Raw genomic sequence first — 72089 nt, 5'->3', positions numbered from 1 at the left:
ATGAACGGATTTAAGTGGTGCAAGTTAAACAGGGGACAAGAGATAAGTGTTATTGAAAGTGTAACCCATAAAACAAAAGATAAGTTTGGAAAGAATAAAGAGAATGAGCCTAAGAATATAGAAATATATGAATTTGCATAGAATTGGAAAAGTGGCGAATAACTTGGCATATTAATTGACCTTGGTAAAGTACAAGGCATTTTTCATGAGTCATTGTGAAAGAACATTGACTAAAGGTATAAATTGCAAAGGAAACTATTAAGTGTAACCAATTTAATCAAGAGAAAGCTTGACAAAATCAAGGTTTTAAATAGCAAAGTGCTTCATACTTTTACTAGAGGATTGGTAAAAGATGGTATTGATGGTATTGATTATTTTTGGTATAATGAGTAAGTAATCGATGAGACTTTTGGTACTTGCAACAAGGAATGAATATAGAGAAGTATTATGATTTTACCATGGATGGAACGAACAACATAACTCTAAAGTTGAATTAAGTGGAGTTACAGAGCGTAACTCGTTTTCTTTAGGGGGGAGTGCGATAGAATTGCGCGCTTTTCCCTTAATTTTGGCATTTTAAGTGCTTTTTCGGTCAGTTAACACTGATTTTGTTACTTAGTTTGTTTGCCTTATACACAAGGATGTGTAAGTTTATTACCAAAGTTGAATCTTACACTAATAGTAGTGTGAGTTTGTTAGATAGTCTAATAGTTTACACATTATTCTGTGTAAGTTTGTTAGTAAAGTTGTTATCTTATACTACTAGTTTGTGTAAGTTGGTTAGTAAGTTAGTAACTCAGGGAAAACCATGGGAATTATTTTATTTATCATGGGAATTAATGTGTGACCTGTTAAAATAAAATAAACAAAAACAACTTTGAGTGTTTTTTTTTTTTTTTTTAAATTTGAATAGCAACTTTGAGTAATTTAACAATACATATAGTTATATGTGTTATATTATATACGTAATTTTATTTTAATATTGTTTAGTTTGATATTTTATACCTTTAATTAATTTTATTTTAGTTATAATACCGATGCATTACATAAGCTATATTTTAGTATTAATTTTTACTCGTTGATTTTTTCAATAATTTGGTAGATGTTATAAATGACATCAAAACGATGATTAAATTTATTTCGAGGTTCACAATAATGAAAGAAGACAGAGAAATAAATGATTGTAAAGTAATTTTTATAATTTTGGTTTGATTATAATTTTAGGCTAATATAATATGAAAAATTGACGAATTTGATTTGATCTTACTGATTCATAGATCAAGTGATTGAATGAACTAGAAAAAATCTATATTATTAATCAAACCCTTTTTAAGGTATAATACTATTGGGATTTCTTTTCATAGGATTATAGTGTAAAATAATGAAGAATTTATTATGTTTCTAATAAAGAAAATAAAAGAAGTACAAACTTTAACTAATTTATCAATACATATAATTATATGTGTTATATTATATAAGTAATCTTATGTAATTTTTAAATTTATGAATTATTTTAATATTATTTATTTTACATAATTGTTCAAATTTTATAAACTATTTTTATTTTTAACAATAATATTTGATTGTATAATCTTATAAAAAATAATTTATTATATAAGCTTAATTTTAGTATTAAATTTTACATATTTATTCTCTCACTATCTGATGTAATTCATCGCACATATGGAACTCCTGTTATAATTATAAGAGTTAGAGAGTATCAAAACCTTTCAAACAAATGTAAATAATGCAAGAAACGTATATTATAACATACTTCTGCTTTTTTACCTGGCGCAGAAATCGTGCACTCCAACCATTTGGAAGAAGACCTGAAATTGTAGTAGCAGACTGAACAGCATACCCTTGAGTAGGATTAAAATTGAATCCATCTCATCAATTGTGAATGTGTAGTTCAAAGAGGATAGCAAATTGAGATTTCTCAGCCTCCGATTCCTACTCAACAAATCAGTCTCTAAATGTGCCAAGTCATATTCAAGTTGATGTTTCTTGGTAGAGACTAAACCGACAGAAAAGTCAGTTGCACCAAATTCTTCTTCATAGGGAAGCCTTAATGATAATAGCTCACAAAAGAACCTTACCAAGTATTGAGCGACAAAAGAGATTCGAAGAGACACAGTGCTCTTAGGCCAACGACGGAATCTGAGAAGTGGACACGTAAGACTAATCCAACCCTTTTTATTGCAGCCATCATAACAGAAATAATCATCCAAATTGTTTATAGTCTACACATATACATAAAACCAACGATCAATCAATCAAAGCCTTAATACTATTAGAGGGGTCGGCTAACTCCTAAAACCAACGATCAATATCAGAAAATCAGTCAATTCAGGTAGCTCATTCTAAATCACTGTAAATTTCAACTCAGCTCCCCCAAAATCAAAATTGTCAAGTAGATAGCTCCTTTTAAATCACTGCATACATTCAATTCAGCTCTCCTAAAATTAAAACTAGTACCATTTATTAGGTTGCATTCATACTTTAACTAGTTTTGCAACAATCAAATATAATTTGTTATTATTAACATGAACTCAATAATGGAAAAATTACTTTAAATAATCCAATCGTTGCCCCTTCTCCCAAAATAAACCAACATGGGGATTATTCTATAATAATCCAACCTTTTACCCCTATCTTCTCATATCACACCTTGCAGGTCACTAATCCGGTGCAAGCGGTAATATGGCTACGTGGCACTTCATGATTGGCTTTTTTTTTAATTTACTTTTTTTTAATTGAATTATTTTTTAAATAAAAGAAATAACCCACTCATCACCTTCTTTCTCTTTCTTCCCCCATTACCACCGCAGTCCACGGGAAACAACCCCCATAGACCCCTAACGCTCCTAGCCCACCTGAAAACACCCCCCCTTCCACCAAAACTACCCAAAACCCCACCCTCCTTAACCAACAATTCAAACCCCAACTAGCTCTACCGTAATTCTAGTTCCCATCCACAATGGAAATCGCACCCAACCCTCCCTTCCTTTCCCGTAAAACGAACTTCCTCCATTAATTGCAATCAAGTAATCAATCAAGCCGGCAATTTGGTAATTGTTTGTAGGTGTGGAATGTTTGCTTGCTGCAACTTATTTGATCAATCTTCATCCAAGTTCTGTGTTAAAATGGAAGTCCTTATAACTGTTATAAGTTATTATTTGGGAAATCTCCTGACTATGGGCATCTAAGGGTGCTTGGTTGTCTTTGTTATGCTGTTCAGAAAGTAGGTGATAAGTTTGAGCCTAGAGCTAGGAAATGTGTGTTCATTGGGTATCCTTATGTAGGGGCCGGGTGAGCACAACCAGGTACCCGGTCAGTTTCATTGGACCCGGATCCAAAACCGGATATAACCGGGTCCGAGAAATTGGAACTAGAACTGTAGCTGGTTGTAACAAGGTCCCGTTATGGTGGAATTGGTCTCGGAATTGGTGGGAACCGATTAAAAAACCGAGCACCCAGTTCTTTCTTCGATTATTTCCCAAAGTTAAAAACTAAAATTGCAATAAAACTTTAACAAGCAAAATTAAATTCTGAATAGCTCAACTAGATTATATTGCTATGTCAAGCTTCAGTAAACAATTAAAACTTCACTATGTAATAATTAAAACAATTAAAACTAGATTATATTGCTATGTCAAGCAAACTAGTCTTTTCTCCTTTATTTGCTCAATTTTCGTGGTTGTAGGTATTGTACGAGGTTCGAGTCTTGATATTGGTAATTTACTAAGGCGGAGGAAGCTTTTGGAGCAAGCTCGTGGCAATAGGAAAGCTCAAGATGCAAGGAAGTGGAATTTCCAAGTCCTACCTCTTGCGCTCTCAAGCCGTGCTATCATGAAGGAGTGGTGTTGAACCCACTGTCAAGTGCATTAGATGCTGCCACTATTAGTGTTCATCATCATCATATTGTGTGTCCACTCAAAGACCTTAGCGAACGCACGAAGCCGGGAGAAGATCGAAGAAACCCATAAAGACGCGGGCGCGCATAGCACAGGCGCGGGTGCGGGCGCGCCACCCCTGTAGCGCGTGCGCGCCTTCTAGGGTATTTGCTTGCTCGGTTTTTGTTTTTGCGCCCTCTATAAATATCATTGTAACCAGATTTTTGGGGCAAGTTTTTAGAATAAGTTTCATTTCATAATTCTAGCTTAGTTGAAAGCTTCTCTCTCTAGTTTTAGGGTTAGTTTAGGAGTAGATTTTAGATAAAGAAAGTGAGGAATTTCAATGGTGATTTGAGAGATTGAAGATACAAGGGTGACAATTGGGTTGGAGATCTTCTCTATTATCAATGAGCATTTCTAGCTCTATCTCATTTATTGTTTTTATTAGTTAATTCATGTTTGTTTGATTTGGTTTTATTTTGATCTTTAATGCTTGATTAGATTAATTGTTCTTCTTAGATTGTTGATTCTTGCTTTCTTTGGTTGTTTGGTGATTTGATGATGTTGTTAGAGTAGTTTTTTTGGCTAGGAATAGGGTGAAATTAAACTTGTATGATTGATTGATTGTGCTTAATTTGGGAAATGTGTTGATTTATTGTTGAGATTAAAGTGATTAATGGAAGTTTTCATGTGTGTATTTGATTTAGGAGTGATCAACCTAGTTATTCACACTAGATTGCATCTTAAGTTCACATTGATACGGACCATTGATTTGTGGCTTGCATTTGTCGATTGAGTTGGTTTGCGAGGTTCCTAGCTAGAGTCTCTCGTAGTTGACGCTAGTTTAACCTCTAGGAGATTAGCTTGACATACTCTTTTGATTGAGCTTGCCATTAGTCTTCATAACCATTGATTTACATGTATTTCCAAGTTGGTATAATAAATTGTCATGATTACTTGTTGATCCCATTCCCTAGTACTTTATTTGTTCGGTTTCTTCCTTTTAGTAGTTGTTAGTGTCTCCTTCTATCCTTAGACTTCGACCTTGCTTAGGCACTAATCAAGAGCACTTTAGCATAACCGTTCCTAGTGGTTCGACCCTTGACTTGCCTCTATACTTGTATTTATGTTAGTTGAGTGATTATAAATTTTGTTTGGCTTAGAGAGGATTAGTCTAACGACCTAGTTTTCCCCTCGTCAAAATGGCGCCGTTGCCGGGGAACGGTGTCTATGTTTGAGTGTTTTTGATTGCTTGAGTTTAGGTATTTGTTTATACTTTTCTTTTATTTGATTTTTGTTTGCTTTTTGTAAAAATGGCATGTCTCTCATTTCCTCAATATGACAATGAGCCTTTTGTGAATATTTCAATAGACTTGAGGGATTTCTTGATTATCATCGTAGTAATCTTTGGGAGGCTGGTGAGATTTGTTATTTTTGTTTGAATGAACAAACTAGTATATAGTTGAAGGAATGCATAATGGTAGATTTAGAGCATTTTCTATTGAAGATGCTTGGGCATTCTATGTTTGGTTTGCTTGGGAAGTTTATAATAGTGGCAATCGTGCTTCTAATTTTGATGTGCAATGTGTTAATTCTTCTAATGCTATCAAGATTTCCCACGATTTATCACATGATCCCATTAGTGAACCTAGTACAAATGCTTCCAATTCTATTTCCTCTTATGTTCATGATAATGATGTGCATGTTCAAGTTAACAAATCTCATATGTTTGGTTGTGCCCCCACTCCCCAATGTGATGTATATGCTCGTGATCTTAATGTTGATTCTTCTAAACATGGTTGTACTTCTTCTTCTCTTGTTGAGCCTAAATCTTCTACTGATCGATGCGGAACAGTAGGTCGTTATCTACACTCCCCAACGGTCAAACAAAATTTATAAACACTTAACCAACCTTATACAAGTATATGGTAAGTCAAGGGTCGAACCCAAAGGAATGGCGAGCAATAGTCTATCGTCTATGGTCAAGCTATTCCGAAGTCTATAGGTAGGGTAGTGAATTCTAAAACTAGAACGAGTACGGCAAATAAACTTGAAGAAATCAAATGTAATAAGCACTAAGGCTAGGATCCACATGCATTCATAATGGAATTGGCTAATTGAGAGGTCAAATTGGCTAAGTCAAACAATGTAAGGGAAAATCAATCATGCAACCAATATAGCGTATCAAGCTATTGTCCTAAAGGTCTAACTAGCGTCAACTACGATAAACTCTAGCTAGGAAACATCACAAGACACCTCAATCGTGTAAATGCAAGCAACAAATCAATGGTCCGTATCAATGTGATGAGCGCGGAAACGGTAGGTCGTTGGGCTACCTCCCCACCCAATCAAACAATATTTATAACTCAACAAACCCCCCTGGAAGTATAGTAGTAAGTCAAGGTCGAACCCAAAGGAATGGAAATTGAATGTATATTGTCTAACGTTAAGCTACTCCGAAGTCAAATGCGGGGTTTATGGTAAGAACTAGAGCTAATAAAGCTAATCAATGCAATGAACTTGTATAAAATCAATATAAAAGGCACTAGGGGAATGGATCCACATGTAATTGCATTAGAGAAGGGTAATTTGGGAGGTTAAACTAACTAAGTCAAGTGATATATGAAGGAAGATCAAACATGTATCCAAAAGAGCATACCAAGTTATTTCTCCTAGAGGTCTAACTAGCGCCAACTACGCTAAACACTAACTAGGAAACGTCACAAGATACCTCAATCGAAAAATTGCAAGTCACTAATCAATGGTCCGTATCATAGCAAGCTTACAATGCAATCTAGTGCAACAATTAAAGATGGCCAAGCTTCAATCAATTACACACATGCACATGAATCATCAACCAAGTTTAATCACATCATCACCTCCATTAGTTATCCCCAAATTACTCTAATCCATCACTCATACATGCTTCACCATTACCCTAGCTAGTTAACTACTCACTAGCCATAGAAATTAAGATCAAAACTACACTAATCATCAATTTCATCATCAACATATTAGAAATCAAAGATCAAATCAAACTTCAATCAAACATCAATCAAACAATAATATGAAAAACAAATGAATTCAACTAAAAACAAACTTATACTGAAATCAAAGATGAAAGATCCTTACAAACTTGATCAAAAGATCAATTACAATGGAGAATTCTTGAACAATCAACCAAAAACCATGAGTTTCTCTCTCTAAAATTCTAATAAAAAAAACTAAGATCTAATTTGCTTCATGAATTCTTTTCCAAAAATAGAAGGACATAACTATATATACAAAGAGGAGGTCGGTTATGACGCCCAAAAATAGACCCACGCCGGTGCGGTCGCACGTAGGAGAGAGAGAGGTGCACACGGGAAACATACCCAGCTGTGTGCGCCCGCACGCGCCTGGTGTGCGCCCGCACGCGCCTGGTGTGCGGCCGCACGCGCCACCTGTGCGACCGCATACCCCTCGTGTGCACCCGCACCTAGCTGGGTGAACTTCCTCCCTTTTCTTCGTCCTAGCTCATGAGGTGCACACACCCTTGATGATGGTGATGGAGGACAAGGTAGGCAGCAACTTTCCTTGGAATTTTAGATAAACACAAGGCATGAAAAGTGCCCAACCAAGGTCTTGAAGCTTGCTCTTCGGGTCCCTCTTGACTTGGAGCTCTTTGCACAAGTTTAAGGCATGCAAAGCAATGAAAAACCAAGGAAAGGAAGCTCGGGAATTCATGGACAATCAATCACAACCTACAAATAAAAGAGAAAAAGCAAATAAAAGGGAAAAACAACAAGTAAACTAGAAAATGCACAAAATAGAGAAACTAACTAAGAAAAGCATAAAATGAAGAAATTATAAATAAAACTAAGGAAAACTAAGAAAAGAGTTATAAAATGAAATGAAATTCATCCAAAAAGAGATCAAATGAGTGTCATAAATGTCGCTCATCACAATGTGAACTTACAATGCAATCTAGTGCAACAATCAAAGTTGGCCAATCTTCAATCAATCACACACATGCACATGATTCATCAACCAAATTTAATCACACTATCAACTCCATCAATTATCCCCAATTAGCACTAATCCATTACTCATACATGATTCACCATTGCCCTAGTAAGTAATTTACTCCCTAATCATGGTAATTAATTAAGATCAAAACAAAACTAACAACACATTCATCATGATCAAATTAAGAAATCTAAAATCAATACAAAAATCAATCAAACATCAATCAGACATCAATCAAACCCAAACAATTAACCAAGTATATGAAAAACAAATTAAATCAACTAAAATCAAACTATATATTGAATCAAAGAAGAGTAATCCTTACAATACTTGATCAAAGATCAATTGGAATGAAGAAATCTTGAATCATCAACAATCAACTATGAATTTCTCTCTCTACAAAACTAGAGTTTATCTCTCTAAAAATATGATCAAAAGTTCTCCCACTAATTCTAACTTAATTATTCTCTCTCTAAAAATAGAAGGAAAGACTATATATAGAAAAGATACAAAGGAAAAAACGGTTAGATCGTGCAAAAATAGAACTCGGGAGGTTCGGGCATACGGAGAAGGGTACGGAACAGAGCACCTAGGCAGGTGCGGCCGCACCTAGCTGGTGCGCAGCCGCACCCTAGTCGTGCGCGCCCGCACCTGGCAGCAGCCCTTTATTTCTCTCCTTCGTCCTAGCTCAACCTCGTGCGCATGTCTAGGTGATGGTGATGAACACCAAGGTATGCAGTCTTGAAATGAGTATTTTGGTGGGTTTGTGACAAAGATGACGCCCCCACCGCATACGTGCACCGGTCTTTAGACTTGCCCCTTGAGTTCCTTCAAACTTGAAGCTCCAAAAGCTAACATAAGGCATCCAACTTGATGAGAAATGTAGGCGGAAAGCTCGGGAATCTTTGGAAACTCGATCACAACCTAAAAACAAACGAAAACAAACAAATAAAAGGGAAAATTAACGAATAAACAAAGAAATGCACAAAATAAGGAAACTAATTACGAAAAGCACAAACTAACAAAATAAAGAGCAAAACTAAGAAAAACTAAGGAAAACTAAAGAAAAGAGTTATAAAATGAAATGAAATTCATCCAAAAAGAGATCAAATGAGTGTTATAAATGTCACTCATCAAATTCCTATAGGAGTTTATAGTGACTACGTAGCGGAAATAAACATGAATCATATTCATACAGTACCTAATCCAAGGATCTTTGCATAACACATAAAAAACACATAATCATACGTCTGAAGCGTGATTCCACGTGCGATCGAGCAAGAACAAAGGGAGATAAAGAACCCCAAGCGTGATTCCTCTACTTGTCCACTGGCACAAGTTAAACCTCCACTAATGCTAGTTAGTCGTGATTGAACGCTTCAATCAACCTTCAACGGAGAAGAGAGACACGAGCTAACCACGAACCACCACGACGAACACCACGAGCCACCATGAGGGGCGCCACACGTACGGAGGTGAAGGGGAGAGAAGAGGGCCGTGAGTGAGGAGAGTGTTTAGGGTTTTGGGGCTTGGTTGCTTCTTTCACAATCTTCTGTATGTTGATTGTTACTGCTTACTTGCAACCCTAGGCATGGATCTTATTTATAGATCACATCTCTAAATAAGAGCCCATGTCAAAAGCACAAAACCCTTATCCTAAACACACTACTCTAGCCCAACACTCTACATGGTATGTCATAATCTCATGAGGCCCATTAACGGGCCTCTTACTTGTTTAACCCAATACCCTTGTTGTGTGACCTCATAAGATCCATTCTATAAGGCTTTGGGCTATTTAAATAACCCAAAGATCAATTATCATATCTAGCACCAGATATTGACGACCCTATAGAATGAACTTATTATCTCCATAATAGTGATTCTTGATATATCTAGTAATTGCACTTATCGAAGACATAATTCCTTCAATCTCCCACTTGTCTAAACTTTTGCTCGTCCTCGAGCAAAACAAAGCAAGAAAGATCAAGGATGAAAAGTTTATTGAAAATGAAAAAGAAAGACTCAAGATAAGAATATACACTAAGACTCACTGTCGTAGGAATCACGGTTGCTTTTAGCTACAACAAGCCTTTTAAACCCCAAAGTCGCCTATGAGGACGAGTGAGATCTCGTAAGGGTATCTTAAGAGTTTAACCCATAACTCTCCACCAAACATCAATGAGGCAAAACCATGAAAAGAAAAGAAAAGAAAATGAAAACAAAACCTTTGCGAAATGGACTCACATAAAGACTATAATGCACATGAATGAAAATCTTTCTCAAGTAGTTAAGGTATGCACTTTTCAAGATATCTAAGGTTGATTGAAACATAGGGTATTCTAGGCATAGGAACTAGACATCACAATCCACGTTCATCCCAAACAATCTTACCGCGTTCTCCCCACTAGTCTCAAATCTCCCCTTAGTGAGTATCTCAATGATTCCTCGGAGGAACCGGAAAAGAATTTTATTTAGGCTACTCGACAATCTCGACTATGCATCCCCTTTCCTTAGGCAATGACCCATGATGCCCTCCCCCAAATAGTGACTCAACTATCTACGTCGAAAGGTCTTTCCCCAAGGTTGTAACGTAACGCATAAAGGGTGAAGGTAGGCTAAAATTTAAAATTTGGTGATTTTCCTAAAAAGTGAAGAAAAAGGGTGATCAATCCTTAACACCACAATCAAGAAATTACCAAACAAAAACAACACCCCCAAGCTTACTTGAAGCTATACTCACAAAGAAATATATACAAAAAGCGTACACGCTTCTCCCCCAAGCTAAAATGAAGCATTGTCCTCAATGCTTAGAAGGAGAAAAGAACACATCAAAATATTTTTTGAATTTTTTTACTTTTTTCAATTTTTTTGTTGTTTTTGTTTTTAGAATTTGCAAAGTCCTTGCCTTTTGCTAAATTCGGATGGCTTTTTCTATTATGCAACATATTAGTCCATGTCTTTTATGAAGTAGGATGGTTTTTTATCAAACATTTGCCATTATTCACAAAGAAAATGATATCACAAACTTGCATTCATAAAAACCAAAACTCCAACTCATCCACCACAAACTCCATCATAAATGATCATTTTGCTTCACAAAAACAAAAAAAATAGAAAGAAAATGAAACAAAAGGTCAAAGAACTAAAGATGTGGCTTGAAAAGAAGGTATAAGGCTCAAATGGTTGCAAGGAGGCAAATGTAAACCCAAAAATAAAGAAAATAACAAAATATATCAAAAATGCAAAATACCACCCCGAAAAATGTGCCTTTGTCCTTCCTAGATAGTTCGGTCTCGGGTTTAAGAATCATACATCAAGCTTTATTAGATTAGGTTTGCATAAGTCAAGGATCCACGCCGCTCATACAAAGAATGTTGAAGGCTTGAAAAACAATGAACCTCACATGGATGTAGCAAAAACTCACTACTAGTGTCAAATTGACTATAGGGAGCAACTACCAAGCATGCCACAAACAAGTAGAATCTGGCTTCATGATCCTCCTAGTTCAAACCAACTACCCTAGCATACACCTATCCTAGAGTCAACCGAACATAATCTCAAACCGTGCATACCTTTACTACCTATGAAGAAAATCATGCAAAAGATAAGTCCAATGTACAAAGTCCAATTCAAAAGAAATAAAATTGAAAAATAAAACCTCAAAATCATACCACACATAAGAAAAGAAAAATAAAAGAAAATAAAAGAAAAGGAAAATAAAAGAAAATAAAAGAAAAGAAATGGAGACATAGAAAAGGAAAATAGGAGAAATAATATGAAATGGACTAGAAAACAAGTTAAACACATTAGAATCCCAATCGACAAACAAGTGATCGATCGACATCATCGTCATCGATCCCAAACACATTACGTGTTAACAAGCATCCATCCTCGAACCATTCAACTTCCCCTAAACTAATCCTATTCTATGCAACCAAGAAAAATAAAGAGAAAAATAAGAAATATCTCACCGGGCTCCAAGCTTAGCAAAAATATACAAAGCAAGTAGAAACCACCTCGTTGCATTCCATGACCAAAAGCTTCTTCAAGAAACCAAGTGAGAAAAAGAAATATAAAAGAAACTATAAACAAAAAAAATGGTTAGTAACTTCATAACAAAGAAAAGGAAATAACGAATAAAAGGAAACTAAACTAAGCAAAAAGTATATACAACTAAGGGAAATAAAAGCTAAACTATCAAAGAATAAAAAGAATAAAAGAAATAAAACTAAGAAAGCAAGAAAGTGACTAAACTAACTAAAGAACTAAACTAAACTACAAGATTTGGATTTTGGGAATTTGGATCAAAGGGTTTTGGATTTAAGGGATTTGGATATTAGGGAGTAACCACAACAACAACATCAAAAACAAAGCATCATCACAAACAACAAGTAACCAAGCAAAACAGGCAAGCATACTAGCTACAAGGAAAGTAGCCTAGAAATCAAGAAAAAGAGGAAATCAAACAAGAGGAATAAAAATAAACATGCAAGCAACTAAGATATGTGCACAATAACAAATATTGGCCACCGAGCAAAGCATTAGTTCCCCCAAGCTAGATAAAAATACATCTCAACATCCTAAGCAATACAAAACAAGCATAAAAAATATAAGGGATGGAGGCAAAAAGCACCAAAAGCACAAGGGAACTAATGACTACTACCATCACCACCACCACTACCACTACTGCTAGGCCCGGCCCCATTGGGGTCAATGTTGCCCGCGGGGTCATTGAAGGGATGAGGGTAAGGCTCCCATCCTCCGGTGAAACCCTCGGGCCACCCATAATGCCCCTTGAAAAGATCTTGTTCCAAGGAGCAAGAGGGGTGAAGTGATCGGGCAAGCGGAGTTCGTAAGGGTGGTTGTCATGGACATGGGGGTAGTTAGGATCACCCCTATAGTCACATCCACCGGGAGCCTAGTAATCATAGTTACTGTGCTCATCCGGGTAGAAGCGACGCTCGGTATCGGGGTCGGAAGGACCCGACCAATATGGATGCTCGTAGGAAGGGATAGGACCTTGTTGGGGTGGGAAGTACGGATAGTTAACCGGGGCAACAATGTTCCCGCAGTTAACTTCCGCATCATAGATTTGTTGTTGTTGTGCAAACATACCTTGTTGCATTTCTTGGATACCTCTCAATTAATCGTAGACGGCCCCAAAATCTTGATCATACATGCCGTCCTAATGGATTTGCAATCCACTCATTTGCTCACTAAGAGCCCTCATGTCGGCATTTTCATAAGTATGTTGCTCTTCTTGTTGTTGTTCTTGAGGAACTTGTTGTTGTTGTTGACGTTGTTGTTGTTGTTGTTGTTGTTGTTGGACTCTTTGGAGCTCCTCATCATCATCCTCATTGGAGTCAAAGTTGGGACGCCGAAAAGACCTAGGGACATGCCAAATGTTGTCGGTGTTGATCTGGCCTAATAAAGTCAATCCGGGGTTAGGAATGCTCATTGTTCCTTAACCACTCATATCTCCCATCCACATAGTTCTTGGAGATGAATTGAATTTGACCCAATTTCCTTAAGTCAAGATATTGGGTGGTGTTGTCTCCAACCTCCTTGCAAATGGGAAGATAGTGGTTAAGGCGGAGGCGAGTCAAAAGCCTAGTCACCATGCCCCCGCATGGAATCTCTCCCGTGCTCCGGCCTCTAAGATCAACACAATATTGGGCGAAAATGTACCCTAAGTTTAATCGGCCCACATACTCTGGGCGAGTAGACAACCATAGCACCTTGAGCTCAAGCTTGCTCGTCTTCCCCAACTCTTGCTTGGGGAACACTACATACCCCAAAAGGCAGTGTACAACCCTAAGGCAAGGTTGGTACACCGAAGAGATCTTGGCTTGGTTGGTGATGAATTCATTCCCACCCAAAATATCTTCCCACCAAGAGTTATGATCGTACTCCGGGAAGATGTACAGCTCAACATTCAAGATATCCCCATGGAGGTCAAAATCCAAGGCCGCGTTAAACTCTTCCAAAGAATGATCGAAATAGTGGTTGAATATTTGGAAACGCACCCTATATTGCCCTCCCAAGGGCACAAGCTCCAAGGTAGCCAAAAACTCCAACGTTGGCTCCTTGTAGGTGTGGTAGGAATAGTTGATGAAAGACCCCATTCGCAGATTCAAGAGCAAGGACCTCACATCATCATCTATCCCCAAACTAACCATATCACGTTGGAGATAGTGGCGGGTCGGTTTAAGGGTTCTTTCTTCTTTCAATTGTTGGTAAAAGGTTTTTTGTTCGTTTGTGAAGTTTTTCTTTTTGGGAAGTGAGGTAGGTGGTCGTGTTTGAGAGGAGGGGTTTGATGTGCTTGGCCTAGAAGAAATGCTAGGCCTAGAAGAAGTACTTGGGCGAGGTTCCTCAATGGAAACATCGGTCTTTCTCTTTTTGGTGAATTTCTTGAGGATTTTAGACATGTTTGAGGTTTAGGGAAAAAAATCACCAACAACAATCAAAGAGCAATACCAATAACCAATGAACACCACACCAAAGTCACACCTTACTACCAAGATTTCCAATTCACAATTACACACTTTTTTCCACCAAAATCAACTCCAACCAAACCAAATACACCAATTATCCAAGAACAACTTCTGTCAATCAATCCAAGAACAACCAATAACCAATTCCAACAATCAACACTTACTACCCAATTTCCAAAATTCAAACTCACAAATTATCAATCAAGGATGATGAAAATTGCTACAAAACCAACAAACAACACAATGTTATGCAAAATCAATCAACAGACATCACAAAATCACATCCAATATCAAAATCAATCATCAAAAATCACAAAACCCATACTACACTATTCATGCTCATACAAAAATTCAATCTTAGCAAAATTATGATATATTTGACAAAATTAAAGCAAGGATAAGTGATTATACCATACAAGATGCAAGATTGACCAAGTTTGAGCCACCAATTTCAATCAAACACAAAAGCCCCAAATTTTCGTTCAACAATGGAGGAGAGAAAATGAGGGAAATTTGGGTCAAAATGTGAGGAATTTGATGTGTAGGAAGGTTTGTGAGTGAATTTAGATGAGAATTGAGTAATTTTTGTGAGGATTTGAAGGATTTTTGATGGTGAATGAGGGTTATGGAGTGCGCACGAGTGAGGGTTTGAGATGGGGAGTGCGTGAGGTAGGAGAAGAGGAAATGAGGAAATGAAAGGAAGAAGAAGGAGGAGGAAATAAGAAGGCACGGCTCAACAGGTGTGCGGCCGCACCTAGCTGGTGTGTGCCCGCACACGCAGCATGTGCGGCCGCACATCAGCATGCTTTCTCATTTGGGTGCGCATAAGAATCATGATGGTGATGAGCAACAACATAGGCAGTAGCTAAAAACATTTTTTGAGAGCTCATAGCTAAAGATTCATGTGCTCACCACAAGAATTCACTAAGTATCAACTTTCTCCAACCTTTAAAACATGAATTTCCTAGCTTACCTCTCTAAAATTCTTACCACTTTTACCTCAAATTTCGATCGGAATCGAACAAAACATGATATGTGCCACAAACACCTTCCATTCACCATGCATTCTTGAAGAAGTCCAATCCCGCAAAGTTCATCCTAAAAATCCAAACAAGTAGAAAAGTGAAAGAAAAGAAAAAGTAATAAAAGAAACAAAAACAAGAAAACTAAAAAATCAAAAAGAAAAGTTAGAATCTCTGGGTTGCCTCCCGAGAAGCGCTTGCTAAAGGTCCTAAGCTCGACCCTTCCTCCAAATCATGGAGGGTCAAAGATCACCACCTTCTTCAAGGCAGTAGAAAGAGCTAAATCCTCTTCATTCTTGAGCAACCTCTCATTGTTGCTTGATGAAATCTCCATAGAATTCTTTACAAATTCGCATTTTTCTTTTCTCAACTTCTTTCTTTTTCTCAACCTCTTTGAATCACGAGCCTCTTTCTTCGGCTTTTTGTTCAATGTAGATGGAACTTCAACATCCACAACCATAGAAACTTTCTCTTCTTCTTGAGAAATAAGCTCAAACCAACTTGGAATCTCAACTTCCTCCTTATCCTTTAGCTTGGGAAACACAATTTCTTCTTCACTAACCTTCATTCTATCAAAACTTGCAAAAACATCATCAAAATTCTCAAGAGCATTGTTAGTAGAAGAATCAACCATGCATACATTGTCAATAGAACGAGAAAGACTAGCACATGCTACATCTTGCACAAAAGATAGGGACTCATGCATTAGTTTCAACTTAAAACTCTCCTCTTTCTTACCACATCTCAAAGTAATGTGGCCTCCTTTCACATCTATCAAAGCTCCCGAGGTAGCTAAGAAAGGTTTCCCTAAGTTGATAGGAATATGTTCATCTTCCTCAATCTCCAAAACCACAAAATCTACGGGAAAAACAAACTCTCCAATCTTAAGAGGGACATCATCAACTCTCCCCTTAGGAATCTTGATAGATCGATCGGCCAATTGAAGGGTTATATTGGATGGTAGAAGCTCACCTAGATCAAGTCTTTTGAAAACCGAATAAGGCATGATACGCACACTAGCCCCTAGATCACATAGAGCATTCTCAAACATCATTTTCTTGATCTTACAAGGAATTGAAAAGTTTCCCAGATCCTCCATTTTCTCCGGAAGCTCACCATGGACAAGAGCACTAAAACATTTCCCTCCTTCCACCGAATTGCCCTCACTACAATCTTCTTTCTCCTCTAGAATCTCCCTAAGAAACTTAGAGTACTTAGGCATTTCGGGAATTGGCTCGGTAGAGGGTGTGGAAACATGAACTTCCTTAAGAACTTCAAGGAACTTCCCAAATTGCTCATCCATTTTAAACCTTAAGAATTTTTGGGGGTAAGGTAGATCGGGAAATCTCTCTTCGTCACAAATCTTTTCAACAACATTCTCTTCTTTTTCCTCATCCTCACAATAGACTCCGTTGGACTCAACCCTCTCAACTTCATTCTCCAAAGAACTCCTCTCATCTTCTCCCCCCATTGAACAAGAAACTCCCTCACTAAGGTCACTCCCACAACTAGTGGTAATAGAATACACGGGTTTCTTCGGTTCAACACCTTGGGAAGGTAAAGAAGAAGGACTAGCATAATCCTTGTGAGTGTTTGCTAGTTGGGTTATTTGAGTCTCAAGCATCTTATTGTGAGTCATCATCTCATTGAACTTCTTATCACTAACCGCCATGTAGGTGTTAATGGTCTTAGTTTGATTTTCAATCAATTCTTCCAAATTAGTTCTAGGTGAAGAAGGTTGTGAATAGGAGTTTTAACCTTGAGTCTTTGGAACAAATCCGGGTGGGGGACCTCTTTGAGAATTATTTTGAAAATTGCCCCTTCCTTGATTGTTCCAAGTGCCCCTATTTTGATTTTGACCATAACCTTGATTATGGTTACCACCACCTTGATTATGGTTACCACTACCTTGGTTATGATTTCCATAACCTTGGTTTTGATTTCCATAGCCTTGGTTTTGATTACCATAATTTTGGCTTTGATTTTGGCCATTATAACCTTGGTTATTATGGTTACCACGAGAACCTTGTTTCCCTTGGTTCCTATAACCACCACCATGATTATAGTTGTCAAAATTGCCTTGGTTTTGGTAATTCCTATTCCATTGACCTCTTTGATTATCAAACCTTTGAACATTGTTGTTTGACACAAAATTCACATGCTCACACTCATTGTTATCAAACACATCAACACATTCATTATTGCAATTGCTAGAGTCATGATCATATGATCCACATGCATCACAAAACAAACAATCCATAGGCATATTATGTGAAGTGGGAGGAGTTTGAGAGTTAGAAGAAGTACCTCTCCCCTTAAATTGGGAGGGAAGATTCGAAGCTTGAGAAGAAGAAAAAACACTCTCCAACTTGGCTTTGATTGCGGTCACCTCCTTTCCCAAGTTTGTCATTTGAGAGGAAAGATTGTTGATCGCATTTAGATGGTCCACCGAATACAATGAAGATTGCTTGCTTGAAGAATCTCTCTCCCCATCTTGCCAATCTCTATAAAAGGTCACCACATCCTCAATAATGTCCACAACATCTTCTTCGGTCTAGTTCATGATAGGACCATCGGCCCCTCCATCAAGGCATGACTTGCCTTGGGGACTCAAACCACCATAGAAGATTTGGATCACTTGGTGTAGATACCTAAAAATGTCTCCCCAAAACCAAGCCCGATGATGAACAACTTTTCACCGCCATTATTGGTCGGGTTGAGTATGTAATCTTTAGAGTGCTTAAATCCATGTTCATTCCCAATAAATTCCTAAACTAACCCAATTCCTAACCCATTTCACCAAACCATAACTTATTTTCCTCATTTCGTGCCTTTAAACTCAAAATAATTCATTTCGTGTCCATTAAAATAATTCATTTCGTGTCCTTTTTATAAAAACGTTTTGAGCAGTTTATTTTGGTCCATAATCTAGGTCCAATGATTAATTATTTGGATAGAGCTTGAAAGGAGCTTTCCAACGGTATATTATAAGCCCAAATCCGAGTTATAACGAATAAGTTATGGCCAAAATACTAAACTGAGCTCAAACCGAACCTAAGTCCATCTTACCTACGGCCCAATGATCATGTGGAGGGTCCAAAGGTTTTAATCCCACTCCTAATCCAATTAGGATTAATTAGAAGCTTCTATAAGTTTCTAAAATATCTTAATTATCCTTTTTGAAAAGATAATATTAAAGAGTTTGAAATTGAATAAAACTTTTCTTTTTGAAAGTCCTAATTCTATTCGAATTGAAAGACGTTCAAAGATTGATAGATATTATTTCCGTTCCTCACTATTTTTATCTGATTCTTAAATAGTTGGATAGCTCTTAAAATTATCTTTCCAATGATATATTATAATATTAATTCCGAGCTATAACAAAAAAGATATAAAACAATACGAAACTCTATCCAAAACTAACACCGTCTCACTATTTCGGTTATAACGTTTTTTTCACAAAATATTTCAATCTGATTCTAATTGGATTAGAAAGTAGACTTCAAGAGCTTTCCAACAATATCTTATTCATCTTATTCCGATTTCAGGATCAAAAGATATGATAAAAACAAAAACCGCAAAAACTTCTATCTATCGCAAGAGTTTTATCCGATTCGAATTCTTATCTTTTCTTGATTCGACCCCTCTTTTTTTCCCTATAAATAGAGGTCATATCTCCCCTTTTTCAATCATCAACAAGCTTGATCATCAAATCATTCTCTCTTCCTCTCTTCTACACCAAAAATCATTCTCTCTCCCTACACCTAAAATATTCTCTCCTCTCTCTCTTGCTCTAGCCTAAACTCTAGCCACCCTATTCTCTCATTTTATATCCCTTAAGCACTCTAAGGAGTCCATACAATACCCGAAGTTCTATACTTAAACCAAGGCGTGAAAGGTAGAATTAACTGAGGGTTTGGACCAAATCAACTCTACTTTTATTTAATTTAATTTCAATTAGATTTATTTTTATTGAAGTTACTAACAGTTTATTCATGATGTAGCAATTTCAAGAAATCGCGGAAAGTGAGTAATTAATCACTTAATTACTCTCATTCTTATTTCTTATTGCTAATATCATGATGAGGATTATTATTTGATTTGATTAACGCTATTATTGTTAGATTGCTTCTAATATTAATGTTTGTTCTATTATTATTATGATCACCATATTGCATGTTTAAAGGGAATATGTAATTGAATATCACGCTTAATAAGTTAATTTGGACGACCGGTTTAGGTTCCTTTTTAATCTTGTTATTTAATCAAGTGATCACAATATATTAGAATTATATGTTGCATTAATATTCAACCAATTTAGCTTAATAATAGTTTGGAGCAAATTGAATCTTTGTTTGCATGCCTTTGAGATCGCAGGAATACTTTTCACAATAAGAATCGAGTAGAGGCCAATACGGGCTAATGTGACTCCATGACTCACTTCGTACCATCATCCCCGATCCTCCTTTCGTAGTTCCGAACCATATGGAGTTAGTAATCTCATGGATTATGAATGGAGTGTAACCTTCACGGGTCAATCGTTGTTGCCTATCGTTGTCCCTTAATCGTGGTTGCCTTTAATGATCCGTGAACGGTTTACAAGTTCCTTAAAAACTTGTTGGCGGCTCCCTACTTTCCTTGTCCCTAATCATGTCCCTAATCATATATGTCAATTCCCACTTCCTATGAGTGCCTAGCATATTCACAAAATGCTTTTACGTAGGCGCACTTCAAACGACGCCTACAATTTGGCGACTCCACTGGTGAGGATTCTTGGTTATTTATCGATTTGAGTGATCGATATTTAATTAAGATGAGTGGATGAGACTTGAAATATTCTTGAATTGTATTCCTGCGATTTAATTGACATTGTCACATATGCATATGCATATTAGGTTACCTATTTTTCCACAATAGTACGTGTTCTACGTACGTGGCTAGCCCGGGGGATTTAAGCTCTATCAACCCAAAAACGCTCATGGCAATAAGGGTTCATCCGAGTTTTTAAATCCACCCAAACCATGGAGTCGAGTTCGATTTCATCACGAACTCGCGGAGCCGCCCGTTGCCATACACCCTCAAGGGAGGCTGCCTTGCTAACGCGTCCAAACTCTTAACCATGGTACCCTTTGACACCCAAATAAGCTTGACCATAGTGGAACATAGATCTTGACTTTAGGTTGCGAACTTCATTGTATCATTCGTGACAATGTGCTTATGTGTGCATATTTTTATTTTCTTTTTTCTTTTTTTTTTCCTCTCATCAAACCTTTTTTTTTTTTTATTAGAGTCGAGTCATAGACTTTTTTTATTTATTTTGAGTCAACCCGGATATTTATTCCCGTATCTTACATAAGAGTCAACTTGTTTTGGTCATAGACGGAGTTCTAGAAAGAGTTATGTGTCGTGCCACCTATGGATCTGTAGCCCCGAGTTTTATCTTTTATTTGGCGTTGGTTTCGCCACAATCAGAGTCACAGATATAAAGTTATAACCGATATACTACAGTCTATCCAGTTTAGGTGTCTTTTTAGTGTGCAACCTCTTATTTTTATTTTTTCTTTTCGTGTCAAGCTAGTTTTAGCCAAGTCCTTTAATCCGTGTCAACTTATATAACATAGGATTATAGATCTTTATTTATTTATACCCATGAGTCCTAACTCTTCTAGAATTCCACTCGTCTTCCTAGTTTCTTGTGTTTTATTGTGCTAATGTTAACATGTGTTCTTTGTCTATGATTGTGGTTGATCTTATTTATGACTAACGATTGTCAATGGACCGTTTTCACCTAGTAAGTAGCATAAACATTAAAATTGGACAAAATTAATCAAGTTAGTTTGTCTTTTAGTCATTCGTGCTATTTGGTCCTTTGTTTTTCACAACGTCCTCATGTCTAGCCATGCGATCATACCACGAGTCATAATAAACTTACCTAATCATACATGTTGAGTCGTTGCACACACTTTGTCTTCGAGTAATGCACTATATTGTTTATGATCGTATACTAAGACCATGCATGCGTCGTTTTACGTCATAATAGGAATGAGTGGAGTATTTCACATTGGTTTTGAAAATACTTTCATACACTCTTCCTTTCCAATTCGAGTATTGAGTCAATGCATTAAGTGAGCTCATTTTGTTCCATATATAGTACTCGAGTTCAAGAACCACTAGGCAAGAGTTGGAAGAATAAGGAGAACGTCATTCCTTCCTTCTTTTCTTCTAATCAAAGCATCAGCAATAACAAATTTCTTGCCCCTCTTGGCGGTAACAAGTAATTCATAAGCATCCATGAAGACGAAGCACAAGATAAGTTTCCCATAAAAGATTTCATACTTTTTTTTCTTCTTTTGTTTCAACCCTTTCCCCTAATGAGTCTGGCATAGGTTCCTCTTATCCATGTGTACTCTCTATATGTCATGTTTCTTTCATTTTCCATCAATGAGCATTTCTTTCCTTTGCTTGATCATGTCATTCAACAAAAAAAAAGAAAAAAAATAAAATAAAATAAAAAATTGCCGAACTAAACACAAGGTACACCAATGATTTGAGGCATCTTTGTAACCCTGTCATTCCCCTTAAACCATTTCAATCACATTTCCATTTCTTCATCAACCACTTTGAGCCTCGTCTAACGTTTGGCCTTTATTTCTTCAACCCACATTCACTTAACCCAGGGATGGAAAGATGTGCAATTTGTGTAACAGTAAGAAAGCAAGTTCAAATAAAAAAAAAGAATAAGTAATAATAAAAATAAAAAAATAATAAAAAAAAATAAAAAAAAACAATGTCTAAAGGCAAGTGTTCCAATGTCTTTGATATGAACACGTCTCGAATTGCGTCTCTCATCGAGTGCTTGGTACCGTGCTTGAGAAACATGAATGCTAAGTGAGTGATGAACCGCATGATCCAGGATTGCCTACATTGATTCAAATGACAAAAAAAAAAAAAAAAAAAAAAAAGAAGAAGTTCAAAGCAAAAAAAATATGTGAAAAATAAAACTTGCAAAGTTTTCAAATACACAATTACACATCTCGGGGGGTTTCTCTCGGGTCTTGAGCCTTTTACCCCTTTCTTTCTTAAACCATCAGCCTAACCGCATTACAACCCTTGAAAGACCTCTTTGAGGTGTACATATATTTGTGCAAAGTTTGGTTAGAGCTACATTCGGCCTGATTCCTAACGAATACGTAGGCAACCTCACATTGAGGTGCGGCCACATTCATATTCATATCCATGCATAATCGAGTCAAAGAATATCCGATGCTTACCTTTACCCTTTTAGAGCTAGACTTGGGGGCTTAAACCCACATCACTTAGCTTACCCAGCCCAACAAGGGTCACCATCTCGACTCTTCTCACATCTATTTCCATAACCACAACCCTTGTGCCAGCCTTAGTATCACATTCACACACTTTACTCACACATCCATATCTATATCATCCTTTCCTTTAAGAACCCTTTATCATGAAATCTTGTTTCAACACCGTGCATGTCATCATCTTTTAAGACAACATTCATTAGAAGAAACATTGTATACTTGCCTAGCTTCCTAACCTGAGCAATATTCATTGTTTCACGCATCGCATAATGTGCTGAGCAACATTTATATATCAAAGATCTGTAATCATGCAAAGCATATCGTGCTTAGCTCCTTGACCTAAGCAACATTCATTATGCAATACACATCGATCACTTCATCTATATATGTGCTTAGCTTCCAGACCTAAGCGACATTTGAGATCATTTCTGTACACCATATATGATGCTTAGCTCCATGACCTAAGTTAATTCATCTATCGTGTCACATGATGTAATTGTCCTTAGCCTCCTGGCCTAAGAACATGTATCATGCATACATTATCTTCAAGACGAACAGTTCAATCTGACAAGAAGAAAATCCATGCGATTCATTTTTCTTTGCTCAACGAGGAAGTTTTAAACTTCTTCCCCTTTTTCATTATTTTCTTTTGGGGAAGTTCAAAAACTTTTTCAAAATTTTCTCATCGAGGGAAGTTCGAAAATAGAATCTTTTTCATGTCTTTCTTTTTCGGGAGAAAGTCGGTACCCTCCACTCATGACAAAAATGACGGAAAATTTTTGCTTTTGCATCTTCGTTAGTTTGTGTCTGCACACTCACTCAAATCATACATATACTCATACACACACAATCAAAAGCCATACACATGTCATGTCATGACGTGTCAAGTCATTGGTTAAGTCAATTGGTCGAGTCAATCATAGTCTATACGAGTCCCTTCTAGACGAGTCCCTTGGCAAATTTTATTTTGCAGGTCTCATCTACAGCCCACGTCCGGGGACAAGAGGACCATTTACAGCCCACGTCCGGGGACAAGCGGACCATTTAAAGCCCACGTCCAGGGACAAACGGACCATCTACAGCCCACGTCCGGGGAAAAGCGGACCATATACAGCCCACGTTCGGGGACGAGCGGACCATCTACAGCCCACGTTCGGGGACAAGCGGACCACCTACAGCCCACTTCCGGGGACAAGCGGACCACCTACAGCCCACGTCCGGGGACAAGCGGACCATCCACAACCCACGTTCGGGGACAAGCGAACCACCTATAGCCCACGTCCGGGGACAAGCGGACCATCCACAGCCCACGTTCGGGGACAAGCGAACCAACTACAGCCCACGTTCGGGGACAATCGAACCATCATCATTTTAGTGATCATCTCGCAAGCGAAGATGATTCACGGCGCAAGGTTCTCGATACATAGAGACTTGCAAGTTCATCATCAAACAAGTTTTTCCTCAAGCATGGAAAATTGTCATCTATCGACTTTCCTCAAGCATGGAAAGTATCTCAACCGGTGGGTTTCTTAAAGCATAGAAAGCTACCAAACATCATCTGTCAACTTTCCTCAAGCATGGAAAGTATCATCCGGTGGATTCCTTCAAGCATAGGAAGATACCAAGCATCATTTGTCACCGATACACTGGTGTCAGATACGCATTCTATCCATTTACTCTTTTATCTGTAGAACTAACATTTTTCTGCAGGTATCAGCGTATATAGAGTGATTTAGGATCGCAGAACGTCTTAAGTCATTCTCCGTCCCTATCGACTACTTTGATTATCGTTTTCGAAACTGACGTTTCTACAAACTCAGTCAAAGTGGGGGCTTCTGTAGACACCTAAAAATGTCTCCCCAAAACCAAGCCCGATGATGAACAACTTTTCACCGCCATTATTGGTCGGGTTGAGTATGTAATCTTTAGAGTGCTTAAATCCATGTTCATTTCCAATAAATTCCTAAACTAACCCAATTTCTAACCCGTTTCACCAAACCATAACTTATTTTCCTCATTTCGTGCCTTTAAACTCAAAATAATTCATTTCGTGTCCATTAAAATAATTCATTTCGTGTCCTTTTTATAAAAACGTTTTGAGCAGTTTATTTTGGTCCATAATCTAGGTCCAATGATTAAATATTTGGATAGAGCTTGAAAGGAGCTTTCCAACGGTATATTATAAGCCCAAATCCGAGTTATAACGAATAAGTTATGGCCAAAATACTAAACTGAGCTCAAACCGAACCTAAGTCCATCTTACCTACGGCCCAATGATCATGTGGAGGGTCCAAAGGTTTTAATCCCACTCCTAATCCAATTAGGATTAATTAGAAGCTTCTATAAGTTTCTAAAATATCTTAATTATCCTTTTTGAAAAGATAAGATTAAAGAGTTTGAAATTGCATAAAACTTTTCTTTTTGAAAGTCCTAATTCTATTCGAATTGAAAGACATTCAAAGATTGACAGATATTATTTCCGTTCCTCACTGTTTTTATCTGATTCTTATATGGTTGGATAGCTCTTAAAATTATCTTTCCAATGATATACTATAATATTAATTCCGAGCTATAACGTAAAAGATATAAAAGAAATACGAAACTCTATCCAAAACTGACACCTTCTCACTATTTCGGTTATATCTTTTATTCTACATGCTTGATCATCAAATCATTCTCTCTTCCTCTCTTCTACACCAAAAATCATTCTCTCTCCCTACACCTAAAATATTCTCTCCTCTCTCTCTTGCTCTAGCCTAAACTCTAGCCACCCTATTCTCTCATTTTATATCCCTTAAGCACTCTAAGGAGTCCATACAATACCCGAAGTTCTATACTTAAACCAAGGTGTGAAAGGTAGAATTAACTGAGGGTTTGGACCAAATCAACTCTACTTTTATTTAATTTAATTTCAATTTGATTTATTTTTATTGATGTTACTAACAGCTTATTCGTGATGTAGCAATTTCAAGAAATCGTGGAAAGTGAGTAATTAATCACTTAATTACTCTCATTATTATTTCTTATTGCTAATATCATGATGAGGATTATTATTTTATTTGATTAACGCTATTATTGTTAGATTGCTTCCAATATTAATGTTTGTTCTATTATTATTATAATCACCATATTGCATGTTTAAAGGGAAAATGTAATTGAATATCACGCTTAATAAGTTAATTTGGACGACCGGTTTAGGTTCCTTTTTAATCTTGTTATTTAATCAAGTGATCACAATATATTAGAATTATATGTTGCATTAATATTCAACCAATTTAGCTTAATAATAGTTTGGAGCAAATTGAATCTTTGTTTGCATGCCTTTGAGATCGCAGGAATACTTTTCACAATAAGAATCGAGTAGAGGCCAATACGGGCAAATGTGACTCCATGACTCACTTCGTACCATCATCCCCGATCCTCCTTTCGTAGTTCCGAACCATATGGAGTTAGTAATCTCATGGACTATGAATGGGGTGTAACCTTCACGGGTCAATCGTTGTTGCCTATCGTTGTCCCTTAATTGTGGTTGCCTTTTATGATCCGTGAACGGTTTACAAGTTCCTTAAAAACTTGTTGGCGGCTCCCTACTTTCCTTGTCCCTAATCGTGTCCCTAATCGTATATGTCAATTCCCACTTCCTATGAGTGCCAAGCATATTCACAACATGCTTTTACGTAGGCGCACTTCAAACGACGCCTACACTTGGTATGTTGGAATTCCGTGGTGAGGACACTCTCTTTGATACTCCTTGAATCTTTCCCATGCTTCATAGAGACTGTCATTTGGCTTTTGCTTGAATCCTTGAATTAAAGCCCTTGTCTCCGCCGTCTTCTTTTGAGGGTAGAAACGGGACAAGAAAGCTTTTGTGACATCATCCCATGTTCTTAAAGAATTGGGCTTCACTTATTTGTCTAGCCATTCCAAAGATCTTCCTATGAGAGGGAAGGGGAACAACTTGAGGCAGATAAACACTTGAGAAACTCCATTGATTTTGATTGTGTTGCAATATTTTTCAAACTCCTTAAGATGGTTCAATGGGCTCTCATTCTCAGCCCCACTATATTGTCTCCTCTCAATTAAGGTGATTATGGCCGGCCGAATTTCAAAGTCGTTTGCCGGTGTTGTAGGTGGAGCTATGCCGCTCTCAAACCTATATGCACCGGGCACTCCAAGCTCCTTCAAGGCAACTCTCGAATTTTCTCCCATGACTTGCTCTTGTTCAATCTCTTTTTTCCTTGAAGAACTATAATCCAATGAATTGTTTGCTACTCTCCTCCTTGAGAAAGTTCTCTCAATCTCCGGATCAAAGGGAACAATTGAACGATCTCGGGACCTATGCATACAAAACTCAAAAAAACTATTAGTAGCACGGCTACAAGTGTAGCCTAAAGAGTAAAATCTTTTTGTATTTTGCAAATAAAGTGGAATAGACTCAACAACAATATACACTCAAGACACCATTCCCCGGCAACAGCGCCATTTTAATGAGCGCGGAAACGGTAGGTAGATGGGCTACCTCCCCACCCAATCAAACAATATTTACAACTCAATAAACCCCTATGGAAATACAGTATTAAGTCGAGGTCGAACCTTAAGGAATGGAAATTGAATGTATATTGTCTAATGTTAAGCTACTCCGAAGTCAAATGCGGGGTTTATGGTAAGAACTAGAGCTAAAGCTAATCAATGCAATGAACTTGTATAAAATCAATATACGTAGTTTTTAAATGCATATGAAGTTATTAAGGTGCAATATATTTATTCTTGTGCATATGGAGCTGTGCAAAACAAATTTTTGGGATGGAAATTCAAGGAGCAAAGTAGTAATGTTTTTTTTTAAAAAAAACTCTTATATTTAACTTGCAAAATACCATTTCTTGTCCTTAATAGAAGAAGCTCATGACTGTAGTTCTGTCATTATTGATCATTGTTTGAAAGTTTATTTAGATATGGCATACTTGAGTTGCTTAGGTAAATGTCATTTGAGAGGCTATTCGAAAAGGGGTTTTCTTTTTGCTATGAATAGCCGATTATTGCCTACTCATAAATTGAATTCTCTGAACATATCTCGGAACACAAGATAATTAAAACAAGATTAATGAGGATCAAGTTTCGAAAAAAGAAAAGGTACTCATGTAAAACAAAAGGGAATAAAGAGCTTAGTAATATCAAAACAAGTGCGAAAAAACTACTTTTTTTTTTAAAAAAAAAAAAAGAAAAAAAAACCTACAACAAAATGGAAACGAGAAAGGCAAGATTACAAATAATTAACCATTGGACTTTTAAGCAAAAATAAAAAATAAAAAAAAGACATCCAATAATGTTTTAACTGATAATTTACTACTATTCACTATTGACAGGCTAAAGTCGTAGTCACCTAATCAAAAGTAATTACCTAAGTCCTCTAACTAAAGTAGATAGGGAAGTAGGGTCGAATCCACAGGGAAACAAGTCTTTCTATTCCTAATTAATTATTATAATCTAAATTATTAAAGTAACCAAGAGTTGTTGTGATTAAAGATTATACTACGAAGAATATGAGCAAGGAAAATAAAGTAGGGAGAAAACAAATATTAAAGGGCCTAGGGCATAGGTTCACCAATAAATAATATTTCAGGGTAAAACATAATAATCAACCATCAATGTATCAATTAATCAGATCATAAAGGGCTTTCGCTTCGTACTACAATCACAAAGTTAATTTACCGGTATTTTCATCTCTCGAATCTCGACTTAACCATTTATAAATTAACCTGCCTATTAAAACTAGGCCTAAATATCAATTCTCATCTCTCGAATCTCGAATCAATATTGCTAAACTCATACAATTAAACCAGCGCTAATCTAGTTGCAGAGCATTAAATCAATCAATAGGAAATTAATCTAGCATTGACAATTAACAATAATAAATTACCCCTTCATATAATTTATGGATCCCCACAAACCCTAGAAAAAAAACTACTCGGACATAATAAAATCTAAACTAAATAAAGCGATTAAAATAAGCATGATTAAAAGCATAAGTGCAAAGGATAAATCACCTGTCGATGCAAAATTGTCATACTACGGTCGAATTCAAGAAATATGGAAGCTTGATTATTATAACTTCACGGTTGCACTTTTCAAGTGTAAGTGGGTTGATAATATCAGGCGTAATGTCAAGTATGATGACTTTACTCTTGTAGATCTTGGCCACTTGAATGATAGTGCGGAACCGTTCATCCTAGCATCTCAAGCTAAGCAAGTGTTCTTTGTAACTGACCCAGTCGATTCAAAATGGTTCATTGTGCTAGCTGGGAAAAGAAGAATCCTAGGCATTGGAGATGTTGAGGATGAGGAAGAATACGATGCGTTTGATGATTCAGCACCTTTCACTGTTCCTAGACCTATTGCATCAAATGACATAGACGACCAAACAAGTTATATGCGGTCAGACCGCAACGAAGGAATGTTAGAGTGAGGTACTACAACAGTTAATTTGAGATTGTAAGCATTTAAAAGTATTATTTAATCATAAGTTAAGTTATTTTATTAATAGTTTTGGGAAAAATGAATAAAATTGTTAACTAAGTTGCTAAATTTTTACAAGTTCTTGCCTATTTTATATGCTAACATGTACTAAACTTAGTTGCCTATTTTTACAAGTCAATTTGATGAAAATAGAATAAAAATGATCTATATGTGAACTTACTTGCCTATTTTATATGCTAACATGTAGTATGACCTATATGTCAACATTTTTATCTTTTATGGGACTAATATCGTTTATGTTTGTAATGACAGGTTTTTATAACTCATGGAGGACGATCATGACCCACTAGTAGAGGATTTGGAGGATGATGACGATGGCTATGATGGTGAGGATGAGGACAAGGACGAGCCATATGATGTCAACAAGGAGACTGATTTGGGTGATCCAGAAGATCAGGAACAAGATGCTTTTGAGCGCAGGCTTGTAGAATTTGAATTGTCAGCTGAACGTGCGCCTCCTATTGATTCTACAATTGTTGAGGTCGTTGGTGAGAACACTACTCCTCAAACTGATAGCCAAAGACATGAGCAATTGAACACAGGTGGTGGAGGGGGGTTAAAGGCTCCTGCTAAGAGAAAGGGTAGGGGTCCGACAACAAGTTTTAGGAAGCTAAACGGTCCCATGGCCTGGAGTATGACAAAAGAGGACGACCTACTGGCAAATGGCTTCGGAATTATGCAAACCAAGTTGGCATGTGTGCGCACAAAATCCCATTACACTTGGTTGGCGGCAAGTACCTCCAGGCTTGATTCAAACATTTTGGGATGATACCAGGGCAAGTGTTTTGTTTAAATGCACATTTACACAATTACAAACACTTTCACTTAATAGTTGTTAGTGATTTTAACATAATAATTGCTTGTATTTGTGATTGCAGAAGCTGTTTAATATTCCAAATGATCCCGAGAAGAGAAGGGTGTTTGATTCTTTAATAGCGGAGAGATTCAGAGGCTTCAAGACCCATTTGAACAATGGATGGATCTATAAGAAGAAGAAACACAAGAAGAAAGCTTCCAAGGGGAAGGGTAGTGAAGGTGGAAATGAGGAAGTTGTTGAGGAACAAGAACCACCGTGGAAAATATGGCCAAGCGTGACGGAGGACGAGTGGAAGAATTTGTTATTCAAAAAACAAGACCCAAAGCAATTGTAAGAACTAGTAAATCTAATGAGAATTGTATAATATATTGACTCTTTTTGCAGTAATGATTCTAACATTTGTATTTATGTAGGAACTTCGAGAGCAAAACAAGGCAAATGCATTGCAGAAGGAGTACCTCCATAAGACGGGGGCCAAGACATTTGGTGAATGGAGGCCTACTTGGTTGAAGGTGGGTATATACCCTACTTTGCTGCCTGGGTCATCCAAAGAACCCTCCGACTCCATGATCACTACGTTAGTTAGTCGTGCTGGTGATTTCATTTGTTCTCTACATTCCTTTGATAATGCGTAATGGGCAAGGTAGATGTCATTTAGGCCTTATTTAGGCCATTTAGTACCAAAATGCGTCCTAAAACTTAGTAAGTTGCTTTTTTATGTGATTTCAAAGCTTAGCCACCTAAAACTAAGTATAATTGACATGTTATGAGAAATAACTAGCTCATTAGTTAAAAAATGTAGGAAATGGGCAAGGTAGAAGTCATTTAGGCCTTATTTAGGCCATTTAGTACCAAAATGCGTCCTAAAACTTTGTAAGTTGCTTTTTTATGTGATTTCAAAGCTGAGCCACCTAAAACTAAGTATAATTGACATGTTATGAGAAAGAATTAGCTCATTAGTTAAAATCGCCTCGTTGGTTACAGATGATCCAACAATGCCTTGCCACGGTTACTTACAAATCCTTGATCAATGGTACTACCTCGGACACCTTTAAACCACAATGTGGTCTTCGCCAACGAGACCCTATCTCTCTGTACCTTTTCCTTTTCTACATGGATATTTTCTCTCGCATGTTACATTTAGAACAGGATTTGAAGCAATTTCAGGGAATTAAGCTGTCTAGAACGAGCCCTTTGATCTCGCATTTATTCTTTGCGGATGATGCTCTTATCTTCTTTCGGCCATCGACTGCTTCTTATTCTAATATCATGCATATCATTCAGCGATTTACTAAGATTTCTGGGGAGGAGCTAAATTTCTCAAAATCCTTGATTAAGTTTAGCCCGAATATCTAGCCCTCTTCTCAGGCAGAATTCAAATTAATATTCCAAATGAAGTAGGTATAGGTGTTCGATCATCATCTGGGGGCTCCAATTGATTTCATTGGCATAAAGAAGGACCACTTCCAATTCATCATTGACAAAATTATGGGTCGTATTAATTGCTTAAATATTGTTCGACTCTCCCAACCTCAGAAGTTTATTTTCACTAACTCTATCCTGGGGGCAATGGCGTCGCATGTTCTCGCTTGCTATGAGCTCCCAGTCACTATTACTGGGAAAATTGACTCCTTATTAATGCGCTTCTTCTGGGCGCATTCCGAAAATAAAGGAATGCATTGGGTACGGAAGGATATCATGCATCTTCCTCGCGGCCTGGGTGGCTTGGGCATTCGCTGCTTGTCAACCCTAAACAAGGCTTTACTCATGAAACAGGTTTGGAGACTCTTTTCCAACCCGCAACTTCTAGTTTCCAAAGCTTTTGGTGCTCGGACGACCTTTCTTTCCAATAACCCTTACACATGACCTATTTTCTCTGGTCGTCATTCTTATGGTCTTAGGGGGTTATTAAAGGCGGACGACCTCTTAAAACAGGGTTGTATCTGGAAAATAGGTAATGGTCGGTCTACTCTCGCTGGTTCGGCCAAATGGGTCAATGGTCGCGTACCTGAGTTTAAACCTGGAATTCCACTGGCCAATTCTGCAGCTCATTCTGTTAGTTTTTTCATCCATCCTCAGTCTTCGGGGTGGGATTCGACTACAGTTCTCGACTGGTTTGTGCTTAAGGATGCTTCGGCGATCCTTGCTTTGGAAGCTCCAGATTCCTCTCATGATGATTTTCGTTTCTGGGCTAGTTCCCCTTCGGGATGGTACTCGGTGAAAACGGGCTATACAATGCTTCAGCAACAACTTTCTCCAGCGGTCTCTCATTCTTCTTCGGATTCCTTCTGAAAAGTGCTCTGGTCTCTCCAGCTACAGCCTAAATGGAAGTTGTTCCTATGGAAATTGCTTCATCGAGCTCTAACAGTTAAGGTGGAACTCCATCATAGGGGGGTTCCGGTACAGGATGTGTCATGTGACCTATGTCATTCAGAACTGGAGGATTTACAACTTCTCTTTAGAATGTGCATTAACGCACGCCCAGTTTGGAGGGGTGGATGCCTTGGTATCCGCTCAGAATTTAACGGAGACCTTTCTCTTTCGAATTGGATCCAAGAATATATCCGACTTTTTATTAGTTAGGATGGGCCTTCTAGTGCCCGCTTAGGCACCTTCGTTGGCATGCTTTGGAGTTTATGGTTATGTCGTAACTCTAGAATCTTTAGGGATTCTTCTGCTGCCAGGCCCTTTGATTCACAGTTTGCGGAGGTAATGGACGCTCATGCGGTCTTTGTATCTTCGGCAGATTCGGATACCTCCCTAAATACTGCGGGAGGTGATGTTAGCGCCTCTCCTCCGCCTGGGTTTTACACAGCTCAGCTTGGCCTTAGTAACCATGGGGATTCGTTACTTTCACTACAAATTGATGGTGCTTGGTTTTAGGACTCTCTTCATGCTGGGATGGGCTGGTGCTTGGATAATAATGACCCGTTAGATGATCGTATAATTGGCGGTAGTAATTTCGAGGTCTGTACTTCAGCTTTACACGTAGAGGCTTTGGCGTGCTTGTACGGCCTCCAATGGGCTTCTCATCGTCGACTTAATTCTATCACGGTTTTTTCGGATTCACATAATCTTGTTACCCTTCTTCGGGGGGGATGGGCATGGAAATGTGGATTACCTTTGGCTTATCCGCAAGATTCAATTACTAGGTTCTTCCTTTTAGTATTGTAGTGTTCATAAGGCAAATCGTCATCGCGTTCATCGAGCTCACCAGATTGCGGGGGAAGCGGCAGTTCATTTTATTCGCTTTAGTATTAGTATGTAATCTGTTTATATCCTTTGTCAAAAAAAAAAAAAAAAAAAAAAAAAACATCAAAAGTTACGTCAATACTAGAAAGTAAAAAACTAAAGTCAACTCCTAACATAAACTCTCAAATTCCACTAGAGCTAAAAAACTCAAGAAAAGCCTACGTACTACCCCCTTTTATAATTAACAAAGCTATTAGGCTTTCCACAATAAAGGCCCAAACAAACCGACAAAGCAACATTCAAGTCGCATACTCGCTCGATCGGGCGTTGGGCTGCCCGATCGGGCCCGCTTCCTTCACGTCCAAGCTGCTGACTTTGGTTCCGGGCTTTTTTTTACTTTGGGCCCAAGCTTAAGCCTAATCTTTGATTACTCTATTTGGACCAACACTTTGATGGGTAGCTTGTAAAGTTAATCCTTTCCCAAATCGAACCCTTAATCAACGAACTAATTTATTTAGCACGGCCTTGAGCTTCAAAAATACGGTCATGAAATACGATCAAACTCCAGTATCTTCGTAGTGGTTTAATAAGCTCGGGAATTGTCATAAATCTGCAAATTCCTACAAAATAATACCAACTCTACAAAAACACTATAAAACGTATATTAGTAATAAAAATAGCTCCGTATAGCTCAAATATGCATATAAATGACCGTGGGACGGGAGATAAAAATATCTATAATATAGACTCATCAACTGTTCACAAGGAAAAGCAGTAAAATAGTTCTTTTTTTTGTTGTGTTTTTATAGACAAAAAAAAAAAAGTCACTTAACTCCTAAATTTTGGCTATAAAGACCTTATAACTATCATGTAGATACATTGATTATTACATGATAATGAAACAAATATTATTACCATTTCAATTTTAATTATTAACATTTTGGTAATTATTTATCTTATTTTAAAAAATTGTTCACATACGGATACATTCTAATATGGTATGAATCACTTATATACATCACCAATAGCTTCAAAAGTCCCTTAACACTTAAATGTTTCCTCGGTGAGCGTGCAACATGTCAAGCAATGTAACTCTTCATACAATTAAAATCAATAAATATAATTCAAGGTAAATCTGACAAACATGTATCAAAGTCAACCAATCAAATCCATCTAACTACCAATCTTCCCTAACAATTGTCAAATAGAGCAAACCACAAGAGCATATAAAATTCAAGACTAGTGCTCACACACTCAACTCTCATTTATGTGGCGAGTAAAAGGTGTACTCGATCGCTCTCCAACCACCCCTTTATGTGAACAATGCCCTCCCAAACTCACAACACTCGTGTGTTTAAAAAGACATACACTCAACCTAATAGTCGACTCGAAATTTGTCAAGTCATAACTTGCATTGATAAGCAACACTTTCACATCTACACAACTCTATGCACAAGGTCAGAAGGTCTTTAAAGCTTGTAATGTAAGGCTACGGTAAAGGGTAGGATAAATTTGGAGAAATGTGAGAGAAAAGATATGCTAAAAGGGAGCCAAATCCTAATAAACCCATGATCAAAAATAAATAATGATCATACACATCTCCAACATAACCAACTTCAACAATAATCCACCAAATATAACTCCAAACATAATAATCAAACCCAACACTTACAAAATTCACTCCCAAAAATATAATAATAATGAGCTAGAGTGAATAAACAAACTTTGAACTTATATAACTTCAAATATTTTCATTGAAACTCAACTTTTTTCCTTTCTTTTCTTTTGATCAACCTTCACTTAGAACATTTGAACATTAATCAATTTTTTCTTTTGCTCTTTTTTTTTTCTTTTTCATTAGATGTTCACTTTCTTTTTTTCAAATATCTCACTTTTTTTAAAACTTCTTCTTTTTTTTCTTTTTCATCACACTTTTATTTTTCAAGAATATTCAACTTTTAAACTCATCAAAACAAAAATATGATCAAGAACAAATTACTTCTCAAAACCCACCCAAATTGTGCAAATAATGTGCTTACTACAAACTCCCTCACTTCACTCACTAATTGCTTCCTCAAGCCAAGCTTGGGACTAGTAATTAATGGGGAAAATAAGGCTTGTAATGTGGCTAATAAACAACAAAAAGTCAAGGCAACAACATGGGTAGCAAGAAGGGAACAAATGTATCTAAACAAATCTGAAGGCTACCTAAAAGAATGAACGCCTTCGTCCTCCACAATGTGCATAATAGTGAGCTATGAAATACTACTCATAGTTGCAAACCAATACTCAAATTCATTGACATACCAGGAACTAAACACACATTCCTAACCAAATCAACTAGTCAAGCACTATATTCACAAGTAGTTGGACAAAATTGACGCATGTTAAGGTTCCAAGGCAATCAAACATCAAATCATGATCAACTAATCCTCAATATTAATCATCATATATCAAGAATCAAAACAATTTCAAAAAATTTTCATCAAGGGGCATAGGGAAGCATGATTCATAATTTATTGTAACGTATTTTTGGAATTTTTTTTATTTTTTTCAATTTTTTTTTGTATTTTTTCATATAGGAAAGCATAAAACTATACTAGAAAGCAATAAATATATGCTAAGAAAGCATTAAAATCTAAACTAAGCACAGTACACCAAAGAAAAATTAAAAGAAAGGGAAAGAAAGAGTACCTATATATAAGAAATCCCCCCCAAGCTAAATCAGACAATGTCCTCATTGGCTTAAAGGGAAGCTTGTAATCCAAGTGACTACCCCTCATCATCAAACTCGTATCTACCACCATCCCAAACATTGCAATGCATCACCTTGGTACAATTTTGGACAAAATAGAAACAAAGTGTTAGTAAAAGAAAAGACAAAAACAAGTCAGGTCCACTATTTTGCTCATAACTTTTTTTATACAAATTATAATGACGTGATTCTAATTGCATTGGAAAGTAGAGTTGAAGAGCTTTCCAATGATAGGTCACACACAAAATTTCGTCAAGAAACGCAAAAGTTATGGCTGTTTGAAGTTGGCCAGTTTTGCTGCTGCGCCCTCGCGCCTGACCGGGCCCGTCTCCCAAGTCCGAACTGACGTCTTTTCATTACTTGCTGCACGAAATTTGCCTTTGGCCTCGATTTTCTTCGTTTTTCCACAAGATTGAGCATCTATCACCCGATCGGGTAGGACTTTCACTACGGCCTCAAACTCTACAACTTGTTTCTCTTTCTCCACTTGTTCATCCTCAAACCCAAGTCCTAAACAATTTAGAGCTCTTTTTATAGCATCCACATCATCTTTCCACGTATTAGTTTTTCCTGCGGAAGATTCAACCACATCAACACTATAGCACTTTTCCTCTAACATAAGGCTTTTAGGGACATTATTTAGATTAAAAGTAATATTATCATCCCCTACACATAATGTAAGTTTACCACCTTTCACATCTATTATTGCCCCTGCAGTATGAAGAAATGGTCTACCCAAAATAATCGGAATTTGCAAATCTTCCTTCATATCAAGAACAACAAAATCAACAGGTATATAATATTTACCTACTCTAACAGGAACATCCTCTAAAAAACCTAAAGGATATTTAACAAAACGGTCGGCCATTTGCAGAGTAATATTAGTAGATTTTAATTTACCCATATTTAATTTAGAGCTCACAGATAATGGCATAACACTTACATTAGCACCCAAATCACATAAAGCTTTATCAATCATCAGATTACCAATATGACATGGAATAGAAAAACTACCCGGATCTTTTAGTTTAGGTGGAGATTTATTCTGTAAAATAGCACTACATTCTGCAGTAAAAGCAACTGTCTCTACCTCACTAATAGATCTTTTTCTAGTTAAAATTTCTTTCATAAATTTAGAATATGCAGGAACTTGAGTAATTAAATCTGTGAAAGGAACCGTTACCTGCAAATTCTTCACAATCTCCAGAAACTTACCAAATTGCTTATCCAACTTACTCTTTAAATGTCTATTAGGAAAATGGAAGTTTAATAGCTGGACCCTGCACATCTCCACTCTTATCCTGGGGTTTACCCTGCAAAGAATTATCAGAATTATTAGTACTTTCCTATAGCCCTGCAGGACTAGTAACAACATCATTTGGTATAACGGAATCAGGATTAGCAATTTTTGTTATAACAGGTTCATAAACTTTGGGCATAGGAGGCCCATCATAGTGTGAACCACTCCTCAAGGTAATTGCATTCACATATTCTGTAGGTTGTACTGGCTGTGATGGTAGGGCCCCCTGCTGGCGAGTTTGCAATGTAGAGGAAAGTTGCGCAATCTGAGTATCTATCATTTTATTATGTGCTATCAATTAGTCAATTTGCGCATCTCTACTATGCATCTGCTTCTGCATAGTACCTAACATCGTTTTGATTTCTGATAGGTCAGAATCAAATGGAGGAGTAACAACCTGTTGTGGTCTCTGATGTGGAGGTTGGTAGTACCTCTGCTGTGGTTGTTGTACCTGTGGTGGGGGGTTAGGCACATTCGTACTATTGTACGACATATTTTGGTTATTCAACCCTGCATTATAGGTGTTAGAGTATGGACTAATTTGCTTATATGCCTGAAAAGCATTAACCTTTTCAAGTGAACTCCTACAATTCTGCGCCCAATGACCTACAAGACCACAATTTTCACAAAATATTACAGGGTTAGTACCAATAGCAGAAACATTAGCAACAGAAGATGAATTAGAATTATTAATATTGTCTAATTTCTGGCTAATAGAAGTCAATTGTGCTTGCAAAAAGGATATAGAATCGACTTGATGTTTTCCCTTATTTGCAAATCCTCTGGGATTCCCATATTGGGAATTATTAATAGCCATCTCTTCGACAACATTGCTCGATATAGTCACATCCAAATTCATAAATCTTCCGTTAGCTGCAGAGTCCAAAACCATTCTTGAATTATATCTAAGCCCATTGTAGAAAGCTTGGATTATCTGCCACTGTTCTAGTTTATGATGGGGACATTCTCTCTGCAAATCCTTAAATCTTTCCCAAGCTTCATATAAAGATTCATCCGCTTTTTGGGAAAAATTTAGGATTGAACTCCTTAACAAAGCTGTCCTCTCTGCAGGGTAATATTTATTATAGAAATTCAAAACAAGAGTATCCCACTCAGTAATACCAGGTGCAGTTCTATTCAATCCATTATACCATAATTTAGCTTTACCAAACAAAGAAAAAGGAAAAAGAATCTCCCTAATTTGGTCTTGTGTGACCCCAGCTTGCCTAATGGTGTTGCAATATTGACAGAAATCTGCAATATGAAGATTTGGGTCTTCACCCTTAGCTCCGCTAAATTGCTTTCTTTCAATCATAGTTTTAATCTGGGTGTAGACACCCATTTGTGTCTCCCCAAAACCAAACCCAGTGATGAATACCTTTCACGTCAAAACATAATCGAATGAGGTAAAAGTGTGAAAAGTCAAGTGTTGCGGTTAGTTTTTATTAAAATCCTTCTTTCTGTTTTCGAAAACCATTGCTATTTTATGAAAACGTCCAATTCAGTTTATTTTGGTCCATGATAAGGGTCCAATGATGGTGTAGTTGGATGGGGCTTGAAAAGACCTTTCCAACGATATATTATAAGCCCAATTCCGATTAATAATGAGGAAGTTATGGCCAAAATACTAAACTGGGCCCAAACCGGATTTTACCTACGACCCAATGATCATGAGGAGGGTCCAAAGGTTTAATCCTATTCCTAAACTAATTAGGATTGATTAGAATCTTCTATAAGTTTCTAAAATATCTTAATTATCCTTTTTTGAAAAGATAAGATCATAGAATTTGATTTGAATATAAACTTTCCTTCTTTAAAAACTTTCCTAATTCTATTCGAATTTAAACATGTTCAAAGATATTCAGATATTATTTTCGTGCCTCATATTTTTATCCAAATTTTATATGGTTGGATAGATCTTGAAATTATCTTTCCAATGATATATCATAATAATGAATCCGAGCTATAACGGAAAAGATATGAAAGATATACGAAACTCTATCCAAAACTGACACCGTCCCACTATTTCGTCCATATCTTTTTATCTACAAAAGATTTTAATCTGATTCTAATTGCATTAGAAAGTAGACTTCAAGATCTTTCCAACGACATATTATATGACTTATTTGGACTTCTGGATCAAAAGATATGATTAAAACAAAATCCGCAAAAAACTGTCTTGTCGCGAAACGACAGGCTTGTCGCCTCGCGACAGACTCTGTCGCCTGGCGACAAGATAAATCTTTGGCGACAAGTTCGGTTTGATTAGCGATAGAGTGGAGTTTTATTCCTCTTCAAATTCTATGATTTTCCGGACTGTTTTCTTATAAATAGGGTCCGAACCTCTGTTTTTATTCATCAATTCTCAATCAACTTTCATCAACAATCAATTCTCTCAATCAACTTTCATAATCAATTATCAATTCTCATCAATTCTTCCTTAGTTCTTTCTCCCTCTTTTTCTAACCAACCTTTTTACAAAATAAAATATTCCGCATTCACAACACTTAGAATATCTTAGCCAAGTTCGAAGTTGCCTTCGCCCTAGACGTGAAAGGTTTGATATTTTCTGAGGGTTTGGTCCAAAACTAGTCAAAACTTTATTTAATTTGATTTCAATTTAATTCTTTAATTCTTTAATTATTGTTTATTATTTTCATTGAACTTTACTAACTTGTGTATTTTGTTATTAGAAAGAGGTACGAGGCTTCAAAGTATGTAATCTTATTACTCTCTTTCAATGTAGAAAGCATGCTTATCATTGTTTAATATTCCTAGTATCATGTTAGGATGTTATTTTATTGCTTTCTAGTATCATATTTAGGATGCCTTTACTCTTTCTAATATCATGTTAGTACCATGTTAGGTTTAAAGCTTCGATCTTTATCGTTTAGTGACATGCTAGGGTTTGTTGTTAATCTTGTTAGTATCATGCCTAGGATCTTGCTATTATTATTAAGCTTTATTATGCCTTATCATGATATTATCATCGTTATTGATTTATTATGTTGCTTGATATATTTTTTATTGTTATTGCTTGATCACGCCTTTTATGCAGATAAAGGAAATTTGTACTTGAAATCACGCTTAATAAGATAATTAATAATTTGGTTTAGGCTAATGTGATTTTAACTCAAGTGATCGCCAATAATAGTTTATTTGTGCATTAATATTCAACCAACATAGATAAACAGGTTAGGTTCAATATAATGTTTGTATGTTATTCGAAAAGCGCACATGAATACGAGCAGAACAAAGTAGAGGCCTATTTTATAGGGCGGGTCCTTTCTTTTGTAGATTGGATTCGTACCCTCATCCCCGGACCCTATTTGGTTCAAGACCTTATGGAGTAGTTGATGGTCCTTTTGGATTGTCTTTTGGGTTTACAAGTTCCTAAAACTTGTTGGCGACTCTTTTTGCTCTTTGTCTTTCCCTTTGGAACGCCACCGTACTTTAGTGTATGATCACAGTGGGGTTCAAGTTTGGGGTTATCATAATGCTTGAAATATTCCCTACACTGGGGTTTGATCTCGAATTGTACTCCCTCGAGATTTTCTATAGAAGAAAGATGTGGAAAATCCGTCAGGGACGGCTGCAAATAATCGCTAAGCTTGCGAGGTGGAGGTGGTGGCGGTGGATTCATGCTTGATTCTTGATCTGTACTAAACAAACAAAAATGTGAGAAATTGTCTCAAAGAACTTGCGTTCTCTGAGACGAGAAAACAAAATAAAAATAAAATAAAAAAATAATAATCTAGACTACAAAGATAATCAAAAATAAAAATAAAATTGTTTCCCCGGCAACGGCGCCAAATTTTGACAGGCTAAAGTCGTAGTCACCTAATCAAAAGTAATTACCTAAGTCCTCTAACTAAAGTAGATAGGGAAGTAGGGTCGAATCCACAGGGAAACAAGTCTTTCTATTCCTAATTAATTATTATAATCTAACTTATTAAAGTAACCAAGAGTTGTTGTGATTAAAGATTATACTACAAAGAATATGAGCAAGGAAAATAAAGTAGGGAGAAAACAAATATTAAAAGGCCTAGGGCATAGGTTCACCAATAAATAATATTTCAGGGTAAAACATAATAATCAACCATCAATGTATCAATTAATCAGATCATAAAGGGCTTTCGCTACATATTACAATCACAGAGTTAATTTACCGGCACTACTACAAAATTGGCCAAAGAGACCAAAAATAATAGACCGGTTTAGTACGTAAGCGGTCTCTTTGTTCCAAGAGACCATTTACCATTAAAAACTGGTCTCAAAACAAATTCAAAAGACCAGTTTTTAAAGATAACCGGTCTCTTGGGGTATTTTAGAATATTCTTACATTTTAATTAAAATAGTTTGAGACCATTTATTTTACAAAACCGGTCTCTAGGTGATTTTTTTTTTTAAAAAAAAATTAAAAAATGGCAAAGACCAGTGGAAAGTAATAACCGGTCTCTACTTTTCCTAATTCTAAACCCCCAAAATCCCTAAAATAATTTAATTTCACTTTCTCTACTGCTCCAAATTTTTGCTTTTCCCTTGGCTTATACTCTACCTACGTCGATCAAACTCCTTCCCTTAGCTTGACACCGCGCTAAGCTACCTCCTTCTCCACTTGCCGGCGTACCTCCGTCCACCTCCACCTAAAGGCTGCCGACGCGACTGCACTCAAATTCAATCCTTGACTGCACTCCATAATTGCATTCAATTCACTCCATTAATTGTTACACCACCGTTCCATTGCAATCAAACTCCATCGTTCGCACTCCATCTTCCAGCACACGGTAGCAACCGCAATTCCACCACTGAAGTTGGATTTTTCATTCAATTGTTGAAGCTTGAGAATTCTGCAATTGTAGGATTAAAACCCTAACTTTGGAGAAGGCCGCACGCGAGGTATTATTTTTTTTTTCCTTTCAGTTTCGATTTTTCATTCAATTGTTGTTGTAACTATGTATGTGGTACATATAATTCATAAAAATGAATGATTTTTGTTCATAATCAACTGTTGTTCAATTGTTGAGGTTGCCTTGTTTGTTTCAGTTTCGATTTTTCATTCAATTGCTGTTGTTCATATTATTGAGGTTGCCTTGTTTGTTTTGCTATATTATAAGAAGAATACTGTTATAAAAATGCATAATGATTCAAATTCTTTTCAGTTTTTCTATTGTATCTATTTGCATAAAATTTGTATGTTAATCGTCTTGTTATACTGGTTAGTTGATTTGGCTTAGAGAGTTTTGTTTGTTTAAGATACGAGCAGTTATATACAGTAGTTCTTAGGAATTTGATTTTCCCGCAAAAGTTCTGTTTTGTACCTTTGTAAAAGGTGTATAAAATACAATATATAAGCTAACCCCACATGTAAGGATTCCTAAAATAATTGCATGTGAAAAAATATGTGCTATAAAAAATGACAGAACATGAATGTGGAAGCTCTTCAAATTTGATGTTCATGCTGCTCACATTAAAAAATAAATAGTAAATGACTAGTGGTCCATGTTTCTACTCTTTACTTTGTATATTATATTGTTTGTGCTTAAAAAATGAATAGAAAAATGGAAGAGCTTATTGCTATTGTTTAATGAATATGATATTTGTTTTTTTACACAATATTAATATACTCTTGCAATTATTTTATAAATACATATATATATTTGTTATAGATTTTGTAAATCTTGTGGTTATATTCTAAATTTCCTTTATATAAGCTTTACTTATGTGATATTTTTAAGTTAATTTATCTCAATCTTGTTTTTCGACTTTTATACAATATTAATATACTCATGCAATTATTGTTTTAATTATATATATTGTTTTATAGATGTTGTAAATCTTGTGGTTATATTCCAAATTGCCTTTATATGAGCTTCACATATGTGACAGTTTTAAGATTTGAGGTCCTGTACTTGGTGGTTAGAAATGGATCGAAATTGGATATCAACATCGAAGCCGGGTGACCCTGAATATGTAGCAGGGGTTAAGGAATTTATTAAATTTGCAGTAGAAAACAGTGGAGGCCGCTCCAAGCTACGTTGTCCTTGTTTTATGTGCCATAATTTTTTGCATAAGAGACCCGACGAAATTCTCAATCATTTGAGTAAATGGGCATTTGATAAAACATATACCCGTTGGATCTGGCATGGAGAGTTTAGGAACATACAAGATAGTGGTAGTGATGAGAAAAGGGATGATGTGCGCGAAGTTCATAATAATAATGAGGGTGATCAGTTGGAGGACATGTTGCATGCAGTTGAGGATCAATTTGATAACAACCCTTCCATGTTGGAGAGCTTGTTAAACGACTCTGAAAAACCATTGTATTAAGGTTGCACCAAGTACACAAAATTATCAGCCATACTCAAATTTTACAACCTGAAGGCTGGTCATGGTTGGACAGACACAAGTTTTAATGTGTTATTGGAATTGGTGAAAGACATGCTTCCCAAAGACAATGTCCTTCCTATTGGTACATATGAGGCGAAAAAGACACTAAGCTCTATGGGTTTACCTTATGAGAAAATGCATGCTTGCCCTAATGATTGTGTATTGTATCGTAATCAATACGAATTGTTAGAGAGTTGTCCAATTTGTAAAGCCTCACGGTATAAGAAAGGGGATCGGGGAGTACCTGCCAAAACATTATGGTATTTTCCAATGGTACCAAGGTTGAAGAGGTTATTTTCAAAAGCAAAAGATGCAAAGAAGTTAAACTGGCATTTTGATGTTCGAGTAGACGATGGAATGCTTAGACACCCGGCTGACTCTCCGCAGTGGAGGTTTAGTGATGCAAAATACCCCGAATTTGCGCATGAAAAGCGTAATTTACGCCTTGAATTGTCTACAGATGGTTTCAATCCATTTGGTTCCATGAGTAGTACGTATAGTACTTGGCCCGTTATGTTGGTGACCTACAATTTACCCCCATCATTGTGCATGAAGAGAAGGTATATGTTCCTTTCGTTGCTAATTGCAGGGCCAAAAAACCCGGAAATGACATTGATGTGTACTTGGCACCTCTTATTGACGATTTGATTATGCTTTGGGAAGAAGGTGTGGAAGTGTTTGATGCACATCGCAATGAGAAGTTAGTTTAATCTGAAAGCAATGTTATTTTGCACCATTCAAGATTTTCCGGCTTATGGTAATCTTTCGGGGTATGCTGTGAAAGGGGAAACAGCTTGTCCTATCGGTATGGAGGATTGCAAGGGACAATGGTTAAATGCATCCGGCAAGCATGTTTATCCGGTTCATCGTCAATTTTTGCTGTCTGATCATCCATATCGAAGGAGAAAGAATGTGTTTGATGGGAGACAAAAATTTAAAGGGCAACCAAAAGTCATGTTAGGTGAAGAGGTCTTTGAAAAGGTGAAGGACATTGAAATTACTTTTGGAAAGAAACATAGAAAAGCTCTTCCTACCCAAGGTTTCAAAAAGTGTTCATGTTTTTGGCAACTGTCCTATTGGAAACACCTTTTTGTGAGACATTCACTTGATGTTATGCATATTGAGAAGAATGTGTGTGATAGTTTAATTGGTACATTACTCAATATCTCTGGTAAGACTAAAGATGGTAAAAAGGCTAGAGATGACTTGGTGCATATGGGGATTAGAGATGAATTGCATGCTGTTACGAATGAGAAAGGTCGAGCATACTTGCCTCCTGCTGCTTACACATTGTCTAGAAAAGAAAAAATCGAGTTTTGTGAAAGCTTGGCTGGAGTGAAAGTGTCGGAAGGTTTTTCTTCAAATATTCGTAGCCGTGTAAACATGGAAACTTTGAAACTTGTAGGCCTTAAGTCTCATGATTGCCATGTTTTAATGCAGCCCCTATTACCTGTAGCAATTCGTTCTATTATGCCTAAAAATGTTCGTTAAGCTATTATTAGACTTTGTGGATTCTTTCATGCTATTTATAGCAAAGTCATTGATCCAAGAGAGTTGACTGCATTAGAGGATGAAATTGTTGAAATTTTATGTCAATTAGAGATGTTTTTTCCTCCATCATTTTTTGATATCATGATCCATTATCGATTCACTTGGTTAGAGAGATAAGATATTGTGGTCCAGTTCACATGAGAAATCAATGGTATTTTGAAAGGCAAATGAGAACCTATAAGGGATATGTGAAGAACGCTTTTCATCCTGAAGGTTGTATTGCCGAACGACTATTTTACGAAGAAGTTCTTGCTTATTCCAATGACTATGTGCCAAATGCAATACGGATAAGGCTTCCTGTATCTCGTCATAGAGGAAGAATGGATGGTGAAGGGACCATAGGTCGAAAAGTACGTGACCTATCCTATGTTGATTGGCATAAGGCTCATTTATACATTCTTCATAATGAGGATGAAGTTATGCCGTATGTTGAGAAACACATGAGCTTCTTGAGGAAAAGCAACAGGAGAGCAAATGAGAGGTCATTAGTTGCTGAACATAGTAGGTCATTTATTAGTTGGCTGAAGGATTATGTAACGAAGGAGCTCATAGATTCTTCGACTCCATTTTCTGATCGACTAAAGACTTTGTCATTTGGACCCGATTTTAGTGCAACTTATTATTCAGCTTATGTTATTAACGGTTGCACATGTTACACGAGGTTTCAAGATGAACATAGTACTATGCAGAATACTGGGGTTACTTTAGAGGCTGAAGCTATGCATTTCGCTAGTGCTAAAGACAAGAATCCTATGTGCGGTATGATGAACTATTATGGGGTCATCGAAGAGATTTGTGAGCTGCATTACTCTAGTTTTTCGATACCTGTTTTTAAATGCCAATGGGTCGACAATAACAATGGGGTTGAACATGATAGGTTCGGGCTTACATTGGTGAATTTGAATAAAGTTGGTAACAAAGAAGATCCTTTCATACTAGCAAGTCAGGCAAGACAAGTCTTTTATATGACCGACCCATTGAACAAGAGAATGTCAGCAGTTATATCACCAAATCCTCGACATATTGTTGATGATTATGGTGAAGATAGTGTATTGGATGATGGTTATGTTAGGAGAAAGGAGCAAGTACACATTAAGGTTGATGTTACAGATGATATTTCAATATATGTTAGAGATGACCACAATGAAGGCATGTGGGTTGACAAAGAAAAAAAGGGGAAAAAGCGAAAGCGTGGAGTACTTTAGTCCTTATGTATTTGAGGTGTGTTTCACTTACTAGGTGGTAACATTAATTTTCAAGTCTTACTTTGTTTGTACAAGTTGATTTATAAATGTTTGCTTGTCAAAATCATTTCTCATTACGATCTATATATTAATGTTTAATTCATGTTATGGTTTTTATAGCATTTTATTTAGTTTAACTAACCAAATTGATTTTTTCTTTTTATCTTTTCAATAGGTTGATGGCTCAGAAAAGAAAGCGAGTGCGTGAAACCGAAAATTCTGACAACAACGAATGCGAGGAAGAAAGAGGTCACACGTTGCTTGGAATGGTTGGGAAAGCTATCCAGGCTAGCTTCAAAATCCCTTTACAATGGCATCCAACCAAAAGAATCCCTATTGGGAGTCATAGAGGTCATTTTTCCACCTACATTGGTGTATGTAGACACCTAAAAATGTCTCCCCAAAACCAAACCCGATGATGAACAACCTTTCACCGCCATTATTGGTCGAGTTGAGTATGTAATCTTTAGAGTGCTTAAATCCATGTTCATTCCCAATATATTTCATAAACCAACCCAATTCATAGCCCATTTCCTCAAATCATAGCTTATTTTCCTCATTTCGTGTCCTTTTTATAAAAACGTTTAGACCAGTTTATTTTGGTCCATAATCTGGGTCCAATTGTTAAATGGTTGTATGGGGTTTTAAAAGAGCTTTCCAACGATATATTATAAGCCCAAATCCGAGTTATAACGAATAAGTTATGTCTAAAATACTAAACTGAATCCAAACCGAACATAAGCCCACCTTACCTACGACCCAATGATCATGTGGAGGATCCAAAGGATTTAATCCCACTCCTAATCCAATTAGGATTAATTGGAAGCTTCTATAAGCTTCTAAAAGATCTTAATTATCCTTTTTGAAAAGATAAGATTAAAGAGTTTGAAATGAAATAAAACTCCTCTAGTAATTCGATTCGAATTGAAAGATGTTCAAAGATTGTCAGATATTATTTTCGTACTTCATATTTTTTATCTAATTCTTATATGGTTGGACAGCTCTTGAAATTATCTATCCAATGATATATTAAAATATTAATTCCGAGATATAACGAAAAAGATATAAAAGAAATACGAAACTCTATCCAAAACTGACACCGTCCCACTATTTCGGCAATATCTTTTATTCTACATAATATTTAAATCTGATTCTAATTGCATTAGAAAGTGTCTAACGCAAGAGTTTTATCCGATTCGAATTCTTATCTTTTCTTGATTCGACCCCTCTTTTTTTCCTTATAAATAGAGGTCATATTTCCCCTTTTTCAATCATCAACAAGCTTGATCACCAAATCACTCTCTCTTCCTCTCTTCTACACCAAAAATCATCCTCTCTCCCTACACCAAAAATATTCTCTCATCTCTATCTTACTCTAGCCTAAATTCTAGCCACCCTATTCTCTCATTTTATATCCCTCAAGCACTCTAAGGAGTCCACACAATACCCGAATTTCTATAATTAAACCAGGGCGTGAAAGGTAGAATTAACTGAGGGTTTGAACCAAATCAACTCTACTTTTATTTAATTTAATTATTTTAATTTGATTAATATTTTTATTGAAGTTACTAACAATTTATTCATGATGTAGCAATTTCAAGGAAACGCGGAAAGTGAGTAATTAATCACTTAATTACTCTTGTTATTATTTCTTGATGCTATTATCATGATTAGGGTTATTTTTATTTGATTTGGACTACCGCTATTATTGTTGAATTGCTTCCAATATTAATGTTTATTCTATTATTATTATTATTATTGTTTATGATCACCATATTGCATGTTTAAAGGGAATATATATTTGAAAATCACGCCTAATAAGATAATTTGGACAACCGGTTTAGGTTCCTTTAATCTTGTTATTTAATCAAGTGATCACGATATTTTAGAATAATGTGTTGCATTAATATTCAACCAATTTAGCATAATAATAGTTTGGAGCAAATTGAATATTTTGTTTGTATTCCTTTGAGAACACAGGAATACTTTTCATAATAAGAATCGAGTAGAGGCCAATACGGGCGAATGTGACTCCATGACTCACTTCGTACCATCATCCCCGATCCTCCTTTCGTGGTTCCAAACCATATAGAGTTAGTAATCTCATGGATTATGAATGGGGTGTAACCTTCACGGGTAAATCGTTGTTGCCTTTTGTTGTCCCTTAATCGTGGTTGCCTTTTATGATCCGTGAATGGTTTACAAGTTCCTTAAAAACTTGTTGGCGGCTCCCTACTTTGCTTTGTCCCTAATCGTTGTCCCTAATCGTAATGTCAATTCCCACTTCCTATGAGTGCCAAGCATATTCACAACATACTTTTTACGTAGGCGCACTTCGAACGACGCCTACAGTGTAGTTGTGCGTGAAAGAGTAAGTATCACCTACAACAAGTGGTTAGATGTTCCACAAGCAGTCCTAGATCATTTGTATGATAATATCTCGGTAAGTAAACTGAGTTCATATGTTACGTAATAAAAAAAGTTTAGGGTTATATATATAAATAGGTATGTCTAACATATGATATTATATGAATGTAGAGGGGGTTTGATGTCCTTGAAGGTCGTAAAAGATGGATACTAAATCGAGCTTCTGATCGATGGAGAGCTTTCAAGACTAGACTAAGACTTAGGTGGTTGTATTTCAAAGATGGATCAATTAACAGTACACCACCTTTGAAATATCCTTTTATAACTCCGGATGATTGGGGGGCATTCATCACAGCTTGTAGTTTTAATGACTTCAAGGTGCTAGTTCATCATTATGGCATTACCTTATTATTTTTTTTGTATGCCTTTATAAATTTGATGTTTGTGTAAAATAACTTTGAATGTGTACTTAATTGCAGAAATTGAGTGAAAGTAATCGTGAAAGGTCTAAAAAGAAGACCTCAAAATATCGAGGTAGGAGACTTGGCTATCAATATTTTGAAGAAGAAATTGTAAGTATATGATGCTACTGTCCTAATAAACTGAGTTCATATTCTACTGTCCTGTATGTCTGCTACTGTCCTGTTCTTTTTTTTTTATTATGCTACTGTCCTGTTCTTTTATTTTTATTATGCTACTATCCTAGTAAACTAAGTTCATATGCTACTGTCCTGCTCTTCTACCACTAAGAAACTTAGTCTCTGGCACACCCACTGTACACGAAAGTACTGTTAATTACCATACCTAAGAATAAAGTACTATTAATTGCATGTAAATTGGCTGCTGCTTGCATCCGAAATGATGAAATGTATGTATGATTTTGCATAACGTGTTCTGAAAGAAAGCGCAAGCTTTTTTTTTCTTGAGTTTTTGCATATTATGGGTGTAAGAAGTAATGTATACCAGCTGCTCACTGTAAGTACTTTAGCAGTTGCTAGTTTTCTGAGAAGCCCCAAAAAATTCTTTGCATGATAGCCCTTAAGTCCTGAACTAAAGATTCTGAGTGCTTGGATTCTATGATGCATTTTATCCAGCCTAAAAATTGCTAGAGTTTGCAGCAACATTAATATTAAGGCCAACAGTTTCATATAGTCCCCTTGCTCACTGTGGTCTGTGAAATCGAGATTCCAATGTGTGACCCGTTGCATGGCAGCATACCCTCTAGCAACAAAGGCCCTAAGAAGGTTCAAAGTTGCCACTGATTGCGTGTATGCCCTTATCATCCTATGAGGATCTGGAATTCTAGCCTTTTCCTCAAAGACATCACCATTGATGTAGTCACCCCTGTAGCTAGGCAATTTCACTCCATCCTTCTCCTGAAACCCATCTGATCTTGGCTCGGCAAATTGACCAGCCATTCTTCCCACCTAAACAAAACATCATCATCATCAAACCTTTAATATCATTGATTCATATATAATTCCTGATGCCAATTGCAATCACCTTGCACAGCCAAGGCTGCTATATAATAAAACTCCAAATGCTAGTAACCCAGACTCATCAACTCCCATGCGAAAATATAAAAGTACTCATTATTAGACTCAATAAGGCATAACAAGAACACTTAAACCATGAAACATTCACAAGAACTATATTAACTCCAACATAGAAGCAAAAGTTTTTAATCCAGTCTATGATGCATTCTGTCAATCAAGGTCTCATGATGGCGGACTTTTATTACCTGAGGACCTTGCAGATTTGTATACTTTAAAAAACATAAGCAAGGTATCCATGACTAGAGCAGCTTGTAAGCATGTTATAGCTTTGAGTGATTACCGGTTTATAGTAAGCAAAGTTGGTGTGTTTCAGAGGCTAAAATAGTTGCTTAATCATATATTAATAACTGATAGTGAACCTGGCAGAGGACTCTGATACAAACTAAAAAAGCTAGATGAGGGGAGGGGTGTCAGAATTATTGAATGTTTAAGGAATTCTTGTAATTATAGTGGAGTGAAAAATATCCTTAGAGCCAAGAATGCATGGTATCTTTAATTAAATTTCAGTTATTACAACTTATTGTAATATTGTTGTTGTTGTTGTTGTTGTTGTTATTGTTAGTGATTAAAAAAGTGAGAAGAACAAATGTGTAATCTGATTTCCTAGTTCTTGTAGTATTGAAATGACTTCTCTAACACTATTGGCTAATGTCGTAGCTATACTGATTTTAGTTTGCTAATATCATATATTGTTTGCAGGTTCTGATCTAGCTTATGACAGTACCTGTTTCAAAGTATGATTTTGTATTTTCACAATGTAGGAGAAAGATCTTGAAAAGCAAGGAATACATGTCTCAAACGTGCCTCGACATTTGACTTGGATTAAAGCTCATTCTCACGTCAAGAATGGAGTTCTGACCGTTGAAAATCCTGCTGATAAAGAAATCCATGATGCAATAGTAAGTTGGAAACAATCTGATGCAATTTCTTGATGTTTTGGTAAACACCTGCATGTAATATAATTTCCTTTTCGGTTAAAAATAGACACTAACCCTTTATGATCTTGGCCTCGTTTTACAGATTAGATTGGAGCCCCAAGTACAAAAAGGTGAAATAGTTGCTACAGGTCGAGATGATATCTTGTCAAGAGCTTTAAACAAACCAGAGCATGGAGGTTCTGTTAGGGCTGTTGGATCAGGCATAACTAACAAGGAGTACTTTGGATACAACAAACCAACCGCACCTAGCGAATTACATGCGAGAATGAATGTGATGAACTCAAGGATGGCAACAATGAGCAAGCAGCAAAACTTTATAATTTCCTTCATGATGTCATGCTTAACCCAAGAGCAATTAGGAGCATTCATGGATGGTGGTGCTCAGCAAGGTGTTTTTGGTGGCGATCTTGCAAATTCAGGTGGGCTGCTTGGTGGGGAGGCAGCAGGTTCGGGTGGTTTCCTTGGTGCTTTTGGGAACCATTTTGGTTCTGGTGACATGAGTGGTTCTAGTAGCCAAGGGGCAGCTGGAAAAGTGTTGGATGCTGCTCATTTGGTAATGGTGTTCCTCTTACACAACTTTTGATGGGAGGTATGGAAAGGCATAACGTTGAAAGGCATCACTTTGGACATGATTCACCTGTGGATAAATCTCACGAACAAGCCTATACTGAGCAAAGAATTGCGACAAACTCAGAACCTCAGTACACAAAAAGCCCAATCGTGATCCATCCTCAACTTCAGAACCTCAAGACAGCGGGTAGAGGCAGAGGCATACCATGTTCCTTGGCCTGAGGAGAACCATATGATTCCAGTTGAGCATACTCCAATGCCCCCACATCAAAGTCAAGTTGTGAATACTACCAGCAACTATACTTTTCCCAAGGTAATACCTGCTTGAATTATGGGCTTTGTTTTCAAGTCTCATATAATGATAAGGTCATTTAAGCGAGATTTCATGTTTGATATCTAGTTGAGCCTTTTGTTTACAGGGATGGAGTGATTGCCGCTTGGCAATTGAGGGAAGCGACAAAGAGCTACACATTGTAGCTAACGGAAAAGTTTACATAGAAAACAACACGGAAGTTCTTGGTAATCATAACATATCGTTGCCCCATGGTCATCGTCGAGTAACCATTACAGAAGATTTAATGCCTTTTGCTCCCTTGCCATGTCCCAACGATGAATTGATCTTTGTTTGTCAAGCTAAGAAGGCTTTCACAGCTTGGCCAAATCATTTGATACTGCCCCCACAGGTAAAGGAGCAAATCTGCAGTCTTTTTTTACCGTGCTGTTGCTACTGCATTCTGGTAATCTGCATTCTGCATTCTGGTAACCTGCATTCTGCATTCTGATAATTTAAAAAAATTGCATATATGTGCTACTAATTTGTAGATTATGTTGAATTGTTGATTAGCGTTAAGGAGAGGCTGTGCCAAGATTCAATTAAGGGAGATTAAGAATTTCAAATACAATAAAGAAAAACTTGATTAAAAACCATAATTAGTTTGGAATTTCAGATACAATAAAGAAAAACTTGATTAAAAACAATAAAGAATGTGAAGTATGGTATGAGTTGGCTATGCAATTTTATTAATTTTCTCTAAATAAATGAAATCAACGTAATTTTATCAAGTTAAATCGCAGTAGCTTACTTTGCTTGATTAAGTGGTTTTTAGATTCATGTGCAAGCTTTCTTCTTCTAAAGCTTACATGCGTGTTGTTTTTGTGTGAAACCATATTATTAAGGCGGACAAGCAACTAGATAAGGAGTTGAATATGACCACACCATCCCCACGATCAACATCCTCCCAAGCATCAACCACTCGTACCTATGTTGTTACCGACAAGGATCGTGAGAAGGTAACATCTACTTGGATGCATGTTATGAGAAAAAAAGCTATGGGAATGCAAAAGACGGGTGATACCATCTCCATAACTATCCCGGAAAGCGTGTTTCTTAACGAAAATGGGTTGGATGTTTCACTTGACTTTGAAGACTTGCTTGATTGGTGTTTCCAAAAGAAGGTCGGAGAATCGCAAATGAAGGTCTTCATGAAGTAAGTTTCCATATAATATAGGTTCTAATTTTAATATTGTTTTTTTTTGGCCCATTAACTAATATTCATATGACTTTTCATGGGACAAGGCACCTAAAAGAACGTTGTCAAAAAGAAGGTGTCTCGGGAATGTATGGGTTCTATGACTGTAATGTTCTTTCACCATTGACACCGACAACGGATGGGCAAGTTCGATTTGACTACTTAGCCCACGTTTTTGGAACCAATGAGGGGAAAAATGTTAATCAATTATTCTTTGCTCCTTATAATGAAAAGTAAGTGTAGTTTCTTTTTATTTTTTTTATAGATCTGAGTTATGTTAAATCCTCAAATTTTAATTAATCCCATTACTATGTATTTATTTTACAATATGTCTAGTCTGCATTGGACGTTAGCGGTGATTAGTCCATGGAATGGGTTGGTGTATTGGTTAGATCCACTTGGAGCAGAAAACGAAATCAACTCATTTGCACAAAAATTAATCAATGAGTATGTACTACTAAAATATTCACTTGGTTAACTTCTTGTGTTTTTTTTATTGTCTAATCAAAATTAATGCAACCATGCCATCTTGAAATGATTTTGTAGGGGAATAGTTAAATTCAACATGAAGCATTGAAAAGATATCAAGAAAATAAAAAAGAATCCAAAAATAGGGTGGAAGCAACCACGTGTAAGTCATTATTATTTATAGCATATTTCATACCTAGTAGTGTAGCATCAGATCCAAAACTGTTTTAATGGTTATTTTTTTGTATCAGTGTCCTCTACAATCTGCATACACAAAGCACTGTGGTTACTTTGTATGTCGCTATATGCTGGACATTATACAAAACAGAGTATTATGGATTTCTGAGCAGGTATTTTTAACATACATGTCATTTAAGTTGTTATTCTTTGTGTATGCAGTTATTTGTAAAGCATATAATGTGCCATAAGCTTCTTTTTTCATTTTTTTTTCTTGTGATGTTATCGATTTATGTGCCATTTATCTTATGACATTATGGTAAATTGGTAGCATTGCTGGTTTTGTGTTAAATTTTCAGTATTGATTCATTGCTTCCATTTCCTTATTTCATATTTTGACAGTTTGGTAGTATTAGAGTGATAAGGATCAAAGGGTAATAAGTTTAATTAAAGAAACTCCTAATTTTATTGTGGAAATTTTGAATACTCGTGTATTGTTGAGCAACTGCTCTGTGTAGTTATCAATGCATTGATCTCAAATGACGTTTGAGTCAAGCATAGTACAGAATTACACCATAAGTCTTCTCCTAGAAATGACAAAAGGTATCCTGCCCTTAGATAATCAAACTATGAGAGTTTCATTTTTTAAAGGTGCTGATGAACTAAGTAACATTAAGCCAGAGAAGGCTCTGAGGACTCAAATTCAGATGAATAAGTTACATTAATCCAGAGAAGGCTCTAATAACTAAGTTACATTAAGCCAGAGATCTAAATTCATTTCTCTGTGTGAGCCACATACTGAAAGGTGTGAGGTGTCTATCTAAGACGTGCCCTTCACTACTGAATACCAGAGTCCAATCTAAACCTACTTTTAACAGGACTAATGCCTTCACATTGAAGGAACAGAAGTGAGTTCGACACTGGCAGAACTGATTTGAACATCAAAAGACACCAAGTCCAAGATTTTAAACATTTGATCTTCATTTTTGGACATTTTCTCTAAAATTCGGGAGTGGGAAAAAATGATTTAATATACCCTTTACAATTTATTATCAAAGAAACAAATAAAAAAACAGGGGAGCACCAAAAAAATCATCAAACCTGTAATTTTACAAGAATCTCTGCATCATGATGGTTGTATGCTGATGTAATTAGTCTGATTTCAGGCAACATGCATTCAGTGTAACCTTGTTTCTATCTAGACATGGTTGCTTCTATTAGTTTTTACTCTGTACTCCAAAGAGACTTTGCAACGAAGCGCGCTCTACACAGATAAATTCTAGGCAACAAGAAGATCAATAAGGCAGAAGACAGTTGATTGAATTGATATGGCCAAAAGGCTTGAAGAGTTTTCTATTACAACTAAGGCTACTACTAAGATGTTACAACTTTTCTGAATGAATTTCTCTTTTGCTCCCCTCTAGCTATTTAAGTCTCTTCTAACATACTACATGTGACTAGCCTTAATTACTAATAACAACTACATTTGTCTTCTTCCCTTGGTGCCAAAAGAAAGCTCTGAAAAGTGAATCTGTTCTGATTACATGTCCCCTGCTGCTGGCTGTTGTTGTTGCTTGTCTTGTGGTATGCTCGGCCAGTTTGTGTTGCTTGTTCCCTCCTGAACTTGCTGCCTTCTCCTGTGATATGTGTGTACAATAGGCAGCCTAGAAGTCCTAACTTATAAAATTCTAGAGTGCTCAGGCTGCTTGTCTTAAAACAGAAGCTGTAACTTTTATACTGTGACCATCGTGCTTGCATGTTCTCAATCTCATGCAATTAGCTTCTAAACGTTATTACACTAGTAAGATTTTTTGCTTTGGTTTATTCCGTTCTGATTTTTTGAACTAATTGTCAGTACGTAATTAATGGAAACTAGTAAAGTACTACCTAATTTTGGACTGAGAAATTTGTTTGTTGATAATATGCTAATAGCTCTGTATTTTGGATTTAAGTAAGAAAGTAGGCAAAGTAGCTCTTTAGCTCAATTGTAAATGGATGTAATCTAATTTGTTGTTATTTCATAACTTTATGTTTTAGATTTTTCCCAAAGATCCTTGCACATATTCTTCAGAAGAAATTGACGAGATTAGAGACTTATGGATTCAATATGTTCTTGATCACGAGGAGCCAGAAGAACCTTAGTGATTGGTGATTACAGCATGAATACTGTTAGTCTAGCTTGATACTTGAAAAATCTCTACATTTTGTATTTTGATACATTGGCAATTAACTATTACTGTGTACATATATTAGTACTGTGTTGGATATATATATTATGAGGCATATATATACATACATATATATATATATGTATATATATATATATATATATATGTATATATATAGATACATATATATATATATATATATATATATATATATATATATATATATATATATATATATGCCTTCTATTTTGGAGTACACATTTATTTGTATATTATATACTTCCTCCTTTTTCTTTTACTTGCAACACAGTCTTGTGGCACGTGTTTTGAGGTCGGGTTTATGTAATGTAAACGGACAAATTTTTCATTACAATTTTTACAAATGATACTTAACCCTATTCTAATGTTCGTGTAAAAATTATATTGATAAAATCGCTCGTTTACCCTCACTAATCATCTCCTAAAACTGCATGCTTAAATGGTGTGTTGCAAGTAAAAGAAAACGGAGGAAGTATATATTTGAATGCTATTTGTATATAATATATTAGCAGGTTCAAGGATTATTTTTGGTGCAATTTAATAATATTGAGCAGGATATATATACATGATTCTTTTTGGTGATTACAGGTTGGATTAAAAAAAAAAAAAAAAAAAAAAAAAAAAAAAAAAAAAAAAAAATCATTTGGCGCAGAAATTTAATGCAACATGCAGGTAGCTAGGATTTAAAAATTTGATTATTCGAAAGAAAAAAAAAATTTAAAAAAAAAAATTACCCATTTGAGATCGGTTATCATACATGCATGGTCTTTACACAAACGCTATATATTCTTTATTAAAAAAAAGAGAGACCCCCTAACTAAGAAAGTGGTCAAAGTTATTTCATAAAGAGAGACCGCCTAAGTAAAAAAAGTGGTCTTAGTTTGGTGTACAAGAGACCACTTTTCTGACAAAAACGGTCTCTTATGCTTCTACAATTTCAAAATATCAACCACCCGAAGAGACCGTTTTTGTCAGAAAAGCGGTCTCTGGTATAGCAACTTAAGACCGCCTCTTTACAAGCGGTCTCTTAGCTAAAGAGAACACTGAGCTAGAGACCGCCTCGAAAGTAGTCTCTTTGGCCTTTTTCAACCGGTCTCTTCTTTTTTGTAGTAGTGCGGTATTAAATCTCATCTCTAGAATCTCGACTTAACCATTTATAAATTAACCTGCCTATTGAAACTAGGCCTAAATATCAATTCTCATCTCTCGAATCTCGAATCAATATTGCTTAACTCATACAATTAAACCAGTGCTAATCTAGTTGCAGAGCATTAAATGAATCAATAGGAAATTAATCTAGCATTGACAATTAACAATAATAAATTACCCCTTCATATTATTTATGGATCCCCACAAACCCTAGAAAAAAATCTACTCGGACATAATTAAATCTAAACTAAATAAAGCGATTAAAATAACCATGATTAAAAGCAAGAACAAGAGATTAAAGAAAATAATAATATAAAAACTAACATGAAAGCAAACGAGTTAAACTATAATAAAAACAAAGAAGCAAAAATCAATAATACCAATAATGAAAACAATCGTCACGAAAAACTGGAGGAAACTAAATAAGCTAAACTATGAAAAACAAACATCAAAAGTTCCGTCAATATTAGAAAGTAAAAACTAAAGTCAACTCCTAACATAAACTCTCAAATTCCACTAGAGCTAAAAAACTCAAGAAAAGCCTACGTACTACCCCCTTTTATAATTAACAAAGCTATTAGGCTTTCCACAATAAAGGCCCAAACAAACCGACAAAGCAACATTCAAGTAGCATACTCGCCCGATCGAGCGTTGGGCTGCCCGATCAGGCCCGCTTCCTTCACGCCCAAGCTGCTGACTTTAGTTCCGGGCTTCTTTTCACTTTGGGCCCAAGCTTAAGCCTAATCTTTGATTACTCTATTTGGACTAGCACTTTAATGGGTAGCTTGTAAAGTTAATCCTTTCCCAAATCGAACCCTTAATCAACGAACTAATTTATTCAGCACGGCCTTGAGCTTCAAAAATACGGTCATGAAATACGATCAAACTCCAGTATCTTCGTAGTGGTTTAATAAGCTCGGGAATTGTCATAAATCTGCAAATTCCAACAAAATAATACCAACTCTACAAAAACACTAGAAAACGTATATTAGTAATAAAAATAGCTCCGTAGAGCTCAAATATGCATATAAATGACCGTGGGACGGGAGATAAACATATATATATAATAGACTTATCAACTGTTCACAAGGAAAAGCAGTAAACTAGTTCTTTTTTTGTTGTGTTTTTATAGACAAAAAAAAAAAGTCACTTAACTCTTAAATTTTGGCTATAAAAACCTTATAACTATCATGTAGATACATTGATTATTACATGATAATGAAACAAATATTATTACCATTTCAATTTTAATTATTAACATTTTGGTAATTACTTTTCTTATTTTAAAAAATTGTTCACATACGGATACATTCTAATATGGTATGAATCACTTATATACATCACCAATAGCTTCAAAAGTCCCTTAACACTTAAATGTTTCCTCGGTGAGCGTGCAACATGTCAAGCAATGTAACTCTTCATCTTTTGCATGCTATCATTGACAATTAAAAAAAACATCTATAAATTTGACGGTCTGATTTGCATAAGAGTAAGAAGTAAGTCTGAATTTAGGAAAACTAAAAATCTTTCTTTGAAATCCCTTCCCTCTACCATCCATAGATAATCATCCTTGTTCTGCGATGGCTGACAATGGCGAAAAACCTTCAGTTTATGCTAGATACAAGAAAGTTTTGATCAAAATGAAGGATAATCTTCAGGGTGAACTCACAGCCTACTCTAACATTCGCCTAGATGCTACAAACAAAATGGAAAAGCTAATGAAGGAAATGGAGGAGGTTGATAAACAATTGGAGAAGTGTGAGGAGGTTGAACAAATGAAGAGAAACAGGAAGACGCCTCGAGTTGGAAGCAATTGCAACATTCCTATTCAAGTAGACAGCGACAGCGATGCTGATGAACCAGTCAGGATGAGGAGAGTTGTAGGCTTCAAAGGGGAGCCATCTAAATGCAAAGGGGAATCAAGCAAAGGAAAAGAAATCGTGGGTGATGGTATCGAAGGAGGTGAAACTGATATGGAAATCAGCGATGAAGATCCGCACGTGAAGGAAGTCATAGAGGCTACAATTGTTTTCCAAGCTGCACAAGTGCAACAACAGCCTATTGGTCCTGTGGAAAATACTGACTTGGTGGCGCAGGAACAGCAACAACCCGAGGCTAATCAAGAAAGAGAGTCAGATGAGGAAGGAGAGGAGGAAAATGAAGAGGAGCAGCATGAGAAGGAGGAAGATTCATGGTTCAATGATGAATCAGAAGAAGATATTGGCTATCCATACCACTATCACTCCCCTGAAATGTCTCGCTCTGACAGTGATGCTTGTGGGTTTGGTTCTGATTAATCAGAATATTTAAGCTTATCATATTATTATAGTATATATTAATTTAAAGGCCATATAATTGTTAAATAGTATGAAAAATTTGGTCTTTATTTATTTTGATAAAGTTTTTGTAACTAAACATTGAATGTCTATGATTAAGTAGGGTCTTTGAAAGAGGTTGATGGGAACTTAATTTTGTCTGTAAATAATTATGTATGGAATTTAAAGGCTGGCAAATAATATATATATATATATATATATATATATATATATATATATATATATATATATATATATATATATATATATATATATATATATATATATATATATATATATATATATGTTGGGTTATTTATTGGTCCTACTTGTATTGTGTTTTTTGTGGAATTTTGAATTACCTTGAATGGTAAAAAGTATGTTAAGTGATCAAAAATGACTTTGATCTATGCTGTAATAAGATAATTTTGGTATGATTTTTTGTGGATTGTAAACTTATGTAAATATTTCGTAAATGGTATGTCACTAAGCTTTAAGTAAATGTGGCTAGACTACATTGGCATGATTCTGTAGCTGAAAAACTGTGCCTTGTCTCCTAGATAATGAGCTTATGAATCCATTTACACAGCCAAGCCATTTAATATGTGAAACTGTATTTTTAGAATCCTAGTTCATCAAGAGCTAAGCCTATCTGATTGTAACTGAGTGTTGTATTTTAATACAGATAAAATATCTTGCTTGGTATCCTAAATATACTAACTTAGGCTGCAAGAGAACTTGAATTCCCATATCATAGGCAGCAATGTAACAGTCCAAGAGCATGGCATGCAAGCTTAATTTGGAGACTATAAGTATAAAGTAACTTATTTACAAGAATTTATCTCATCCATGAGTCCTTTTGTTACAATTAGGGATTTAAAAGTTTGCAGAACACTGATATCACTGACATTGTAAATAAGCCACATTTAGCGAAGAATTTTAGAAAAGCCAAAAAAATAGCCTAATTAAAGCTAACTTAGTATTTCTAAAAAACCTCTTTGATATAGTATAATTTGAGTTTGTCTGCATTACAAAGTATGATTGTTTGTTTTCTTTGAGGTTCAGGTATCTATATTGGTACGCGCTATTAATTGGTAGCTTTCTTGGCTATACACTGTATAATGTTATGCTTTTTTGCATTATCAAATGCTATTTTGTGAAATGATAGGTGACAACTTGAGTAGAAACCAACTTTATTGAAACTGTAATGTGTAACACTCTTGTAGCTGGCATGCTATCATTTACCATTAAAATAATAGGCTGTTCTGTTTGCTACTTTTGAATGATTCTTTGATATATTAATGGGTCATAAATATATGATGCCTTTTGAATAAGAGGTGTGTCCTCTATATAAATGTTATTTAGGCTTGGTAGACTTTTGTTTTCCCTCAATATATGTTCTTGATATGGCTGAAAAGCAAATGTCTGTAGTGGGTAAGCAAAATTCTGCTAGCCAGAAACGCAATGTAGAAGCTAAGCTCCACGAACTTCTACATACAGAAATTCATCTACAAGGTCAGCTATCAAATGCAAGAACTATTTGCTTAGATGTTGAAAAAAGAATAATAGATATAGAGATGCAATTGGATGAAGTTAAACATGAGATTGCTGAACTCAAGCTGCTTTAAAAAGGGAAAAGGATTATGAAAGCTACTCAGGGTGATCCTCATAATGCTGCATCATTGGTTGATCCAAGCCAAACCTCAATATGCATAGCAGAAGTAACTAAAGAGGTTGTGCAAGCTAGAGGTGATGTGAACTCAGCGACAGTTAATCATGATCAAGATTCAAAAGCCAGAGAAGATAAAGTTTCAGAAGACAATGAAACAGTAAGTGTTAACTACTGGTTTTGGTGAAGCTTTTAGGTTAGCATAAGGTAGTGTATGGCAACATATATCTCTGATGTAATAAACTAAGGAATTATGGTTGAGTGTTGGTAGATTATGTTGAACTTTATGTTGTAGTGAGTGTTAATTTAGGAAATTAATGTAGTACGGTATGGATTCATGAGTTTAAAGTAATGCAATTTAGCTGTTTACTGTGAAATATGCACTTAGATTATAGCAGCTTAAAAATACATTGTTTCAGAAATAAATGGTAATTTAAATTCTCAAGGCTAATATAATAGCAGTTCAGATCATGTGACATTGATAAATAAAAGCATTGTTTAGACCCATAAAATGGACATTATATTAGCATAAGTCATGATGAGCTTTTCTAAAACAGAACAGTTATCAGATAGCACATTGTCAATCAAAAGCCTAGGTACTTATAAATGTACAAAAGCAACTTAGCACAATCCAAAAGACAACCAAATAGCATAATTAAAGTAGTTCAAAATCAGAAATTAGTTAGGTGATAGGCAAGGACATGAAATAAGGGCTGAAAATATCATATTGTTGCAAAAGGTGTCAAGTAGGAACACATCCAAAATGACCAAGTGGTCGATTCCAAAAAATCGTGTTCCTACCAGAAGCCCAATGTCTAGCCACTTGGAAGATCACTCCAGCAAAACAGATTTCACAACCCATTTCAGATAGCCTACCCTCTTAATTGCACCAGTCGGACCCACCTCAAGTTTAAGTGGTTTTTCTCTCAAACCAGCTGCTATCGTCTCAAACTCAGGCCACTCTGTCATCTGCATTTAGCACCACAGTCGTTAATTAGCTTGCAGATAATTTACAATGAAATTCAATATAACAATGTAATGTAGCAACAATATCTCCAAGATTTGCATAAAATTCTCTACTTTCTTCTGTATGAGTTCTGTATCTTTAACACCAAGTAATGTCTCGCATTGCTTTCCATATGCAATCAAACGGAGACCACCAGTGTCATCTAATGCAGTGAAGCTAGCACTAACCCTAAAAAAGAAACATATCCAATTAATTATATAAAGCACTACTAAACAAATGGTTAATGATTTAGACCATATACCTCTTTTTTGCAATGCCCTAAGCACTGCATACATCACAATAAAACTTGACAGTGTCCACATTATCACAGCGCTTCCTGCAGCCATTGCATCCAATGTAGGCATTCACATCTTCCTGCTTAGCATCGGAATTGTAACCTTAATCCAGTGGCATTCATAAGCAGTAGCTGTGGATGACTGCAAACAACAATAAGTATGTAAGTTTCTTTAAACAATTAAATTATAAATACAATAAGAGTAAGCATAATTACTGTTTTCTTGGTCACATCCTTAACAGGCATAATAACATCAGAACTGCTTCCGTCCCTAAGTGATAGATGATGTCCCATGTGATCAGAAACACGATCCTAATTCTCTAATCGCCTATATCAAATGAAACAAATACTAAGTAGCAATCATATAACCCAAAAACCTATTTAATGCACACAGTATATAAACTTAACAAGCCTTTAATGCATTCACTTCTGGACCAGTGGGGTTAATGTCTATGGTTGTTGACATGGATGATGACAAAGAGAACCCTGAATCATAAAATATGAGGTAAAGCATACATATAGTTTACCAAGCTAGAGAATAACAGGAGGAGAGAATCAAACCAGTGTGAGTTGCTGGCAGCAAGTGCCGGAAGCTCATCGTCATGAAAGATTCACATCAACCTGTTAGGTGAGCACAGTCTTTAGTAGCAAGTTCTCCATATAAAGAAATCACAAGGCCATCACCAACCCTGCAGATGCAATAAGATGCCATTGTTATAAACGGGCAGACAAAAGACATCTAATATGTATATATATAATGGTGGAAACTCACTTTTGCACACTATCATCAACAACAATAACATCGCGCACATCAAATTCATAGCCACCAGCAGTTTTCTTCGTTTTAGTGTCTTCCAAATAGACCACCACTCCAAGAATGTCTGTATAAAAAATATCAAATTAATGAAAATTTAATAGGGTAACTACATTAGATAAAGCAATGCACAAAGTCAAGTTTACCAAAACGATCATCAGAACTACTTGTTGGAGGTACTTCAGCAATAGGAATGTAGTTTGGCAACACAGGACCAGTATTATGATTGAGTGACGTAATTGCAGTTGATCCTCCAAACAACAAGTAGTAGTCACCTTCTTTATGACGATACATAGGATTCGTGTTTCGTACAGGTGCATCCGATATGATATACTCCTTCTCATGTTCAAGTATATGCTGGAAATTTTCTATTTAATCATCAAACAAAGTACCCCTGATCTTGTTACCCTATACAATTATAAAAAATGGACATTAATAGAAATAAATTTAAACTGGCACTATAAAATGTGTATCATCATAGTACTATACCTCATCATCTTCAAATACAAGCTTTTGGAAAGCTTTTTTGTTTTCAGGGTATTTTGCAGGAGACTTTTCCTTGACTCTAACCTGATTTTGTATCTCTTAGATTTGGGAGTTAGCTTGTCTAAAGGAACATACTGAGGCTTCATCTATCATAAAGTGACATTTACAAAACAGCATTATAAGGTGGCTATTATAATTAAGCAATAATCAAAACATTAATGAACATATCATAAGTCTAATGCAATAATATTGTGGCCAAGAATGTCTGCTGTTGCAATTAGTCTTAAATAACAAGATTCATAACATATCTTGAACAACATAAGCAGGCATAAGAGCAAATATTTTACAGTAAGCAGTAACATGGTGAGCACTTAGATGTATCCACCATTATTAAAAAAACATTAAATATAGCATGCTACTAAGTACAAGTTATTATAGAGTACAAATAAATTAATTTTGTTTAAAGTTCCTGAAATTAGCTTCCCCTAACCTAACAATGTTAGACCTAATATAGCACAGATGCATGTTTAAAAAGCATCTAAAGTCTAATATCATAGTAACTCGGCAAAAAAGAAGCAATGATGCAGCACTAACAAATGTAGGACAATTAAACCTAATACTTTTAAAAGTGCTGCTGAAGTCAATGTTAACTAACAAAGGTGCACAGCAGATCTAATACAATAAATACAGATAACCATAGCTAGATACACCCTACAACAGGTTAATACATCACAAGCACCCAAATATATATATCATGCTTAAGGATATTAAATATAGCTTGCTATTATGTGCAACGCATAGTAAAGAAAGTTCAGGTAAGATGTATTATGTGTGTAAACAGAGAATTAAATGTAACCTTACAATTCTGCTACACATTGTAGAACACATCAACAACCATACATATTAAGACATTATAGCAAATTTAATCTAACACAGAATATCAATAAATGCAAATTAACATTAAATAAGCAGAAATAGAATGTGAGAATCCAACTATTAATGCACTGACCTTTGCAGTTGGATATCAGAAAGAATAATTTGCAAAGAAGCTTTCTTCTAAAAGGGAACCCAGGAGTACGCTTGAACTTAGAGAAATGATCCTTAAATAGAAGAAGGAAAGCCTTCAAACTGGCTTAATTATACTGCTGTAACATAGTGATTGGTCAGAAGAACAAAATTGTGTAATGTCTACTGGATATTAAGTTGTCTTCACTTTACCTGGATAATAGTAAGCTTCTTTAACCTATGGTTGTACATTAATACAAGTAACATAGCTGTAAACAACTAAATTTAGATATATGAGTATTGTGACTTTGACTTCTATTTTGAAATTTGAAGCTACAAGCTCTATTTAAAAGAGTCCTTTTTTTTTGTTTTGTCTGTTTCGCTTTATAAAAATAAAGTAATATAGCAATGCATTACACATTTATATGATTTCTATATATATACTATGTATATTTGAACGATACGAACACACAATAATATATAAAACCAAGATGATTAAATATAACACCGAGTTTTAAATGTTAATTTAAATATAATGAAAACTTTGGCAAATACATATGCCAACCACCTGTTATGTATCTGCAAATATAACCTAAGCTTTCTACTAATTATAGAAATGTACAAAACATGTGACATTTCTTGCAAAAAAAGCAGCAACCATAACAAATTCAATTTGCAGAAGTCAATGTTGTAGCACAACAGAACACCTTTACAATCTGATCTTCATAGTGGCTGCAAAACAAAGGTAGGTCAAATCAAATATAAAAAACAACATACCAATCAATAAATGAAATGCCTCAATTTAAACATTCAGTAGCAATGATGATGCATGTAACTTACCTGGAAAATGACCCTTCAATAATATTTGCCAATTGCAAAACATCATATGACACAATATTCTTTACACTTGATTTGGGAACAGTAGCTGGTGGCTGGGGTGTATATACAGTGACCATTGCAGATCGTTTAGCACGTGAAAGAGCAACATATAGTTGCCCATGTGAAAAGCATGGGTGTGGAAGATACACTAACACTCGATTTAGTGTTTGATCTTGAGACTTGTTGACTATCATTGCATAACTTAACTTCAATAGAAATTGTATGCGCTCAAATGAAAAGGGATATTTAGAAGAAGCTGAAGGCCTTAAATTCACTCGAGGCACAAAATAAAATGTGCCTTTATAATGGCCTGATGATATTTCACACATAATAGAATTGGGTAGAAATCGCCTACAAATGAGGCGAGTTCCATTGCACATGCCTTTAGACGGCGCCAAATTGCGCAAAAAAATAACAGGGCTGCCTATTTTCAGCTCAAGCTTGTGAAGACTCATCCCCCCAGGACACAACGAATTCAAGAATTCTGTAGGATATAATCTGCAATTATCATCAAGAACTGAGCCATAGCTTACATATGTAGTAGATATGCCAGGGAACATACTAATCATATGCTCATTTATGACATCAACATCTTCATTCATAGGTGTGATGATTGCTCTTTCATTGAATATGCTGCTATCAAACTCTGGAAGTTTAATTTCAGGAAATATAGTTGCAGCTAATATAGAAACAGGATCCTCATCAGGTGAATAATATCAAATTATATGTTGTGGAAGTTGGACATAAGAATTTTCCACTGACTGCAACTGTCCATTGCCAAGAGAAAGGAGGAATGATTAATAAACAGGGTCTTCTTTAGCTCTGATGTTCTCTGTTAATCTGAATTTAATTAGAAGAGGCCAGATATAAGTTCTAACCACACTTACACCAACAGCCTCTTTTTGTGTTCGGCGAGGCAAAATAGGCAAAACTTGCCTAAAATCTCCTCCAAAAACACCCACTTTTCCACCAAAAGGCATGTTAGGATTGCATAAATCCCTCAGCAACAAATCTAGGGATTCAATATTTTCTCTACGTGCCATGGAAGCTTCATCCCATATGATAAGAGCAGCTTCCTTTATCAAAGCAGCCAAACTCCCTTGCTTTGGAACATCACAAACCAAAGATACCTCATAATCCAGGGGTATTTTAAACCTAGAATGTGTTGTCCTCCCAGAAGGAATGTTAGAAGCTGCTATGCCTGAGGCTGCTGTTAGCAGAACTATTTTCCCTGATGAGCGAACCTCAGCATACAAGGCATTATACAAGAAAGTTTTTCCAGTTCCACCTGGTCCATCCACAAAGAAACACCCAGGCTTGCCATCTTGGACATGACATATTTTATTGTTAAATGCATTTGCTTGAGCTCCATTTAATTTATCTCGACAATCAAGGCATTCTGGAGGGATGGGTGCTTGTAAAGCATCTTGAATATCTTTTGTGACACGTATTTTATCATCTATTCCCTCTATCAAATAGTTCAGCCCAAAATTTTCCAATGACCTGCCCATGGCTTCTAAACTGCCTTCAACCTCCCTGACATTAACCTCATGACTTCAGCATCGTAGTTCAGATACTTATGCTTAAAATCTTCAGATAAAGAACCATAGAAGCGATCCCAAAGTGCAGGTGGATTACTTGGCTGGCAAAATATGAGCAGCGTTGCAAAAAGCTAGCGCATTGCTGAAGGCATCTGTGCTTCTGCTGCCTCTTCCAAACAAGGAGTAGTGGCATTGTCTTCCTGGAACAAACCCTGCCTTATTGGAGCTTCTTGGAATGTAGGATACAGAACTCCATTAACAGTCCTAAGATGTTCAAATGAGACAGGACTAACAATTTTACCAAGCAACAAGCGCAAAAAAAAAAATGTTCTCCTTCTGCAGGAACCAGAAAAACCATCCGGCCAACATTCTTTTATTTGTAACTTCTTTTGACCCATACCTTCTTGCTACTATCCCACCTATACTCTGAAATTACTTCAATGTATCGTAATCCTGTACCCCCGGTAATGCGTGCATTTAAGCTAAAAAAATTATGTTAAAGCAGTTTGACTTCTTTTTTCATTTTGAATGACTAAATCAAGATTTTCATGAGACCTCAGGTAGATAGTCTGCATATTAGGCAAATTAAATGAACTGGTAGCACCATAACAGATGGAGTCATTTCAAATAGGTCAAAACCAAATATTCTCCAAGCTGCTTCATACGGAGAAACCCATCTACCAGCTTGGAAATTCTCAATCTCATCAACACCCTGATTATTTTCCCCACTAATACTGAAAGACACCCTATCATGACCCTGATAAACATATTTATAAAGATACTTTACTGCTTGAATAGTGGAACATACTTCAACATTAAGATGACAATCAAACAACATTGATAAATATGGATTATAAGGAATAACCCATCGGTTATCAAGAGTAGCTCCACGTATTCTTACATGTTTGCCTGTATTCCGTCTTTTATACAATGGAAAGCCATCTTCATTAGTAATAGTCTCTTCTAAATAAAATTTAGGATAATTATATTTACAAACAATTTCATCTCCAAGTTTCTTCTTCATGCATCCACATTTAGGATGCAAAGTACCACAAGGGCCATGCATCATGTGCTTGAGGATGATTTTACGCAATTCTGGACAATCAGCTGAAGGGATTTCTGCACTTACAAACTTATCATAATCTGAAGGACGAGCAAGTTTATACCCATTTTCCGAGATAATAAGAAAGTGAGCATGGGGCAAGCCTCTTTTCTGGAACTCAACAACATACACCATAGCTGCCACCTTGCCAAAAACTCTTTCTTCTGTTATCTTTTTTCAGAGTAATTAACTTGGCCCTAAAAACACGAGCAATGACGTATGGACGATCAACTGCTACTTCTCCCTCAGGTAGCTTAGCTGTAATTTCTGGCCATTTAGCATTACAAGTCATAGTCACAAAGAGATCCGGCTTGCCAAATCGCTGCACAAGAGCCATAGCGTTTAAGTATCGCTTCTTCATATCACGAGGTCCACCAATAAAGGTGGGTGGTAAAATAACACGTCGGCCAACATTGCTAGCACTTTTCTCCCCATCCTCAACAGTATCCAAAATTCCTTGATACAAATCTGCACGGATTGTTTGCTGATTATTACTAAAAAAATCAAGCCTTGTATTTTCAATCTTCACATACATATCAACAATGTACTGCTGAAAGCACCGGCCTCCACGAAGGAGCATATTCCCTGGCCTAATCTGCAGCTTATAACAATAGTATTCCCTGGGAGAAATATGCCTTTTTGAGCTCCCTGAGGAATCTGCTGCACCTGTTCGTTAAAATAAAATGACAAATTAAACTCCATATGCAAACATGCAGTCATAATGCATTCAACTGGCTAAGTTATGTGCTTAGTTAATTACTCACGTTTTGCTTCCTCTTCTATGAAAGTCTCTTTTGAATGCACAGCACACGAAGCAATAGGGTCAACATCCATTAAACCCTCCTGCACTGAATTATTATAAATCTTCCGCATACCCTGAGTCCACCCACATTCACCATATGGGAATAAAAGAGGATATTGTAATGGGTCATATCATCCATAATAATGATATATCCGATGAGGATCATGCTATCTGGCCATGCTATCTGGCCATATAGCTGCTACTTCATCAGTTGATGGAGCATTATACATACGCTGGTCTAATACCGTGCTCTGATTAATAGCTATCTTCATCGAATGAGTAATGGTTAACTCACTTAACGATCTGAAAAACCGAGCATATGGGTTTGCATTGTGACACGCATCAGAATGTCAACTATATCTCTTCTCACTTCATGGAAAATTTTTTGTTCTATGCTTAGCTTCAAACTGCGCATCATAAAAATATAGCTGCAAGTACTTAGCCTTTGCATTTTCTGGTAACAGATCAGGTAAGTTGTTGTAAATCTGACCATGTAATAAAAACACATAAATTCCTTTTTCAGTCTTTGCATTATAGTCACCACCATGAGAGCAGAATGCAAATAAATTATTGTACATGCGAACATATTGTCTGAAATGCAATGCATCCTCATCCTGAGATGTAAAGAGCCGATGAAGTTCAACAGGCAAGGAATTTGTAGCAATTTGAATACTTCCATTCCCACAACAAAAATGGAGCCATTCAAATTGAAACTTCTTTGCCCTGCACTTAGGACAATAATGTGCAACCTCCAACTGTAAGGGAGCCAATGGAAGAGGTTGACCAATAACAGCAGATGGTTCAGCTGTATAACCAACTCTAAAAATCATACACTACACAAAATACCTGGACCAGCAAAAAAATCAACTAATCAATACAGGCTTACTCTTTTTTTTTTTTTGGAGCAGGAACTTTAGGCACCCTTGGAATTTTAGGCTTAGACTCCTTTTTTTTCTGACTATTCCTTCGCGCTCCCTGTGCACTACTTTCATCGACTTCACTAAACACACAAGCATGGACAACTTAGTAAGTATGGTATAATTATACTCTACACCAACAAACAACAAAAATGAAGTTGTTCCAACCTAATCGAATTGATTTTTGAAAGTCCATTTATTTGCTCTGAATAAGTAACAGCAACTATGAACCCCTCTGTGTTCAAAACAAACGTCAAATACCATAGACATTTCACAACATATTTACAAGTAATGTGAAAACAACATGCTTACTATCTTTTTGTCGAGGGTGCTGCTTCTGTGCTGTAGCTAGCTTTCCCTTAATCTCACTGCTGGGTAGTTGTCCTTTCTTAGCACTATTATCAGTGGCAGCACTTAATTCAAAATCATAAAGTTACATCCAATAACAGAAGCACACTCTTAAAAACCTACTCCAACCTGTTTTTATTTACACCTGATAGCACCCCAACTGCACGTGAACGTTTGCTAGCACGTTGTCTCACATAATTTCCACTATCTACAAACATATCTGTAATAAACCCTAACAAAGCATGTTTAGGAATGCACTATGATATTCTAAGAACAATGAAGTAATAAAAATACAATCATATTCAACTCAAGAATAGATTGGGTAGAAATGCTCACCATCTATTTCCATAGAAGTATGTTTAGATTTTTTGCCTTTGACCCTGCCTTAGTCTGTCAACCACTTTTACATGTTATTTTTGCAGCATTTCCACCAACTCCTACAGTTTCACCACTAGCCCTACTTATTTATTTTGCATAATCAGCTACCACCTTGCTAAACTAACAGCCACATTCTACCAACAGGTAAACATCCAACAATAAAAGACACATCGTTAATAACCTATATGAACCTGTTTGCATCGGTCTCCAAAAGCGCACTAATAGCACGTGATCGCTTGCTAGCTCGCTGCCTCACACCATTCCCACGATCTTGTAAAGTATCTATGATGGTTTTCCAAGGTATATAAGAACCAACAATATACACTGCACTGGCTACTTACAAACAATTGCCTCATTTAATAAACATAGTAACTATTTCCTATTTTTAAAATGCTGCAAAGGTGCTCCACTTTTCAACAGGCTTAACACATACCCATTTCAGAAGTCACAAGGCCAATAAGATGCAATGCTACAAACTCACATATCCTGTATGCTGCAACACATTACAGGATTAGAATCATCAAGGCAAGTAAAAAGAACACTAAACAAGATATAAAGTTAGGCTAATAATAGACAAACACGAATGCATAACTACATTAAACAAACAAACAACATTTCATTTCATTTAAACCAACAAAAGTACATAGAAATAAAAGGTCCTGCCTGAAACATAGCATTACATATCATGGCACATCATTACAAGAGAAAGTAAACCAGGCTTAACCTAATCAACAACAGTTGGCTGGTAGTCAAAATAATGCTCTCTAAGCCTAATCTCATAAACTGGAAAACTACTAAGCGCCTATTAAGATACTTGGAGCTTACTAAATCAAACTACATCTTTCTCCGCTTAAACACTGCCTGTAAATTATCAGGAACCGGAACAAACAAACCATCAGGAACTGGTACAGCACGCTGAGCAGCATGATCACCAAACGAAGGTGAAGCCTTAGGCTTACGTGGAGCTGCTGGAAGCAATGCAGGAGTTGGAATCTTATGATGCCCAGAACGAGGTGTTGAGCAATCATCCCCACCAATATAGGGTA

General features: G+C 36.2%; 4 protein-coding genes and 2 non-coding genes across 6 annotated transcripts; 3 read left to right on the top strand and 3 right to left on the bottom strand.

Moving 5' to 3' along the window:
- Positions 1-26460: 26460 nt before the first annotated feature.
- Positions 26461-26566, top strand: LOC145609778 (small nucleolar RNA R71). The gene has a single exon (XR_014106075.1). It is a non-coding gene; the product is annotated as a small nucleolar RNA R71 (small nucleolar RNA).
- Positions 26567-38287: 11721 nt separating this feature from the next.
- Positions 38288-38394, top strand: LOC145609764 (small nucleolar RNA R71). The gene has a single exon (XR_014106065.1). It is a non-coding gene; the product is annotated as a small nucleolar RNA R71 (small nucleolar RNA).
- Positions 38395-50683: 12289 nt separating this feature from the next.
- Positions 50684-56399, top strand: LOC145607199 (uncharacterized). The gene is made up of 10 exons (XM_081662934.1): positions 50684-50737; positions 51210-51347; positions 51469-51939; positions 52376-52639; positions 53133-53443; positions 53533-53718; positions 53822-53932; positions 54032-54116; positions 54205-54303; positions 56168-56399. The coding sequence occupies exons 1-8, from the start codon at positions 50684-50686 to the stop codon at positions 54060-54062; spliced, it is 1566 nt and encodes a 521-aa protein (XP_081519060.1). The 3' UTR covers positions 54063-54116; positions 54205-54303; positions 56168-56399.
- Positions 56400-65744: 9345 nt separating this feature from the next.
- On the bottom strand, positions 65745-66730 carry LOC145607198 (uncharacterized). The gene is made up of 3 exons (XM_081662933.1): positions 66718-66730; positions 65917-66634; positions 65745-65808 (listed from the first exon to the last, which is right to left on the bottom strand). The coding sequence occupies exons 1-3, from the start codon at positions 66728-66730 to the stop codon at positions 65745-65747; spliced, it is 795 nt and encodes a 264-aa protein (XP_081519059.1).
- A 22-nt stretch (positions 66731-66752) lies between these two features.
- LOC145607197 (uncharacterized) lies at positions 66753-67466 on the bottom strand. Its single transcript, XM_081662932.1, has one exon. The coding sequence runs from the start codon at positions 67464-67466 to the stop codon at positions 66753-66755; it is 714 nt and encodes a 237-aa protein (XP_081519058.1).
- A 5-nt stretch (positions 67467-67471) lies between these two features.
- Positions 67472-69471, bottom strand: LOC145607195 (uncharacterized). Its single transcript, XM_081662931.1, has 4 exons — positions 69363-69471; positions 68804-69264; positions 68101-68709; positions 67472-67597 (listed from the first exon to the last, which is right to left on the bottom strand). The coding sequence occupies exons 1-4, from the start codon at positions 69469-69471 to the stop codon at positions 67472-67474; spliced, it is 1305 nt and encodes a 434-aa protein (XP_081519057.1).
- Positions 69472-72089: the final 2618 nt, after the last annotated feature.

The sequence above is a fragment of the Chenopodium album genome, chromosome 23 (genome assembly GCF_948465745.1).
Source record: "Chenopodium album chromosome 23, dcCheAlbu1.1, whole genome shotgun sequence".
In the NCBI taxonomy this organism is placed as follows: domain Eukaryota; kingdom Viridiplantae; phylum Streptophyta; class Magnoliopsida; order Caryophyllales; family Amaranthaceae; genus Chenopodium; species Chenopodium album.
The sequence above is the reverse complement of the archived record's forward strand: the minus strand, read 5'-3'. Positions and strand labels throughout refer to the sequence as shown.

Excerpts from the sequence above, each read along its gene's own strand:
- LOC145607198 (XM_081662933.1), bottom strand. Across the intron at positions 65,809-65,916 it reads ATTGAAGGGTCATTTTCCAG|CCACTATGAAGATCAGATTG; the intron begins GTAAGTTACATG and ends TTTGTTTTGCAG.
- LOC145607197 (XM_081662932.1), bottom strand. The coding sequence starts at position 67,466 with ATGGGCAGGTCATTGGAAAATTTTGGGCTGAACTATTTGATAGAGGGA.
- LOC145607199 (XM_081662934.1), top strand. The coding sequence starts at position 50,684 with ATGACTAGAGCAGCTTGTAAGCATGTTATAGCTTTGAGTGATTACCGG. Across the intron at positions 51,348-51,468 it reads AAGAAATCCATGATGCAATA|ATTAGATTGGAGCCCCAAGT; the intron begins GTAAGTTGGAAA and ends CTCGTTTTACAG. Across the intron at positions 53,444-53,532 it reads CAAATGAAGGTCTTCATGAA|GCACCTAAAAGAACGTTGTC; the intron begins GTAAGTTTCCAT and ends TCATGGGACAAG.
- LOC145607195 (XM_081662931.1), bottom strand. The coding sequence starts at position 69,471 with ATGCGGAAGATTTATAATAATTCAGTGCAGGAGGGTTTAATGGATGTT. Across the intron at positions 69,265-69,362 it reads CATAGAAGAGGAAGCAAAAC|GTGCAGCAGATTCCTCAGGG; the intron begins GTGAGTAATTAA and ends TTTAACGAACAG. Across the intron at positions 67,598-68,100 it reads AAATGACTCCATCTGTTATG|CCAAGTAATCCACCTGCACT; the intron begins GTGCTACCAGTT and ends ATATTTTGCCAG.